We start from the raw sequence: 63,732 nt of genomic DNA, 5'->3' as shown, positions 1-63,732 counted from the left end.
CTGTTGCAATAAGCCAAGGAGAAAGGCACAATGTGCACATTCCCAGCTTGTTGTGGCTTCATTTGCATATGACCCAAATCCCACAAACCCAGGATTCAGGGGAGTGACTCTTCATGGGGCTCAACATGACTCAAAACAAGTCTAAGGTAAGTCTGTTGCAGCTACAGAGTGAATGGGGCACTGCCAGCCTTGCAAGGCTCTTCCAATGCAAACTTGCATCAGAATGCTTAAAGGAGGGTCTTCTGAGAAACACAACTTCCCTTTATTAGCCAACTGCTTCACTCTGCAAATGCTGACAGGGCGGGGAAGGAAAGATGGGACAAACTCTAGTTGCTTTTCCTGTTAGTCTTTCCTTAGTCATCAGTGGGCCAAAGGTAGAGAACAAGCATATGGAGAAATGAATAGAAACAGCAGTTAGTTTTGTGCAGTTTCCACTGTTTTGGAGAATAAAATACATGTGCTGGAATGGGCTATAAAATACAAGTTGTGAAAGTTTGGTGATTACATGTGAGTCAAATGCCCTTATATTTGTGCCTAAAACTGGCACTGCAGGAGCTGCTTGGGTGGCTCAGTTGTGAAGCATCTGACTCTTGATTTCGACTCAGGTCATGGTATCAGGGTAATGGGATCAAGCCCCGCCTCGGGCTCCAAGCTGAGCATGGAGCCCACTTGGGATTCTCTCTCTCCCTCCACCCCTCCTGCCTCTAATAAACAAAACCAAAAAAGTTCTCATTGCACAATGCAGAGATCAATGGTATCATTCATGTTAATAATTTTAAAGTTTAATTTTTCCTCATGTAGAAGAGCATTAAAGAGAAAATAAACAACATCATGACAAAGTTACCACCAAAGAGGATGAGAAAGAAAGGAAACATTTTTATGTTTCATTAACTTTTTAAAAAAAAAAAGATTTTATTTATTTATTTGACACAGAGAAAGAGAGAGAGATCACAAGTAGGCCGAGAGGCAGGCACAGAGAGAGGGAAGGGAAGCAGGCTCCCTGCTGAGCATAGAGCCCAGACTTGGGGCTCGATCCCAGGGTCCTGGGATCATGACCTGAACCAAAAGCAGAGAGGCTTTAACCCACTGAGTCACCCAGGAGCCCTCTTATTAACTTTAACAGCAATTTTTTCCCTGAAATTTGAACAACTGCTTATATTTTTATTTTGCATTAGATATACAAATTACATAGCTGGCCTTGCTACATAAGGTCATAGACTATACATGACTGTTTTAGTAATGGTATTTCAAGGTGGTTGTATTAATTTACACCACATTAGAAGGGGACAAAGTTCCCATTGTATTAGCTTGTGGGCACTTGATATTATCAGTCTTTAATTTTAGATATTCTGATGGGTGTTTTACATTTCCTAGGTGATCAGTGAGATTGAGAACCATTTCATATGTACATTGACCAATGGGTATTTTCCTTTGTGAACAGTCTATTTAAGAGAACCATTTTTCACTGATTTGTTTGTATTTTCTTATCAGTTAGTAGGCTTCTTCATATATTCTCCATGTGTACTCTTACAGCTTCTGGGTTGAAAATATCTCCTCTCACTTTTTTTATTACCTTAATAGAGTCTTTTTATGAACTTAAATTCATAATTTTAATCTGGTCCAATTCATTAATCTTTTCCTTTATGGTTTTTGCTTTTTGGGGCCTCCTTAAGATATTTTTCCCTATCCCGAAATCCTGATATTCTCCCATGATTTCTTCTAAAAGCCTTTTATTTTTCCTTTCACATATAAGTTTACAACCCACCTAGGATTGGTTTTTGTTTATAGTGTGAGGCAGAGGTAATGTTCCATTTTTTTTTAAATTTTATTTATTTATTTATTTGACAGAGAGAGAGAGATCACAAATAGGCAGAGAGGCAGGCCGAGAGAGAGAGGAGGAAGCAGGCTCCCTGTTCAGCAGGCACCCGTTCCATTTTTTTTTTTTTCCACATCACTATCTAATTAATCCTGCACCAGCCTTTCTCTCATGCCACCTTTAAAAAAAATGTTTTATTGGGGTACCTGGGTGGCTCAGTGGGTTAAGCCTCTGCCTTCAGCTCAGGTCATGATCTCAGCCTGGGATTGAGCCCCGCATTGAGCTCTCTGCTCAGCAGGGAGTCTGCTTCCTCCACCCCCTGCCTGCCTCTCTGCCTGCTTGTGATCTCTCTCTGTCCAGTATAAATAAAATCTCTCTAAAAAAAAAAAAACAAAAACAAAAACAAGGGTGCCTGGGTGGCTCAGTGGGTTAAACTGCTGCCTTCAGCTCAGGCCATGATTTCAGGGTCCTGGGATCGAGTCCTGCTTTGGGCTCCCTGCTTAACAGGGAGCCTGCTTCCCTCTCTCTCTCTCTCTGCCTGCCTCTCCGTCTACTGTGATCTCTCTCTGTCAAATAAATAAATAAAATCTTAAAAAATGTTTTATTGAAGAGTAACTGACATATAATATTGTATTAGTTTCAGGTGTACAACTTAGTTTATTGATGTTTATATACATTACAAAATGTTGGCCACAAGGAGTATAGTTACCATTTGTCACCATAGAAAGTTGTTACAATATTATTAACTCTATTCCCTATGTTGTACACAACATCCCCAAGTTTTAATTCATTTTGTAAGTGAATGTTTTGCCTTTTAATCCCCTTCAGTTATTTTGTCCAAATGGGTGGTATTACTTTTTTGAACAAAACAAGGGTCCATGTATATGTGAGTCTGCTTTCTGTGCACTCTGATTTGGTCCATTGTTCTATTTGTCTCTTCTTGTTTCAATAGCACCTTACTAAGATGTCTTAGTTATATCTGTATCTCTATATCTGATAAAGCAGGTCCTCCTGGCTCTTCTTCCAAAGTGTCTCAGCTACTCTTAGCCTTTTGTATTCTTTGTTTTTAAAGTTTATTTATTTACTTGCTTATATATAAAAAATTCTATTTATTATTTCTTTGACAGAGAGAAAGAGAGAGACAGAGCAAGCACAAGCAGGAGGAGCAGCAGACAGAGGGAGAGGGAGAAGCAGACTCCCCTTGAGCAGGGAGCCCAATGTGGGTCTCAATCCCGGGACCCTGAGATCATGACCTGAGTGGAAGGCAGACGCTTAACCAACTGAGCCACCAAGGTGACCCTATTTATTTATTTTTAGTAATCTCTACATCCAATATGAGACTCAAACTCATGATCCTGAGATCAAGAGTTGTATGCCTATCTGAGTGAAACAGCCAGGCACCCTGGCCCTTTATGTTCTGATCTAAATCTTAGAATCTGTGTGAAAATTAACATACATATACAAATCTGCTGTGATTTTTGTTGAGATTGCAATTACTACATAGAGCCCTGTGAGGCTATGATTTTTACAATTTTGAGGCTTTCAATTTCCAAATATACTATATATGATATTATTTGGTTTCTCTCTGTTTTATAATTTTCTATGTAGATATCTTGAATATCAAAAAAATTAAGCTTATTACTAGATATATGATGTTAATATCAATATAAGTAACATCTTCTTAACTTTTAGCTTTCACAGCTATATATCTGTCAAATAGTATAAATAGAAATATAATTAATTTTTGTAATATTGACTTCGTGTATGTGACCTATAATTTTTAAATTTTATGTATATTTTTATGCCATTTGCAAATAATGACAGATTCCTAATTATTTTGCTTCTTTTTCTTCATTTATTTTACTGCCTAGAATCTCCAAATATGTGGAATAGAAATGGTTATATTGGAGGATCCCCTACTGGCATTGTATTATTTCTATTCTTGAAAGATCCACTAATGGCATTGAATCATTAGGTATGGTGTTTTCTGTAGTTGTTTTATATGTACTCTTCAGAAATTAAAAGACCTTCTCCTTACAGTTTGCTATATTAGTTATGAGTGAGTATTGAAATTTCTGCATTTCTGAGATAATAATATGACTTTCTGATTTTCTTAATGTGAAAGGTTATATCAATTGATTTAAAAATTAATTGAATAAAGATTTTTTCTTTCTTTGAATAATTTCAAATTAGTTGTGAATCATTATTCCTTTTATATATCGTTGTATTCATTTTGCTCTTGTTTTGTTTGGGACATTTGCATCAATGATCATCATCAATAAGAAAGATTTACACTTTTATTTTCCTGTAGTGGATTTGGTAGAATTTTTTTTTTTTTTTTTTTGCAATCCTTTGGGCCTAGAGATTTTCTTATGGTAAGTATTTTAATTATTCAGTTCCTTTAATTGTTACAGTACCATTTAGGTTTTACTATTTCTTCTCTTGTAAGTGCTAGAAAGTTTTATTTTCTGAAGAAATGAAGTTATTTACATCTTAATTTTCAAGTTTATTTGAATACTATTACTTTTCATAATATTCTCTTACAATATTTCTAATGTCTTTCTTTTTTAAAAAAGATTTATTTATTTACTTGACAGAGAGAGAGACATGTCTTTCTGACCCATACTGATTTCATCTTGTAAATAACCAATATTATTTATTTTATACTTTCTCCCTTTTTCCTGGTCAGGCTTACCAGGGATTAATCAGTACTTTCATACATTTCAAATAATAAGTTTCAGGCATTGTTTATCTTCTTTGCTAATTGCTTATTTTTCTGTTTTGTCAGTTGCTCTTATATTTTTTCCCCTGTAATTTTTTTAATTTAATTTGCTATTCTTTTTCTGAGTTTTGTAATTGAGCTTAACTCACTGATTTTTTTTACCTTTTTCTCTTTATAACATACGAATTTTAAAAAAATTTTTATTTGTTTATTTATTTATTTGACAGAGAAAGAGAGAGGGAAAGAGGGACCTCATAAGCAGGGGGAGCAGAAGGCAAAGGGAGAAGCAGACTCCCCACTGAGCAGGGAGCCCGATGCAGGATCTGGTCCCAGGATCCTGGGATCATGGCCTGAGCTGAAGACAGATGCTCAATGGACTGAGCCCCTAGTTGTCCCAAGAATTTGCATCTTAAGGCAAAGGTGTTTGGCTTTAGTTATATCCTAAAAGTTTTCATATTGACTGTTTTTGTTATTATTCTGTTCAAAATATTTTGTAATTTTCATTTCATTTTCCTTATTGGCTTAAAGGTTATTTATAAAGTATACTTTTAAATTTCCAAATTTTCACTTTATCTTTGCAATATTGATTTCCAGCTTAATTCCACTGTGATGGGATAATATGCTCTGTATGATTGCAACTTTTTAAATTTGTGAAGTATTTTATGGCCCAGCAAGTGTTCAAAAAAAGGATATCTGTAGCTGTTTGGTGCAGGGTTTCACAATACTAATGACTTATCAGTTAAGTCATTATTATTGTGTTGTTCAAAGCTTCTCTAGACTTACTAATATTTTTGTCTGATTGTTCTAATAATGAGTGAGGCATGGTAAAATTTCCCACTACACTTACAGAATTATGTATTTCTCTTTGAAATTTGATTTTTTTTTAAAAGATTTTATTTATTTATTTGAGAGAGAGAGACAGTGAGAGAGAGCATGAGCGAGGAGAAGGTCAGAGAGCGAAGCAGACTCCCCATGGAGCTGGGAGCCCGATGTGGGACTCGATCCCGGCACTCCAGGATCACGCCCTGAGCCGAAGGCAGTCGTCCAACCAACTGAGCCACCCAGGCGTCCCTGAAATTTGATTTTTTGTTTTATATCATTTAAAGCTGTGTTATTATTAGATACATACAGATTTAGAATTATTGTAATTTCTCTACCATTAAATGGCTCTCTTTATCTGTAGAAATTTTTTTTCTCTTGAAGCCTAATTTCTGATATTAATATAGCTATACTGGCTTTATTTTAGATAGAGTTTCTATGACATATCATTTTTCCATCATTTTAATTTCAACTCTTTATTCTTATATTTTTAAATGTATCAGAAGAACAGAACATTTGAACTGCATTTATAGTCTCTCACTATTTAAATGTCATTTTGTTGTGATTTTTATTTTCTATATAATTTAAACTCAGAGATAATATTTCAAACTTTTACATTTTTAGTTGTGCTAAAACATACATAACATAAAATTTACCATCTCACATTTAAAAGATTTATTTATTTTATTATTATTATTTTTAAAAAGATGTTATTTGTTCATTTGAAAGAGAGAGGGAGAGAGAGCACAAGCAGGGGGAGAGGCTGAGGAAGAGGGAGAAGCAGGCTCTCCACTGAGCAGGCAGCCTGACATGGGGATTGATCCCAGGACCTGGAGATCATGACCAGAGCCGAAGGCAGATGCTTAAACATTTGAGTCACCCAGGTGCCCAATTTTTTTTTAAATTTTAAAGATTTTTGTATTTATTTGAGAGAGAAAGTATGGGGGGGATGATGAGGGAGAAAAAAATCTCAAGCAGATGCGGTGGGGCTTCATCTCACCACCGTGAAATCAGGACCTGAGCTGACACCAAGACACAGTTGCTCAACCAGCTAAGTCATCCAGGTGCCCCTCATCTCACTCACTTTTAAGCATACAGGTTCGTGGTATCGAGTGGGAATTTCTCATTCATTATCTCTCAGATATTACTTCTGCCTCATTCTCTCATGTTATTTTTTCCCCTGAAAATCAAGAACATGTTAAATGTCACCGTATCCTCTCTATCCCTTATATAATTTACTATATTTTTCATCTTTTGTCTCTCTGTGATTTATTCTGGCTTTTTTCTTTTCTTTTAAAATTACTTTTATTAACATATAATGTATTATTTGCCCCAGGGTTACAGGTCTGTGAATCATCAAGCTTACACATTTCACAGCACTCACCATAGCACATACCCTCCCCAATGTCCATAACCCCACCATCCTCTCCACCCCGACCAACCCTCAGTTTGTTTTGTGAGATTGAGTCTTTTTTGATTTGTCTCCCTCCTGATCCCATCTTGTTTCATTTTTTCCTTCCCAACCCCCCACACTTCCCACCCTGTCTCTCAAATTCCTCATATCAGAGAGATCATATAATTGTCTTTCTCTGATTGACATATTTCACTCAGCATAATAAATACCCTCTAGTTCCATCCATGTGATTGCAAAAGGCAAGATTTCATTTCTTTTGATGGCTTCATAGTACTCCATTGTGTGTGTGTGTGTATACTGCCTCTTCTTTATCCATTCATCTGTTGATGGACATCTAGGTTCTTTCCATAGTTTGGCTATTGTGGACATTGCTGCTATAAACATTCGGGTGCACATGCCCCTCGGATCATTACGTTTGTATCTTTATGGTAACTACCCAGTAGTGCATTTGCTGGGTTATAGGGTAGCTCTATTTTCAACTTTTTGAGGAACCTCCATGCTGTTTTCCAGATTGGCTACACCAGCTTGCATTCCCACCAACAGCGTAGGAGGCTTCCCCTTTCTCTGCATCTTCTCCAGTGTCTGTCGTTTCCTGACTTGTTAATTTTAGCCATTCTGACTGATGTGAGGTGGTATCTCATTGTGGTTTTCATTTGTATTTCCCTGATGCCAAATGATGTGGAGCATTTTTTCATGTGTCTGTTGGCCATCTGGAGGTCTTCTTTGCAGAAATGTCTGTTCATGTCCTCTGCCTATTTCTTGATTGGATTATTTGTTCTTTGGGTATTGAGTTTGATAAGTTCTTTATAGATTTTGGATACTAGCCCTTTATCTGATATGTTGTTTGCAAATATCTTCTCCCATTTTGTTAATTGTCTTTTGGTTTTGTTGACTGCTTCCTTTGCTGTGCAAAAGCTTTTGATTTTGATGATGTTCCACTAGTTCATTTTTGCCCTTGCTTCCCTTGTCTTTGGCGATGTGTCTAGGAAGAAGTGGGTGTGCCTTTGTTCTCCTCAAGGATTTTAATGGATTCCTATCTCATATTGAGTTCTTTTATCTATTTTGAGTCTATTTTTAGGTGTGGTGTAAAGAAATGGTCCAGTTTCATTCTTCTGCATGTGGCTTTCCAATTTTCCCAACACCATTTGTTGAGACATTTTTCCATTGGACATTTTTCCTTCTTTGTGGGAGATTATTTGACCATAGAGTTGAGGATCTATTTCTGGGCTTTCTGTTCTGTTCCATTGATGTATGTGTCTGTTTATGTGCCAGTACAGTACTGTCTTGATGATGACAGTTTTGTAATAGAGCTTGAAGTTGGAATTGTGATGCCACCAACTTTGGCTTTCTTTTTCATTCCTCTGGTTATTCGAGGTCTTTTCTGGTTCCTTATAAATTTTAGGATTATTTGTTGAATTTCTTTGAAAAAACTGGATGGTATTTTGATAGGGATTGCATCGAATGTGTAGGCTGCATAGACATTTTCACAATATTTTTTCTTCCAATCTATGAGCATGGAATGGTCTCTCATTTCTTTTCTTTTATTTTTTTCTTAAAGATTTTATTTATTTGACAGACAGAAATCACAAGTAGGCAGAGAGGCAAGCAGAGAGAGAGGGGGGATGCAGGCTCCCTGCCAAGCAGAGAGCCCGATGTGGAGCTCGATCCCAGGACCCTGGGATCATGACCTGAGCCGAAGGCAGAGGCACAGTTTCTCATTTCTTTGTATCTTCCTCAATTTCTTTCATTAGTACTTTATAGTTTTCTGAGCACAGATTCTTTGGTTACGTTTATTCCTAGTTATCTTATTGTTTTGAGTACAATTGTAAATGGGATCAACTCCTTAATTTTTCTTTCTTCTGTCTTGCTATTGGTGTGTAGAAATGCAGCTGATTTCTGCGCAGTGATTTTATATCCTGACACTTTACTGAATTTCTATACAAGTTCTAGCAGATTTGGAGTGGAGTCTTTGGGGTTTTCCATATATAGTATCATATCATCCGCAAAGAGTGTAATTTGACTTCTTTACTGACTTGGATGCCTTTTATTTCTTTTTGTTGTCTGATTGCCAAGGCTAGGACTTCTAGTACTATGTTGAATAGCAGTGGTGACAGTGGACATCCCTGCTGTGTTCCTGACCTTAGTGGAAAAGCTCAGTTTTTCCCCATTGAGAATGATATTGGCTATGGGTTTTTCACAAATGGCTTTGATGATATTGAGGAATGTATCCTCTATCCCTACATTTTGAAGAGTTTTAATCAGGAAAGGAAGCTGTACTTTGTCAAATGCTTTTTCAGCATCTATTGAGTATCATATGGTTCTTGTTCTTTTCCTTAATTAATGTATTGTATCACATTGATTGATTTGTGGTTGTTGAACCAACCTTGCAGCCCAGGAATAAATCCCACTTGGTCATGGTGAATAATCCTTTTAATGTACTGTTGGATCCTATTGGCTAGTATTTTGGTGAGAATTTTCACATCTGTGTTCATCAAGGATATTGGTCTGCAGTTCTCTCTTTTGATGGGATCTTTGTCTGGTTTTGGGATCAAGATCATGCTGGACTCATAAAATGAGTTTGGCAGTTTTCCTTCCATTTCTGTTTTTTGGAACAGTTTCCGGAAACTAGGTATTAATTATTCTTTAAACGTTTGGTAGAATTCCCCTGGGAAGCCGTCTGGCCCTCAGCTCTTGTTTGTTTGGAGATTTTTGATGTCTGCTTCATTCTATTTACTGGGTGTGGGTCTGTTTAGGTTTTCTATTTCTTCCTGGTTCAGTTGTGATAGTTTATCTGTCTCTAAGAATGCATCCATTTCTTCCAGATTTTCTAATTTGCTGGCAAATAGTTGCTCATAATATGTTCTTATAATTGTTTGTATTTCTTTGGTGTTAGTTGTGATCCCTCCTCTATCATTCATGATTTTATTTTTTGAATCCTTTCTCTTTTCTTTTTGATAAGTCTGGCCAGGTGCTTATCAATCTTATTAATTCTTTCAAAGAACCAGCTCCTATTTTCGTTGATTTGTTCTACTGTTCTTTGGTTTCTATTTCATTGATTTCTGCTCTGATCTTTATGATTTCTCTGCTCTTTTGGGTTTAGGCTTCTTTTGCTGTTCTTTCTCCAGCTCCTTTAAATATAGGGTTAGGGTGTGTACTTCAGACCTTTCTTGTGGTTCTTGAGAAAGGCTTGCATGGTAATATACTTTCCTCTCAGAACTACCTTTGCTGTGTCCCAAAGATTTTGAACAGTGTGTTTTCATTTTCATTTGTTTCCATGAATTTTTTCTATTCTTCTTTGATTTCCTGGTTGACCCATTCATTCTTTAGAAGGATGCTCTTTAGCCTCCATGTTTGAGTTCTTTCCAACTTTCTTCTTGTGATTGAGTTCTAGCTTCAGAGCATTGTGGTCTGAAAATATGCAGGGAATGATCCCAGTCTTTTGGTACCAGTTGAGACCTGATTTGTGACTCAGGATGTGATCTATTCTGAAGAATGTTCCATGTGCACTTGAGAAGAATGTGTATTCTGTTGCTTTGCAATGGGATGTTCTGAATATATCTGTGATGTCCATCTGTCCCAGTGTGTCATTTAAGGCCTTTATTTCCTTGTTGATCTTTTGCTTGGATGATCTGTCCATTTCAGTAAGGGTCGTGTTAAAGTCTCCCCCACTATTATTGTATTATTGTTGATGTGTTTCTTTGATTTTGTTATTAATTGACTTATATAATTGGCTGCTCCCAAGTTAGGGGTATAGATATTTAAAATTGTTAGATCTTTCTTGTTGGACAGACTCTTTGAGTATGATATAATGTCCTTCCTCATCTCTTATTATAGTCTTTGGCTTAACATATAATTTATCTGTTATAAGGATTGCCACTCCAACTTTCTTTTGATGTCCATTCACATGGTATATTTTTTCCACCCCCTCACTTAAAATCTGGAGGTGTCTTTGGGTCTAAGATGAGTTTCTTGCAGAGAGCATATTGATGGGTTTTTCCCCCCCATTCTGATATCTTGTGTCTTTTGATTGAGGCATTTAGCCTATTTACATTCAGGGTAACTATTGAAAGGTATGAAGTTAGTGCAATACAGTGTAATACAGGTAGTGCAATACAGGTAATACAGTGTATTACCTGTAAGGTGACTGTTACTGTATATTTTCTTTCTGGTTCCTTTCTGGTCTACTTCTTTTAGGCTCTCTATTTGCTTAGAAGACCCCTTTCAATATTTTCTGTAGGGCTGATTTGGTGTCTCCTTCTATTTTCAATGATAGCCTAGCTGGATATAGTATTCTTGGCTGCATGTTTTTCTCGTTCAGTGCTCTGGATATATCATGCCAGTTCTTTCTGGCCTGTCAGGTCTCTGTGGATAAGTCTGCTTCCAATCTAATATTTATACCATTGTATATTAAAGACTTCTTGTCCTGAGTTGCTTCCAGGATTTCAATCTTTGTTGCTAAGGCTTGTATGTTTTCCTATTAGATGATGGGGTGTTGACATATTTTTATTGATTTTGAGGGGTATTCTCTGTGCCTCCTGGATTTTGATGCTTGTTCCCTTTGCTGTATTAGGGAAATTGTCTGGTATAATTCATATACCTTCTGCTCCTCTCTCTCTTTCTTCTTCTTCTGGGATCCCAATTATTCTAATATTGTTTCATCTTATGGTACCACTTATCTCTTGAATTCCCCCATCATGGTTCAGTAGTTGTTTGTCTCTCTTTTGCTCAGCTTCTCTATTCTCCATCATTTGGTCTTCCATATCACTAATTCACTCTTCTGCCTCATTTATCCTAGTAGTAAGAGCCTCCATTTTTTATTGCACCTCATTAATAGCTTTTCTGATTTCAAATTGGTTAGATTTTAGTTCTTTTATTTCTTCAAAAAGGGATTTTATTTCTCCAGAAAGGGATTCTCAAATATCTTCTATGTGTTTTTCGAGCCCAGTTAGCCTTGATAATCATCATTCTGAACTCTAGTTCTGACATATTACCAATGTCTGTATTGATTAGATCCCTAGCTGTTGGTACTGCCTCTTGTTTTGTTTTTTGCCAAGCAAGGAGCCCGATGTGGGACTCGATCCCAGGACACTGGGATCATGACACGAGCTGAAAGCAGCTGCTTAACCAACTGAGCCACCCAGGCATCCCTGTGGTGAGTTTTTCCACCTTGTCATTTTCTCTAGATATGAATATAGGAATGGGAGAATAAAATACTAAAAAGTTGGCAAAGACCTCAGAAAAATATATGCTAACCAAATCAGAAGGGACCTAAAACCATTGGGAGAAGAAAGAGGGGAAAAATAAAAATAAAAATAAATAAAAAAACTGTATCTATATTAGACTGGTGAATAGAACAGAGCCACCCACTTCGTTTTGGGTGTATTCTGGTCTCTTAGAAGAAACTATCTCCCAAAATTTTGAAGAAAGAGAAAGTTACATATATACAAAAATAAGGGAAAACATGATGAAGGGATGGAATATGACTGTAAAGATGAAAATTCTAAAAAGTTTCTAAAAAAGGAATTGATAAGATAAATTGGTTGAAAAAAGAAAAAACAAACAAACAAACACAGAAGACTAAAGAATGTGACCAGACTGGAAACTAGAACAAAGCCATATGCTAGATTTAGGGTGTATTTTGATCTATTAGAAGAAATTGTATCCCAAAATTTTAAAGGAAAAAAAAACCCTACATGTGTATAAAAAATAAAGTTAAATACAAAGAAGGGATAAAATATTAGTCATATTTTAAAAAGATTTTTAAAAAAAAGGTATTGTTGGGATAAAATAGAAAAATGTTAAAAGAGGAAAGAGGAAAAGTTAAAAATAGAATAAGAAAAAATAAAATAAAAATAATTTTACTTTGTAAGACTAAAGGATCATGGGGGGAAATGCCATGAATTCTATGTGTTGCTTTCCCCTAGCTCTGGAGTTTGCAGTTCTCTTTGATCAGCGAACTTGGTCTTGGCTGGATGTTCTTGCTGATCTTCTGGGGGAGGGGCCCATTGCAGTGATTTTCAAGTGTCTTTGCCTGAGGCAGAATTGCACCACCCTTGCCAGGGGCCAGGCTAAGTCATCTGCTCAGGTTCACTCCCAGGAACTTTTGTTCCCTGAACACTCTCTGTACAGCTTTGGAGGATGCGAATAGAAATGGCAGCCTCCCAAACTCTGGCCCAGAGGATCCAAGTGCTCAGGCCCCACTCCTCAGTGCACCCTCAGAGAAAAGCAGTCAATCTCTCCCATCTCCCTGGTCTCTGGCTGTGCTCTGTGTTCACCTGGCCTGTGACCAAGCATTTCTATCTCTGGTGCATGGCACCATTTGGAGTCTCCAAACCCAGCTAATTCCTGCTGTGCAATCCCATGCTGCTCCCCCTGGAGGAGGAAGGAGGGGGGTCTCTCTGGATCTGCCACTTGTTTGGTCCCTGCTTGAAGAACAGTGGCCCAATTTTGCCTTGGATCACAGTTTAAGGTAACCCCAAGCTAAGAGCCTCTCCTCAGCTCCAGCTCCAGCTCTGTAGCCAGCTTCCATACTTTGATACCTGGGAGCTCTGCCATACTCAGACACCCCTGGTCTTTCTGTGACCCTGTGGGTCCTGAGACCACACTGTCCCTGTGAGGGTTCCACCCCCACTTAGCCTCTGGAGCAAAGTCCCTCAGTAAAGTGGGCTTCTCAAAGTTCTGATTTTGTGCTCCACTGCTCCACCACTTGCCAGGATCTGGCCCCTCCCCTCACAGTCTATCTTCCCATCATTTCGGATTCACTTCTCTGCATGTCCTACCTTCCAGAAAGTGGTCGATTTTCTGTTCCTAGAATTGCTGCTCTTCTTCTCTTCTATCTCCTGTTGAAATTATAGGTGTTTGGAATGTTTTGATAACTAGCTGAACTTCTGGGACCTAATGCTGTTTCAGTCTGCTACTCTTCTGCCATCTTGCTTCCTCCTTCCTATTCTGGCTTTTTTCTTATGATCTATTGTCATTACCACAAATATGTCTTCAGCAGTAATATAGGGCATTCTAATATTTCCCCAATTCACCCACTGAGTTCTTAATTTCAGTGATTTTATTTTTTTTAAATTCTATAATTTCCATGTGATTCTTTTTTCCTTTTATAATAGTTTTTTATTGTGGCAAAATATACACAACATACAATTTACCATTTTAATCATTATTCAGGCATACAGTTCATTGGCATGGAGTATATTCACACTGCTGTGCTATGATCACCACCATCCACTTCTAGGACTTTGACAAATTCCCAAACTGAAACTCATACCCACTAAAAAATGACTCCTTATTCTGCCTTTTGGTGGCCCCGGGTAACCACCATTCCACTTCCTGTCTCTGGCTTTGACTACTATAGTTATCTCATATAAGTGGAATCTCACAATCTTTGTCCTTTTGTGACTGGTTTATTTCATTCAGCATGATGTCTTCAGGGTTCACCCCTGTTGTATCATCTGGAAGAATTTCCTCCCTCTTTTAAGATTCATTAAAAAAAAAAAGCTTTCTAGTTTTTGGAAAACTCAATATTTTAAGAAATTTTTTTAACTATGTTAACCATAACTCATAAAAAGTATATATCTGGTCATTCATTATTTGTATTGCCTGTGGACTTATTTTTCTTGTTTGGTGTTTCTTTAACTTGCTTCATCATATGGCTTGTAAATTTTGATTGAGTATTGGACATTGAAAATTGTGTTATAAGATTATAGAGATTGTTAGATGTTTAGGATGATGTCATAGTCTTCTAGAGAGGATTAATGTTTGCAAACCCAGATATGTAATCAAAATTCATGTATTTGGAGTTGAACATCCATCCTGGAAGGGCCTGCCCCTTCCAGATAATATCTTATTTGTATGGCAGCATCTTTTGAGATTCTAGTAAAAAGCTAATGGGTTATCAGGATCTTCAATGCTTGGCAGGTCCCAAACACTAATTCCTGCTAACCATGTGAATTTGTTTACATCCTGGCCCAGTTTCTCGGCCTCTTACTTGTCACAGTTGGAGTTGGCAGGTATCCCTAGGAGAAAAGCAGCTCCAATTGCTTGGTTCAACCATCTGGGTTTCTTCTTCCAGAATTTGGCCACCTAGGTTTTCTTTACTTTTTTATGCTTTGATGCCCTGAGACACGTTTGGATATTTTTTTCTCACTTCTTTTAGCTGTTCTATGGCAAAGGGTGGATCTGATTCCTTTGTCATTGTAAGAAGTGGAAGATAAGTCTAGTGTGCTTTACTCTTTCACTCAATGTCCACAATATGCTATACTCTGCATAAAGTAACACATTTTTTAAAAGATTTTATTTATTTATTTGACAGAGACCACAAGTAGGCAGAGAGGCAGGCAGAGAGAGAAGTGGGTTCCCTGGAAGCAGAGAGCCTGATGCGAAGCTTGATCCCAGGACCCCAAGACCACAACCCGAGCTGAAGGCAGAGGTCTAGCCACTGAGCCACCCAGGTACCTCTAAAGTAACACATCTTTATAATTAAACACACAATTCCGATCTTGAATAAAAGAAGATGATGTGAACAAATTAATGAGGTTTCACGTTTTGCTCCTATGGAAAATATTTTATTTGTGTAGCTAAAGGCCTCTGGCATTCTTAGAACACTTTGTATATACATGCATTTTATTTGTACAGCTATGTTTATGTTGTTTCTGTTCTACTTGTAGTTGAAAGCTTGACACAAATGCCATTTCTACCATGAAACCTTTTTTGATATCTCAATGCAAAGTAGTGGCTTCCTCTTTAGGACTTTCATATTAATTTGTATAGCTGTAAAACTACACTGTAACACTCTATCTTTTATTGTCACTGTGCAATTTAGCTCTTAGGAAGTAGAAATAGTCTTACCCAAATATATACATCTAAGATAGTATTTTATATATAAAGGGAACTTAATATATATTTGCTGAATGGCAAATATATATTATTTGTGGACTGGCTCTGTTGGTAGAGTTTGGGACTCTTGATCTCACGGTCATGAGTTCAAGCCCTATGTTGGGCAGGAAGCCTAATTAATTAATTAATTAATTAATAAGTAAATGGAGCAATGAATGAATTAATAAGGATGTGAGAGTGCCATGAAGAGAACGTTGATTGGAATAGGAAGAGCTATGTTTATGTGCCATCTCTGACTTGGGTATGTGTTTTAAATGTCTTCTCAGGATCTATACTTGTGTAGAATGAATGTCTATCTCAGGGAGTTTTGAGGCTTAAAGACATAAATTTATCTTGATGTGCAGTGCGAAACAATATACAAATATAAAGTGGCCATTTATAGTTATAATACATGTGGGAAGGGGAAAACATATGCCTATAAAGCCATTAAATATCTTTGGAAGACATACAAGACACTCGAGGCAAGGGAACAGGGTGGTGGGGAGACAGGATAGAAATTTGACTTTGGACACTACACCTATTTGAATTTTGAATCCTATGGATATTTTAACTATTAAAAATAAAATAAATAGGATTTAGGAAAAATATAATGTACTGTAACTGTTTTGTGTCAGAGTATTTGGTCAGCAACAACACTTCTCGTGCTGATTACAGTGACTGAGAGTCTTAACGAAAACTAGTTTTATAGCTAGAAGTTTAAACAATTTGTGAATTAGTTACTTTGATTTACTCATTTATTAGTGAGTTCTTACTCTTAATATGTGTACTCTAGCTCAGAGCCTGGACCATCCGCTGATTATTTCTTAAATTCATGATATAGTTTAGGTTTGTTAGATTACTCTGTAACTAGATTTTCTGGCATGTAAACTTCCTTGTCAGTTAATATAATTTAGAAAGGTTTCCTGAATACCCTTCTACCAATGGAGACATCTCTTGGGGCATCCAGCAGGGAAGGGCAGCTAATCAGTCCTTGGTGAGGGATCCTGTCTTCTGGGCTGGACTCGCAGCATTGATAGGGATGCATGTGATGTACTGAGAGAGGACGGGGTCTTCAGTCCCCTTTATCAACCATCAAATCTGGTGATAAATGTAGTGACACAAGCGCCAGACAGAGGGTCTTTACCTCCAGAATTTCCAGAGAGCTGTTCAGAGTCCACTTTTCAGTCATTCACAGTATTTCCTAATACCCAGAAACCTTGCCTAGCCTTTGGTTTTGTCTGGGTTCTGGCCATCTCCAATGTCATGAGATGACCAGTGAAGACAGATTGGGATCTGAAATCCCATCCGAGAAAATACTGCTCTCGTTACAGAGTTCCTGTTGAGCTTCAGTGGAAGAGGGACTGAAACTAGGGCCTACTTTGAGGATGAGCTCTGGAGCTCATTCATCTATATCTTTCCTAACTTGGTGGGAATTAAAAAAAAAAATTGACTTTGTCTCCAGCTATTGAAAGATGATTTCTGACATCTTTTAAACTTCTTTTATTCCCCTTTTCAAACTCTGTAGCTTCATTAAATTTAATTTATTCTGTTTTAAACTAAATAAACTGAAAAAGTCTTTGGGAAGAATACTTTCTATTTATAATTTGTTTGGACATCCCAGTTTCTTAATGATATCTCTCAAAATACTCAGGATTTTTGTCTTAACCTTTCAAAATCTGTTATATTTCCCTTAAGAAATAAATGGGATGTTTGCCTGGGGCCCTGTTATTTCCAAATTTGAACATCAAAAATAAGTCAGTAGAGGCATTATATTAACAAAAGATTCACAATCTCCACTAAGCTGCAAGGAAGAAGAATTTGTTATTTAGCTTCAGCTTGATTAAAAAAAAGAACAAGTCATTCACATTCATAACTTTTGGTTCTGTTGCTCAATGTAAAACATAATATGAATGAATTTCCTAGGTATTTCAGTTACATATTGCTTATAATTTGGGGTGGTTTGTTACACAGCAAGAAGTAACTAAAACAACAGGAGTAACAACTATTCATTTTCTCATGATTCTGCATTTGGGGCAGGGCTCAGTGGGGATGGCTTCTCTTTGTTCATATGGGGTTGGCTGGGGTGGTTCAATTGAAAATGGGACATTTACAAGCTTTACCTGCAAGTCTGGTGCCTCACCTGGGGAGGCTGGATCAGCTGGAGATTGGCTGGGTTTCTGTTTTTTCTTCAAAATCTATTACCCAGGGTTTCTCTCTATATACATGGGTCTATGTATCTATTTATTGGTCTATCAATCATCTCTCTATTTACCTATTCATCATCCCATTCTTCCATGCACCCACCTATCCACCCAGTGCCTCTCTAATATGGTGGTTGAACATTTTATATGGCTGCTACCTTCCAAGAGAATAAACTCATGTAATTAGGCATATAGAAAATCACATTAGAGACCTTTTTCCACTTTGCGGATTGACACACATGATACAAAACTAGAATAAAGTGATTTGATCTATTTTTTCTTTCATTGTTATTTAAAAATATAAACCTAGGGTCACATGGGTGGCTCAGTCAGGTGACTGACTCAACTTTGGCTCAGGTCATGATCTCAGAGTTGTGAGATCGAAGCACCCATGCCGCCATATCCCAGCAAGAAGCCTGCTTGAGATTTTTTGCCCCTCTGCTCCTACCCCTGCACGTGTGTGCTCTCTTCGCCTCCCTCAAACAAAATATATTTATATATGTATATGTATATGTGTATATATACATATATATACACATAACAGTTAAACACCTAGCTTCTAGCCAACAAGAAATAACTTGAGACATTATAGGATGTTATTAACACTAAGCACATGAAGATTCAATCCTGATTCTCAGGATTGTTTCACTAAAGTAGGGAATTATACTCGATCTGAAAATACCATGCTGTATTTTCCCAAATGAACAGAAATATGCCCTGCATTTTAGATAGCAAAAAATAACCCCAGAGACTGTCACTCAAATTAAGAATGTATACACCATTTGTCATTATAAAGAAGTATCCAAAACAATTTCTCATTCTCAATTACTTCTTTTTGACCTACAGGTTACTTACAATACATGAATATTTTTCTAGTTACCTTTTATTTTTTTATTACTAGCTTAATTTCTTGTGGCCAAATATACAGTCTGTGATTTCAATAACTTGACATTTGTTTGAGGATTGATTTTGATGCTCTATTATTCATAAAATCATGGAAATATTATAACTTTGCCATGAAATAAACATTTATTATTGTGAAGAACCCTCTTTATATCCTTTCTTTTCTCTGGTCCACCTTCTTCTCCTTTTGTAGACTATATATCCATTGCTTACGACAAAGCAAAAGAAGGTGCCTCTTTACTTACAAAAAAATTAACACAGTTATTCTGAAAGAAAATGTAATGGTTAACAAGAACCAAGTCAATCTCATAAAAAAATCCAGATATGTCTCAATTGAGTCCATATGATGAGTACAGTCATGTTGTAGGAACTTACAGATAGGACTGTTTTGCCTTGACAACATGGCTTTTGGTGGTTGATGATGTGTCTGCTAATCACACAGTATCTTCATTTACCAAGATAATGGGAAAAACTACTTTGTGTGATCTGTCCTACAAAACAATTTTCTGTTACTTTGGTTTTGGTTTTACCATCTCATGCAGGTTCAGTGTTATACTGGACTTCATTCTTGGAGCATGGATTTTTCCTTGGCACTGAAATGCAGTGACATGAAATTGTGTTTTCAATATCAGTTAATGGACCATAACCCTAGATGCTGTTATTGATTATCTGAGCATTGACTAGGATTGTCTTTCTGGACAGCTACTGATTAATGGCTCTTCTCTTAGCAAACACATATTTAGTGAGCCTGCAGCCTGTGCTAGGCATTACAGAATGATATTTTATAGAGAGGTATTTAGTTCCTGATGTGTCATGATCGTTCTGTCTAAACTTTCAAGAAAGAAGGGCTAAACCAGATGACAGAAATGAACACTACTCAGGGGAAGTTGAAACACTCCTGTTGTTTATATATTCTTAAGAGCTTGTAAAATACTTTCTCAGACTTCTATAATCCTCAGGATGGCTTTGGGGACAGGTATTATAATTGAGATCTTACAGTAGTAGGAACTGAAGTTCAGAGATATTAAGTGACTTATCTCAAAGTCCCTTTAGTGGGGCATCATGAAAGGGGCAACATGTAAGAGAAACTCAAATCCAAGGCCTGCCATGTCTGCCATTTCCTAGCTCTGTGACATCAGACAGGTTTCTTAAAACCATCTGAGCTGGGGCATCTTGGTGGCTCAGTGCGTTAAGCCTCTGCCTTCCGCTCAGGTCATGATCTCAGGGTCCTGGGATTGAGCCCCGCATCTGGCTCTTTGCTAGCAGGGAGTTTGCTTTCTCCTCTCCTCTGCCTGCCTCTCTGCCTACTTGTGATCTCTCTCTATCAAATAAATAAATAAAATCTTTAAAAAAACCCATCTGAGCTGGTTTCCTCATCTTCCCTGGTTCTGTCACAGAATTGCAGCTATGATTGAATGAACAGATGGGTGTGGAAATGTCTATTTACATCCTGAAAAATGTGTGAGTGTTAGTTTCATTATATACCTTTGGGGAGGAGATGGGAGATAGCATGGTGTGGTGGACTACCACACTGGAGGTCAGACACAATTGGTTCTAACTAACATTGCTGCATGAATTGGAGTATGTTACTTGAACTCTCTGGGTCTCTGTTTCCTCTGTTGTGAAATGTGTATCATACCATGACGGTGTGGAGCTGTAAATATGGACCAAGGGGTCCAAGGTGAAGTGCAGAGAACAGCTCCAGGCTCTTAGGAGGAACCAGCTTAACATGCAGGCTCCTCTCTCTGGCCCCAGCCTGGCTCAGTTTTCTGAGAAAGCACTGAATATTCTAGCATGGAAGAGCTGTAACAGATTGTGTGGGTCCTTGCATGGAGAAGGAATCTGAGACCCAGAGAGGTGAACTGATTTACCCAAGTCACAGAGCTAATGGCAGAGTTGGAAGTTGAACCTAATTCTGATTTCAACTCCAACTACCTTTTTCTTTTCTTTTTACAATATTACAGTAATCTCCATAATAGTATTATTTGTACCTGTCCTCACCTTGTGGAAGTGATTTTTATTAAGAATCTACATATATGCGCAGATAGCATTGCTGGAGCACTTGAGTCCAACCTGAACTGCTCGGCTTCATGCATAACCAAGTTTGGACTTTAAGCACAGAAACATTTCTTATTGTATCTTGGGCTAGTCTCTGTAACAAAACCACGGGGAATATGTTGTCTCTGAGCCTGATGTTTAAACTTGTGCTCTCTTGGAAACAAGTCACACACTTTTAAGGTCTGTATTTAATTTGACTCCATGTTCCATGTTGCTATTCCTCCAGACACTTAGGCATGTCAACTGAAAGATGTAGTGGAAATAGCCCAGCACTGAAGCACGAGGAGATCCAGCTACTGGTTCCACATCCAGTATCAACTAGTTGCTCAACCTTGTTGGAAACATATCTACTACTTGGCTGACAGCTCTAAAGATCTTAAAGTGAGTCTGAAATATTTCTAACTGAATTAGTTGCCTTTTGCTGCTATAAAAAATCACCATGAAGTTGGTGGCTTTAAATTTATTTTACACGAATTTATTTTCTTATAATTCTGCAAGTCAGAAGTCTGAAATGGGTCCTTTGAGGCTAAAATCTGGGTGTTGGTTCCCTCTGGATGGTCACAGGAGAATCCATTTCCTTGATAGTTTCCCTTGACCCCGGGGTCATAACCTGAGGCAAAGGGAGACACTTAACTGACTGAACCACCCAGGTGTCCCACTACCATTTATTTCTGAATTTCGTTGAGCACTAGTGGAGTTGAATGTAAGTTTATATACTTGCTGGTTTTCAGGTTTCTCCTGTCTATAGATGATAATTATAAATTATATACATATACATACACATATTCATATGGACATAAATTCTTTGCTCATTTCTTTCTTTTTTATTTTTGGCTTAACTAGATTTTTGTTGTTATTTGTTAATATACTGGTGTCCCCTGAATGTTCGAAATGCCATTTCTTTGTTGGGGTTAGATATTTCAAATTCGTTGTCCAAATCTGTATCCTTTTCTTAACTTTGACTTATGTGCTAGAAATACTCAGATGTAGATAGGTTGGTTACTGATGCTATAACTACCTTTGCCCAATCACTTGTATTTTAATAAGTTCTGTGGATGACAAGAAACTCAATAATTTCCCTCCTTATGGCATATGACTTTGGGGTCTTATTAAAAATTTCCTCACCACCCCAAGATAACAAAGATGTTCTCCTATGTTTCCTTCTATTATCTTTATACATCCCTTCCTACTCTTAGTTCCTTAAAGCTTTCAAGCTCAATTTTGTGTATGATATGAGGTAGAGATCCAACTTAGTTATTTCCCATCCAATGGCTAGTTTTCTTAATACCATCTCACAAGCCACACATCCTTTCTCTACTTATTTGTGGGCATATCCATCACAAGGCAAGTTTCCATAGGCACAGGGACCTATTTCTGAACTTGATATTCAGGTCCATTAGTCTATTTGTTCCTATAGGAGTACCACGTGCTTTCTTTTAAAAAAAATTTTTTTATTATGTTAGTCAACATACAGTACATCATTAGTTTTTGATATGAGTACCATGTGTTTTAAAAATATATAGTACATCTTAATTTCTAACAGGCAGAATCCTCTCTTCTATACATAAAGAAAGAATTTTTGGCACTTGCAAACTTTTATTCTTCCATATGCTAAATTTGCTGAGGTCCCCTATACTTTGTGTTATAATTTTTATTGGAATTTAATGAAAGTGACAGGTGAAATCTTTGATTCTTGGCACTGGATAAGACATGAAGACTAATGTTTGTAGGTGCTAGAGAACTATTTCTATAGAGAACTACAAATTATTGAGGGATGAATAGTGCTTCTCTACATAGAGACTGGGAATTATCTTTGGAATATAAACAGGATTTTGCCTGGCCTACAATTACAGCAAAGGTGTATTGTTATGAGAATGTTTCTATCATCATAAAATTAAAGCATTAGAATACTTTATGAAGTCCTTTCACGTACAGACATGATTGCAAACAGGATCTCCCAATTTTGGAGACTCTGTGGCCACCGATCGTTTCTACATACTGGGAGCCCTATGGGCTATCAAGTTCTTTCTGGTATGTCCAAAGCCCTAATTCTGAAGCAAGAGATTAAATATACACTTTTTGGGTTGTGTTTCTACAGTTATCTAAGCATTTATTTTACTATAGAGGCACAGTTAAAGATGACCAAGTCTACAAGCTCTCTGTCTCACAAAGGCAGATTTCTATCTCTAGGAATAAATATTCTGAAAAACGTGCCCATGGAGAGGTATCAGCCAGGAGATACTTTGCTCTGACTCAAGTTGGCCTGGCAGAAAGTTTTGCAGCAATCACATATGCCCTGGGGACTTCTGTATAGATCTGTGTCCATTTCCTGTTCAGGTGCTCACTCTCACACCCCTCACGTTTTTGATCTCCCCTTGCCCTGGTCATTTGTGTCTCAGGCAATAATCCGAAATTCATCCAGATCAAGGTGTAAAGGATCCATAAGGTGTAATGGCTGCCTCTCTCAGCAATATTTGCGCTGAAACAGAAATCTCAGTCTCCAGCTAAAGATGGCTCTGCAAGGTGGGCAGGCAGTGATCTCTTCTGAAGGCCCTAAAATTGTAATTCACATTCTGTCTATGCAGTCTCAGTTTCAGAACTAAGGAAAGGATGCCAGCAAAAACAAACCCTCAGCTGGCTAGACTTGCCATTAATTTAAAAAGCATACTGTTACCAGGTTGCCCATAGTGACTATAAACTCAGTGCAATCGCTCTGCCTTTCTGCCAGCCCCAACAGGCAAGCTTTGCTGTGAGATATGAGTCTTTCAGTGAAAGCTGTCACTCCTCTCCCCTTCCCCCTCTTCCGGTATCTCGTGTAGGAGAGTGAGGAAGGGTCTGAGCACAGAGTTCAAGGAAGGCTGTGTGACCCACCAGACCACATACTGGCCTTCCTGGCTCAAAGACCTTTTAACACATGGGAACTCCAGGGGTTATACTCTTGGATCTGTCCTTGGTAATTACAACTATCTTTAAAAATACTTCATCTGGAAGGTATCTGGCATTCCCAAAGGAAAATTTGGTTTTAGTCAGCCTTTCTAAAAAGGAACCAATCACAGGAGAGTCTCCTTCCAGTGAAATTTGTTAATTTGGAAGAAATATCACTTTACTACTATAGCAGTTCAACTGTAAGGAATATGATGACTATTTTGGTTGAATTTCACTCAATATGATTCAACTTAAGCCTTGAGAAAAGGCTTAGGTCAACAATTAGTCAGCACCTTGGTTTCTGCCAAGTGTGGACTGAACTTTTCAAAGCCAAGCTGGGGTTGGAAAGAGCCAATGAGAGAAAGGAAGCAAGGGGTCACTCTGAGTTCAGCTCAAGATTTGGGACATGCTTTCTAAAACCCTGCCATTCTGTGCTGCCTACAGATTAAGCAGGGCAAAATGATTAACAAAAGTGTTGGTGTATGTGTGCATTGGAGACACAGTCAACCATTTCAAAAATGCCCTGACCGACAAGAATGCATTTCTCAACCATGGATCAAGAGGAAAATGACCACACTTCGTAGCAGATTTTGGACATGCCCTGCTTGCTTTTGGTGAAAGTCCCAGAAAATTAACTGTGGAGCTGAATAACTCGACTCTGTCTCTTCCTAGTTACCTACAAACCCTTAAAGATAAAGACAATGGCTTATTTGTTTGCATTCCCTAATGCAGCACAGTATGCACACAATACCCAGCATATAATAAATGCTTAATTAATAGTTGTCAAATGATGGGATTGTGTCAACAGACTAATGCAGGGGAGCCAGTTCATCTGGCTATGCTCTGAGGCTCCTCAATATAGAAGATATGCAGATGAAAGTCCACTGGAAGACAAAGTGTGAGAACTTAGAGTCAATCCCATCTGTGCTTAGAAGCCAGAATGCAAACCACACAGAGCTACATATTAGTTTATCAGACAAGATAGCTATCAACTAGCATTGTATCCAAAGGAATGCCATTATTTAGGACAGCATGGAGAGCAGAGATCAGCCAAGGGAAAGTGTCTGGGTCCTAAAGGCAGAGAAAAGAGAAGACAGCACTTCAAAGGAAGAAGGAATTAGAGTGTGTAAGAGGTCTGAAGAGATGGTTCTACTCCAGTGGATATTCAGACTTCTGGACCTGTTAGACTAATGAGAACAGGTTTCAAAGACTTACAACAGTCCAGAAAGTAGTAAGCAAATGGTTTTGTTTGTATTCAAACATTTAATACAAACCAGACAGATTTTCAGTACTTTATTGGCATTAAGCAAGAAGAATGGTATGGAAAGAAAAAAAAAAATGAAACCCACAGACAACACAGCAAATTTACTTTCAGCATCATAATACTTCACCCTTTTTCTCACTAGATGTTTGTAAGGAAGTTCTTGTCTTGAGTGTTCCTGCTCTACTTTTCTACCACCTCTGTTTCTGTGATCAGGGAAATGGATGAAATGGGTTTTAAGTGGACATCCAAGGGTCTAGGAGGCTTACACTTAAATAATAAACCTCTGGGGGGAAACAAATCAGAAATCACACATGATTGGGGAAAGATGGGATTCTCTATCCCCTTCACCCTTTGTTCTTTGTCTAAAATGGCACAGTCAGGGGTGCCTGGGTGGCTCAGTGAGTTAAGCTTCTGCCTTCAGCTCAGGTCACGATCTCAGGCTCCTGGGATCCCTGCCCAGTGGGAGCCTACTTCTCCCCCTGCCCCTCTCCCCCACTCACGCTCTTGTGCACACTCTCAAATAAATAGATAAAATCTTTAAAGAAAATAAATAAATTGGCACAGTCATTGCTTTCTAGGGTCTTGGCTCTCCCGTGGTCCCTAGGGCCCCATATTTTTTCTTGTGCTTCCTCCGCTGCTCCCAGGAAAATCCTTTTGTGGGCTGGGAAAAGCCCCTCAATCCTGCTTCATCCAAGATACTCTGCCTATAAATTCTCTTTCCTATTTTCTCTCCTCCACACGTCTAAATTTTCCCATGGGTGTCGGTTTTGTGAAATAGAACCTGGAGATTGTTGTTTTGGGCTCTGCTACAGACTTCTCTGAAAACAATGAAACAGAGCCACCTACTTGTCTGAAAGAGAGGAAAGGAAAAAATACAGGGAGAAAAAAAAAAACCTTCATAAATTAAAGACTTAAAATATATTTTTTCAAGTATGTATGTATTTGTCGGTGCTCTAATCCCAAATAACCATAAAAACACTAAGGCATTAAGGTTTAGGTACTTGAAGGGAAGGTATTTATGGATAGATAGGACTTTAGGACCCCTCAGAGGCTACTATGTGTGAAGATAAAACTAGCTCTGTGTACAATGACCCGGGATATTTGGTTTGCTGACGAATATTCCCTGCCATCTCTGAAAAACTGATCTTTCTTTATTCTTGATTTCCTTCCATCCTGTCGCCCTCGGCCCGCAAGAACGACAACCAGCCTGGCATGGTGTTAATGCTTCGTCTCTTTATTTCTACAACTTTCTTAGCTTATATGTGTCAGGGTGACCAATAAGGGGCCAAACAATGGGGAGAGCCAATGAGAGTCCTGTTATTATACTGATTAAATTTGAAACAGCCAATGACTATGTCCTCCTTCAGGTGGGCTTCACCAGAAAGTTCGGTGTTTACTTGCAGCATATTTTGCTGGCAGTGAGCCAAGCGCCATCTTGTAATGGCGGGGACTTTCCCGGCCGGAGGCGGTCCCCGACATCTCCCCCTTTTTTGTTTTATGGCGGAGATCGTGCCTGTCTTAGGTTGTCAGTAGCAGAAAACATCCTTACCCGTCATCAGACACAAGATATCGATGATCTCTGTCCTGTCTTAGGTTGGTATGTTTTTCTACTGATCTTACCCGTCTTTGACTACCGATCTAGCATGCTTAGCCACATCTGGGGAGATGTCCCAGCCTCTATTGACATAAGGGCTTGTACTATAGCTCGGCTCTGCTCTCGCTGCTGTGTTCTCCATTGGCGAACTTTTCTGAATAGAAGCAGAATGCCAATAAGAAGGAGGACAAGAAGACCAATTGTGCCAGCCCATTGTTTGGTAAACTGGAACATATTGCTGAATGTTTGAAATAGCTCTGGGAGGGAAGTTGGTTGCATACGCGTACTCGTGTGAAATTTTGAAAATCGTCAGACCAAGCACCCTGCAAATACTGGGAGAGCTGTCGGGAGACATTCTGTAAGTCACTCATATTAGTATAGGCTATGGGAGTTACACAAATTGCCGGGAAGGGTGCTATACAATATGTCCACTTGTTCTTGAACCAAATCCACTCTCTGGTTGACTATCAGGATTCCTGCTTGCAGATGTGCATTGATCTGAGTCTGTGTTCGAAGGGCAGCCGCCGTTCCTGCTGCAAGGGTGTTCACAGCTTCCGCAGTGGGTCTAGTTGCAGCAAGCGAGACTGCTGCTGCTGTGGCAGCTGCTGTAGATATAGCCAATGCTGTCACAATGGCGGCTGTGATACCAAAGTCTCTCTTCTTTCTGGATAGCACCACCGGTAACTTGTCCTCTGGAATGAAAACTGGGATAGGAGTAGGGATACGCATAATCACAGCCAGCTTGAAGGCCGTGACATTCCAGCACTGGGAAAGATAGCAATTCTTAGTGCAATTCAACATATCATTCAGCTTGCTAGCATTTGTTACGAGGAAAAGGAAAGGTGGCAAGACGCATATGGGAGTGGGCTGATAAATAATATTATTGGGACAAGACACATTAACTGTTGACTCAAAGGTACCAGAGTCATTTTGTTTATAAGAACAGTTGAGGAATTTGCCACCATTTAACATGGACACTGCTGAGATATCAGTACATGCTCCTAACAAGTTACAGACCTGCCATGCATCAAAGGGAGAGGAGGGAATATGAGAAAAGAATTAGTCACTGGTAAAGGATATAGCCATGCTTTAACCACTGCTCACAGCTCTCTGGCTTGAGTCTGCCGCAGGAGGTGTAGCATCCCCAGCGTTATCATCAGCATCTTCAGCATCATGACTGGTGTTCGGAGGCAAGGCTGCACGCACCAGCCGCTCTGGGATCCAAATTGGAGCCTCTTTTTCCTGTGGAAAAACACATACAGACCCCCTACTCCATACTAACACTGGATCTGGTCCATTCCACTTTCCTGTGAGGATGTCCTTCCAAAGTACTAAAGGCTTAGGGGGAGCAGCAGCAGCACTAGCATGTCTGTCTGCAGCTGATTTACCTGTTTTGTCCAACGTTAAAAAATTCAAAATAAAGAGAATGGTGTTGAGCTTATCTTTAGGGGACCTGAAGATGTCCCCTATTCCCCCTTTTTGTTTATAAAGCGCATTTTTTATTGTAAGATGCGCGCGCTCCACAACACTCTGTCCTTGTGGGTTATAGGGTATTCCATGTATCAAGTGAATGTCAAGTTGTTGTAGGAAGGCTTTAAAGGATTGTGAGGTGTAGGCTGGACCATTATCTGTCTTTAACTGGCGTGGCTTTTCCCATGCCGCGAAAGCCTGTAGGCAATGGGCAATAACATCTCTGGATTTTTCCCCTGTATGCACTGAGGCGAAAATTATTCCAGAGCAGGTACATGAACATATCTTAACTTTCCAAATTCTGAAACATGTGTGACATCCATTTGCCATATATGACTAGGTAACAGACCCTTAGGATTAACCCCCAAGGAAGGTGCAGGTAGTAAAGTCAAGCAGTTTCTGCAGGAGACTACTATGTCCCGTGCCTGTGCTTTTGTTATGTTAAATTTGAGGTGAAGAGTTAAAGCATTCACATGGAACAGCTTATGATAATGTCTCGCCTGTTGCACCGGGTCCTCAATGGCAAAGACAAATTCTCCTCTGGTTAAGGAGTCTGCTAACCGATTACCTTGTGTCAGGGGGCCTGGTAAGGTTGTATGAGCTCTTATGTGGCCAACATAAAATGGAACCTTCCTGTCCCAAACTAATGTTTGGATTTTTTGTAATGCCTTAGAGATAGTAGACCTGGCATTAATAGAACCCACATTTTCAATGATAGAGACAGCTTGCACCACATATCTACTATCTGATAAAAGGTTGAAGGGTTCTTGATGAAACATTTGAAATGCTTTTATCACTGTGAGCAGCTCGGTTTCTTGGGGAGAGGAGCTTTGAAATAGGAAGGTCCAGCTCTCTTCTTTGGTAACTATAGCTCCTACTCCTTGCTTAGATCCATCAGTGAATATAAGCCTTACATTACTGAGGGGTTTATGGTGAGTGATCCTAGGGTATATGATTGGATTGGATAAACTGAACTGTAGCCATGGATGTGATGGGTACTGGTTATCAAATTGAGCGCACGTTATAGTTATCAAAATGGCCCAGTCATCATCACAGGCTGCTAGGCACTTTATTTGTTCCTGCGTATATGGTGTTATTATAGTATCTGGTTGTTTACCAAACGCTGCTATACTAAGTTTAATCCCTTTAAGTATAATTTGTGCAACGGCGCTTGGGTACCAAGGCAAGACCTTCCCTGGAGAGTGGGCCAAACTAACCCATGATATGGGGCCAGATTGCCAAAAAACTGCAGTGGGAGCTCGTTTTTCGGCAAGGACACAAAATAGCAAAGGTTTGGAATAGTCAATTCTGTCTATCTGAGCAGCTTCTAGCCTTTTCTGGATCAGACTGATGGCTGCTTTTGCCCCCTCAGTCAACTGACGAGGAGAGGTGAGGTTAGGGTCTCCTTTAAGTGTCTCAAATAAGGGTGACAATTCCTGATCAGTGAGTTTTAGGTAGGGCCTGATCCAATTGATATCTCCTAACAATTTTTGAAAATCATTTAATGTGTTTAGGTGATCTGTCCGCAGGGTTATCTTTAAAGGTCTGACTTTAGTATTCTCTAACCTAGTTCCCAAATACTCTTTAATGGGCGTCATTTGGACCTTTTCTGGTGCTATGTGTAATCCGAATCTCTCAAAATGTTTGAAAAGAAAGGAAAGGGCCTTCTCAATATACTGTTCTTCTTTATGGCACAGCAAAATATCATCCATATAATGATACACAATGAGTGGGGGAAATTGTGTTCTCACCTCCTTCAGGGCTTGATCTACATATAATTGGCACATTGTAGGGCTGTTGGCCATGCCCTGAGGCAATACCACCCATTCATAGCGTTTATCCGGACTAGAATGATTAATGGTAGGTACTGTGAAAGCAAAACATTGGGTGTCCTCGGGGTGCAATGGGATGGAAAAGAAACAATCTTTAACATCGATACCTGGTTTTTTAGGCTCCTGATAAGACACCTTTATCTCTGGGCACTCACGCTTAAGGTGTCCTGGCTCCTTGCAGTAATAACAAACTCCAGGAGTATCCCTATGTTTATATTGTTGAGCTCCCTGTAATCCTTGTAAACCTTGAGTGATAGCTGCAGCCATAACCTGCCCTTGAATAACACTGTCATTGATATCCCTGCAAACTTTAATATATGTACTCAAGTCTTTGCTTTTCCAAGGTCTGATGGCTTCTTTACACCACTTATTAGCTTGCTCATAAGCCAGCTGTTTTATCAATGGCATGGCTGCCTCTACCTCCCCAAATATTCGACCAGCTGTTTGCATCAGCCTCGCTACAAAATCAGCATATGCCTCATTTGGTCCTTATATTACCTTAGACAGCTGACCCTGTAAATCCCCATTGCCTTGAATTGTTTTCCATGCTTTAGTGGCCGCCGCGGCTATTTGCAGATACACTGCAGGGTTGTATTGTATTTGGGCCTGCTTTCCCATGTACGGTCCCATTCCCATTAACATTTCTAGGTCCCACTGAGGATTTCCAGCCGCTGCATTATGGCGGGCAGTGTCCTGTGAGTATTCTTGCCAGGCTGTTTTCCATACTAGATATTGCCCTCCTGACAAGGTTGCGCAGGCTAGATTACCCCAGTCTTCAGGGACTAAGTTCATTCCCGCTATGGTCTCCAACAAAGATACTGTAAAGGCTGCCTGAGGGCCATACTGCATGACTGCTTCCTTTAATTGCTTAACTAGTTTAAAATCAAGAGGCTGATGATACCGCTGGTTGTTTTGGTCCTCTAAAACCGGAAAGGCAGAGGTCAGGTCATGATCTCTCCAGCTCGAAGCCCTGCCACTACCGCATGTGGTGCAGCAGCTACAAGCTCCTTGGCACGCCATAGGATTATACGGCGGAGGGGCACTAGGCGTTGCTGGAGTCGACAGTTTCAACTGTTCAAACTTGGAGTACATTTTACGGTCTAACTTTTCCCCTGACATTTCTTCTTCCTCTTCACTAGAACTACCCCCCTCTGAGGCACAGGAAGAACACTCTTTAGATACTTCAGATCCCATTATGAACACAAAGACAACAGACGCAGACGTTAAAGACACTAACCAACACATTGACTTTTTACACGCATATACTTCAGTCGACCTTTACTCCCCACTTTACCGCGGAAGAAAATCCCGGCTCTATGGCCGCCCGCTTCTTATTGCGGTCTTGTACAAGATTGCCACCACTTTAATTGTGGTTCCTTCCCCGCTTACCTGCGGTTTTTCTCCTTGCAAGGTTTACTTACTCGTTAACTATTCCCGGGTCTCGGCACCATTTGTCGCCCTCGGCCCGCAAGAACGACAACCAGCCTGGCATGGTGTTAATGCTTTGTCTCTTTATTTCGACAACTTTCTTAGCTTATATGTGTCAGGGTGACCAATAAGGGGCCAAACAATGGGGAGAGCCAATGAGAGTCCTGTTATTATACTGATTAAATTTGAAACAGCCAATGACTATGTCCTCCTTCAGGTGGGCTTCACCAGAAAGTTCGGTGTTTACTTGCAGCATATTTTGCTGGCAGTGAGCCAAGCACCATCTTGTAATGGCGGGGACTTTCCCAGCCGGAGGCGGTCCCCGACACCATCCCTTTTATGTTTTACTAATAGCAGGTTCTGGTCAATCAGATTTCTTTACCCCTTTCTTCTACCATCTTTGGCTTGTTTGCCCTCAATCTCTCCTTACAAACTTTTACAAACCTTACAAAGTTCGTAAATTTCTTACACACTTGCTTGTTTATAAAATTTATTTAAAAATCTCTCCCTCTCCCCTCTGCCTTCCTCTCTCAAGCTCTACAGAGGACTCCAGTTCTTAAAAGACAATGCAAGTTGGTACAGCCTCTTTGGAGAACAGTGTGGAGATTCCTCAAGAAATTAAAAATAGAGCTTCCCTATGACCCTGCAATTGCACTCCTGGGTATTTACCCCAAAGATACAGATGTTGTGAAAAGAAGGGCCATCTGTACCCCAATGTTTATAGCAGCAATGGTCACAGTCGCCAAACTATGGAAAGAACCAAGATGCCCTTCAACGGATGAATGGATAAGGAAGATGTGGTCCATATACACTATGGAGTATTATGCCTCCATCAGAAAGGATGAATACCCAACTTTTGTAGCAACATGGACGGGACTGGAAGAGATTATGCTGAGTGAAATAAGTCAAGCAGAGAAAGTCAATTATATGGTTTCACTTATTTGTGGAGCATAACAAATAGCATGGAGGACAAGGGGCGTTAGAGAGGAGTAGGGAATTTGGGTAAATTGGAAGGGGAGGTGAACCATGAGAGACTATGGACTCTGAAAAACAGTCTGAGGGGTTTGAAGTGGCGGGGGAGGAGGGGGTGGGAGGTTGGGGTACCAGGTGGTGGGTACTATAGAGGGCACGGCTTGCATGGAGCACTGGGTGTGGTGAAAAAATAATGAATACTGTTTTTCTGAAAATAAATAAATTGGAAAAAAAAAAAAACAAAAAACAAAACCCAAAACCAAAGCAAAACAAAAAACAAAACAAAAAAACCGGAACCCAAATCACCCTCTGCTGCCCTCTTGTGGACATCTGCTGATAAGCAGGCATGCTCCTCAAAATCAATGAAACTGGTTTGCAAACTGGTTGGGGAGATTGGTGGGATAATCACTTGGCTCCCACTGATGGGAGTTGCTTCCCTCTCTGGCGGCAGTCAGGACACTGATGGACAATCACAACTACACTAGTTCTTTCTTTTATTTTGATAGACTCAGCCAGTTTTCTGTGACAGGTAGCATATTAGTAGTTTCCATTTTCTTCATTAAAAATGTCTGAAGTCACTGGTGGACAGTAGCTGCCTCCTTTCCAACATGGCAGGCTGCCCCTTGGTGGACGGTCACCAGGTGGGTCAGAATGGTCATTCCCTGGTGTCAAGACTGACCTTTGTTCTGAGCACCCAGGAGCTCCTGTGGGCTACTTTTGCTGCTGCTTTTTGTCTATACCCCTAGGATGGGGCATACATCCTCCTTTGAATTATAAAATAACACGCTTATTTGTATATGCTTTAGGAAAAGCAGACAGTGAAAGAGAGACAATACAAATAACCTCTGAAGACTGTCTGTTGTTGACAGTTTGCGCTACATTATCCTATACGCATACATATCTCCCCAAAATTGTATCCTATTTCGGAAGTGGTTTTTGTATCACTCTATTCACACAGACCCCTTTCTGTGCTATGATACATAATTTCCACCATCCTTTCCCAGTTGTGGAGACTGTTGTGTTCACATTAGTGTCTTTGCACTTGGCTTTCCTTTGTGAGGACAGGAAGATGAAGCAGGTGTTTCCCGGTCAGTTCCTTGCTGTCATTCAAGCCTCAGCTCCAATAGGGCCACAGCCATGGGGCTTTCCTGAACCCCTCAATCTGGGGAGCCTCCTTTGACATCTGGCATTTCCTTCATGCCATGCGTCCTTACTGTCTGAAATGATCTTGCTCACTTGTTGGTTTGTTTCAAGGGTTCCCCTAGTAGAATGTAGGCTCACTGGGAGCTGAGACTTTCTCTTCCTACTTTATCACTCTGTCCTCGGGGCTTTGGGTAGTAGAGGATGCAAAGAATTTGTTGAGATAATATTTATTGACTGACTGAGCTCATTCTATGGCTGGACAGACTGTAGGTACCAAATGCACTTAAGCAATTTCTTATTGTAGAACATTTAGACTGTACCCAGTGTTTAAATATTTTTAACAGCATTATAAGAACAACATTGTTTACTTGGACAGTTCTTTTCTTCCTTCCGATATTAAATCAAAACACTTTAAACATATAGAAAAGCAGAAAGAATAGTGTAATGAACACCCATATACTTTCATCAAGATTACATTTTTGTTAATATTTTTCCACTTGCTCTATTTGCACTTCTTTTGGATGAACCACGTAAAACTAAGTTGCATACATCAATGTACTTTACCCCTGAATGTTTCAGCATGCATCTCCTGAGAATAAGTACATTCTCCTAAATAAACACATCACTATTAGCACACTTAGTAAAATTAAAAATAATTAGTAGTTCTCCAATACAACCTGATAACCTATGTTCAAATTTCCCCAACTGCTTTTCAAAACACATTTATAGCTCTTTTATTTATTTATATTTTTAAAGCAGGATCAAACAAACTTTATATTTATATATGTCTATGGTTTATCTAGAAGAGTCATTCTATGTTTTTATTATTCCTTTTTTAAACACCATTGACTTTTTGAGGAAACTAGGTTAAGTTTTCTTGTAGACTATCCCATAGAATCTGGCTGCTCATTCCCTCATGGTGTCATTTACCCTGTTTTTCTTTCCCCGTCATTCCTTTCACCAGAAGTTAGATCTAGATACTTGCTTAGACAATATGATTATAATCACTGATAGTCACGTTTCTTTTTGATGTTATAATTGTCCCAAATTTGTCAATAGGATGCTCGTTACATTAGCTTCTCTATCCTTTTTGATATGATCCTGTTAATCTTTAAGTGTGCTTTTGCTCTCTGGCACAGAAATATGTCCTAGCCACAACTTGTATTTTTCCCCTCACCTAGAATATGTGATTTCATCAAAGGAGTACTGTTTGCTTGTTTTGTTGTTGTTGTTTTTTTGTCTTTTTTTTTAAATGAAAAAAATTATTTGAAAACAAAAATCTGGGAGATGAATTTGCTCATTATCGTGAATGCTATTGGAACAAGGAGATCTTAGTGGGCAAAATGATATATATATATATATATATTTTTTTTTTTTTAATTTTTTTCAATTCCAGGGGCACCTGGGTGGCTCAGTCATTAAGTGTCTGACTCTTAATTTTGGCTCAGGTCATAATCTTGGGGTTGTGGGATCGAACTGCACGTTGTGCTCCTTGCTGGGGGCATGGAGCCTGCTTGGGATTCTCCCTCTGCCTCTCTCTTTAAAATAAATAATTTTTTTCATTTCCAATTTATATTACAAAATTTTTTCTTAACTGATTTTATATTTTTATTTTAAGCACTCACCAACCAAAATACACCAAGGGAAAGGTTAGATTTATCTAGGTTATTATAGCAAGGAAAAATGCACACCATAGAACATATGGGGGCATCTCCAAAGTGGGGCATTAGGAAGGGTGGGAGGCATTTGGAGGTAAACACAAGACAGACTCAGCAGGGATTACTTAGAATTCATGAAGTAAGTGAGTTGCTGATATAGTTGTAGTTTTATCTTCAAAACACACGGACTCCTGATAAGTTGTAAGATCAGAAGGATTAAGGTCTCTTCCAAAAACTATGGCCTGAAATGAGCCAGTGTGAAAAGAGTTTGAGCTTAGATAATTTGTCTTGCTTAGTTAATTTATCTATTTGATAAACCATAGTACAGTTATGTAAGTTGTCGTTTCTGTTTCAGTGATCAATTCTCCCCTCTTGACATAGCTGTCATCAGGATTATTATGATTTTTTTAAACAGCTTTATTGAGGGGCACCTGGATGGATCACTTGGTTAGGTGACCAACTCTTGATATCAGCTCAGGTCTTGATCTCAGGGTTGTGGGTTCAAGTCCCCATTGAGCTCCGTGTGCGGTCTACTTAAACAAAGTAAAAAAAATAAATAAATAAAAATAGCTTTGCTGAGGTATAATTGATATACCAAAAACCATATCTATTTAATGTATACAATTGATGAGTCTGGACATATGCATACAACCTTGAAACTATCACCACAATCAAGGTTATAAACATCCATTACCTGTGAAAGTTTCCTTGTGCTTTAAAATTCTTTTCGTTTTGAGGTTTTCTTCTCAGGAACATTTAACAAGAGATCCACTTCTTTTAACAAAATTCTAAGTGCATAATACACTATAATAATAACTCTAGGATCTATGTTGTACAGCTGTTTTCTAGAACTTACTCCTCTTTCAAAGCTTAATCTTTAAAGCCACTGAACACAACTCTTCATTTCCCCCCTTTTCCTAGCCCCTGACAACCACCATTTTATTCATTGCTGTGAATCTGACAATTTTGGATACCTCATACAAGTAGAAACATGAAGTATTTGTTCTTTTGTGATTGCCTTATTTCATTTACCTAACACCTTCCAGATTTATCCATGATGATGCAAATGGCAGGATATCCTTCTTTTTTTTTAAAAGGCTGAATGATATTCCATTGTATGAATACATCACATTTTCTTTATTTATCTGTTGATGGCCATGTAGGTTGCTTCCATAGCTTGGCTATTGGGAATAATGGTATCATTCCAATAAAGCTATTGAGATAACTCTTTGAGATCTTGATTTCAGTTCTTTTGGGTATAAGAACAAAACATGGGATTGGTAGATCATAAGGTATTTTAAATTAATTTTTATATTTATGTAAATTTATAATATAAATATATAATACATAAATATACAAATATTTATATACATTTATAATTTCACAATTAAATTATAATTATTTTAATTAATAATCTATTTTTAATTTTTTGAGAAAATCCCCCATTGCTTTTCAGAGCAGTCACTCTATTTCACATTCCCACTATCAGCAAATTCTAAAATTCTAATTTTTCCACATCCTTGCCAAGACTTATCTTTTTTTTTGGTAATAGCCATCTAGTAGGTGTGAGGTGATATCTCAGTGTGATTCTGATTTGTGTTTCTCTGATTAGTGATGTTAAACATCTTTTCCATAGACTTGTTGCCATTTGTGTGTCTTCATTGGAGAAATGTTCATTTGAGTCTTAAGCCCATTTTAAAAAACTGGTTTATTAGTATTTTTACTATTAAGTTGTAGGATTTCCTTATATATTTTGGAGATTAACTCCTTATCAGATACGTGGTTTGCAAATATTTTCTCCCATTCTGTAGGTTGCCTTTTCATCCTGTGGGTTTTTTTCTGTGTAGATTTTTAGTTTGATGTAGTTTTGTGTTTATTTTTGCTTTTGTTGCTTGTGCTTTTGGTGTCCTATTGGAGAAATGAAATCATTGCTAAAACCAATGTCAAGAAGATAATCCCCTGTGTTTCCTTCAAGGAGTTTTACTTGGTTTTACATTTAAATCTTTATTCCATTTTGAATTGATTTTTTAGTAAGGTGTCAGACAGAGATCCAGTTTCATTCTTTTGCATGTGAATATCCAGTTTTCCCAACACCATTTGTTGAAGAGATCATCTTTTCCATTATGTATTCTTCTTGTTGAAGATCATTAGACAGTGTATGTGTAGTTTGATTTCTGAACTGTCTATTCTGTTTCATTGGTTTATATGTCTGTCTTTATGCCAGTACCATACTGTTTTAATTACTGTGGTTTTATAATATATTTTGAAATTAGGAAGTGTGCTATGGCCAGCTTTGTTCTGTCTTCTCAAGATTGCTTTGGCTATTCTGGGTTTTTTGTAGTTGTATGTGAATTTTAGGATAATTTTTTCTGTTTCTGTAAATAATGCATTGGGGATTTTGATGAGAATAGCATTTAATCTGTAGATTGATTTGGGTAGTATGGACATGTTACAAATAGTATGTCTTTCACTCCATGGACACAGAATGTCTTTCCATTTATTTGTGTCTTTTAAAATTCTTTCATCAATATTTTGTATGTTTCATTATATAGTCTTTCACCTCCTTGGTAAAGTATAATTCTAAGTATGTCACTCTTTTTTATGTTATTGAAAATAGGGTTATTTTCTTAATTTCCTTTCTGTATAGCTCATTGTTAGTGTATAGAAATGCGACTGATTTTTGTATGTTGATTTTCGTATGTTGTATACAACTTTAGTGAATTTTTGAATTTGTTCTAATAATTTTGGTGGAGTATTTAGTTCTTTTTTTTACAATAATATAAGTTTTCTACAAATTGAGATAATTTCACATGTTCCTTTTTTATTTGGAAGTCTTTTATTTCTTTTTCTGCCCTAATTGCTCTGGGTAGGACTTCCAGTACTATGTTAAATAGAAGCGGTGAGAGTGGGCATCCTTGTTTCATTTCTGATTTTAGGGGTGTCATACATTGTGGTTGAAGAAGATACTTGATATGATATCAGTCTTCCTCAGTTTGTTAAGAGTTGTTTTATGGCCTAATATGGATTTAAATTTCACTCTAAATTCTACCTTTGCTGAATCCATCCATTTTGGTATTTGGTATGTCATGTGTTTTTGCTTTAATTCATCTCAGAGTATGTTTTATTTTCTCTTATGACTTCTTCCTTGACATTCATTATTTAGGAGCGTGTTGTTTAATTTCTACATATTTGTAGATCCCTAAATTTCTTTCTATTGTTGATTTTGAATTTAATTCCACCGTGGTTGGGGAATATAAATCACATGGTCTAAGTCCTTTTTACTGAGGACTGTTTTATGGCCCAGCATACAGTCTACCTTGGAGAATGTTACATGTGCATTTCAGAAGAGAGTATATTCACTCCATTGCTGTTGGGAAGAGTGATCTCCAGATGTCTGTTAGGTCTAGTGGGTTGATAGTGATGTCAAGTCCTCTGTATCCTTTGATTTATGTTAATTGTTCTATCTTACCAACTAATGTTGAGCTTTCCCTTTGTCTTTGTGGTTCTGCCACTGCACTGTGGTGTATCTATGTGGGGATTTTTGGAAAATATTCTGTTTGATTAATTGGTCTTGAAGCTTTCAACGTTTCTGGAAAATATCAGCCAATATTTATTTCAGATTGTATTAGCCTCTCTTTTGTTCTGGAAACCTCCTTCAACATAGTTCATGCCTTCTTGCCTTATCTTCCCTGACTCCTCACTTCTCTTCCTTCTTCCTTCTTTCTCTTTCTCTTCTTCCTTCTCCCCCTCGCATCCCCTTCCCCCGACCACTCTGCCTTCTTCTCCTGCTGTTGCAGGATATTTTATTCTAAACTATCTTCCAGTATATCAATTTTTTCCTCAGATGTCTCTAATCAGCTTATAATAATATATGTTGGTTATTCCACTTTCATTTAAAGAAATTTTCATTCCTTTTGGAATGCTATGTCACTTTATATAGTTTGCTATTACAAATATTTTAAAGTTTGGTTTTTTTTTTGTTTGTTTAAGCAGGGAAAGCCCATGGTAACTATTGTAATCTGTATTATAATTTACCATATTTCAACTTTGTTAGTCTCGTGTGTGTGTGTGTGTGCTCATTGGTTCCTTTAAGCTTGGTTACTTTTCTCTTTATTTCTATTTAATTTCTTAAAAAATTTTCCTATCTCCCATTGTGGAGAATTTGCATTTAATTTTTCCAGCTGCTTGGATATTAGTCCAGAAAAACCTTAAACCAAGATCTTGGCTTGAGTTGCTGGACCATCCAAGAGATATACTCCTCTAAGAACTACCTTCCCTAACTTATGTGCTTAGTGCTTTGGCATCGTGGAGCTTTTCTGACACTGGAGAGACTGACCATCCCAGGGCTAGCCAATTCTTAGAGATAGGAAGGAACTGCCCTGTAAGTGTGTCTTTCAAATACAAACCAACCAACCTATAGTCCATACCCAACCATCCCCTCTATCAGCTCTTACACTCTGGGCCACTATCTCCATGCCCTAATCACCTGAGGGTCAGATATCAAACAATTACAGACATTTCATATATACCAGAGCCCACTGAAATTATTCAAGTTAGCCCATCCTAAGACTGCTTACCATGCCTCACCTGTTCCTTCTTGCAAAAACTCACAATAAAGCCTCTCCCCCATGTTTTACCTTGTTTCTTTTGCCTCCTGATTGGCCCTCTTGCTTCTCTGTGTGGCTTTGCATGTGTGGCATGGCCTGTCTACTTGGGAACTGTGAAAAACAACTATCTTTTCAATGGCAATCATCTTGCTTCATCATATTTGAATAATAATAAAAAAATAATAATAAACCTGTATTTAAAACAAACCCTAAGCTGCAAATATATGTGATAGCTAGTTTGTCATTATAGTTCCCCAGGGACCTTTGTTTTCCCTTTTATTGTTCTCTTTTTCATATGGCACCAAATCAAATTTGTACGTAATCCATTAGGAATGTGGGATAGCAGATCTACTTCTAGTTCACACTTCCTTCAAAATTCTACTCCAGTTGCTTTCATTCTTGACTGCAATTAGAATCATATGGGGAGGCATCTTTTTTTTTTCCAATTTATTTATTTTCAGAAAAACATTATTCATTATTTTTTCACCACACCCAGTGCTCCATGCAAGCCGTGCCCTCTATAATACCCACCACCAGGTACCCCAACCTCCCACCCCCCCCGCCACTTCAAACCCCTCAGACTGTTTTTCAGAGTCCATAGTCTCCCATGGTTCACCTCCCCTTCCAATTTACCCAAATTCCCTACTCCTCTCTAACGCCCCTTGTCCTCCATGCTATTTGTTATGCTCCACAAATAAGTGAAACCATATGATAATTGACTCTCCCTGCTTGACTTATTTCACTCAGCATAATCTCTTCCAGTCCCGTCCATGTTGCTACAAAAGATGGGTATTCATCCTTTCTGATGGAGGCATAATACTCCATCGTGTATATGGACCACATCTTCCTTATCCATTCATCCGTTGAAGGGCATCTTGGTTCTTTCCATAGTTTGGCGACTGTGGCCATTGCTGCTGTAAACATTGGGGTACAGATGGCCCTTCTTTTCACGACATCTGTGTCTTTGGGGTAAATACCCAGGAGTGCAATGGCAGGGTCATAGGGAAGCTCTATTTTTAATTTCTTGAGGAATCTCCACACTGTTCTCCAAAGAGGCTGCACCAACTCGCATTCCCACCAACAGTGGAAGAGGGTTCCCCTTTCTCCACATCCTCTCCAACACATGTTGTTTCCTGTTTTGTTAATTTTGTCCATTCTAACTGGTGTAAGGTGATATCTCAATGTGGTTTTAATTTGAATCTCCCTGAGGGCTAATGATGATGAGCATTTTTTCATGTGTCTGATAGCCATTTGTATTTCTTGATTGGAGAAATGTCTGTTCATATCTTCTGCCCATTTTTTGATGTGTTTGTCTGTTTCGTGTGGGTTGAGTTTGAGGAGTTCATTATAGATCCTGGATATCAACCTTTTGTCTGTACTGTCATTTGCAAATATCTTCTCCCATTCCGTGGGTTGCCTCTTTGTTTTTTTGACTGTTTCCTTTGCTGTGCAGAAGCTTTTGATTTTGATGAAGTCCCAGAAGTTTATTTTCACTTTTGTTTCCTTTGCCTTTGGAGACGTATCTTGAAAGAAGTTGCTGTGGCTGATATCAAAGAGATTACTGCCTATGTTCTCCTCTAAGATTCTGATGGATTCCTGTCTCACATTGAGGTCTTTTAACCATTTTGAGTTTATCTTTGTGTACGGTGTAAGAGAATGGTCAAGTTTCATTCTTCTACATATAGCTGTCCAGTTTTCCCAGCACCATTTATTGAAGACACTGTCTTTTTTCCACTGTATATTTTTTCCTGTTTTGTCAAAAATTAATTGACCATAGAGTTGAGGGTCCATATCTGGGCTCTCTACTCTGTTCCACTGGTCTATGTGTCTGTTTTTATGCCAGTACCATGCTGTCTTGGTGATCACAGCTTTGTAATAAAGCTTGAAATCAGGTAAGGTGATGCCGCCAGCTTTATTTTTGTTTTTCAACATTTCCTTAGCAATTCGGGGTCTCTTCTGATTCCATACAAATTTTAGGATTATTTGCTCCAGCTTTTTTTTTTTTTTAAAGATTTTATTTATTTATCAGAGAGAGAGAGGGGGAGAGAGCAAGCACAGGCAGACAGAATGGCAGGCAGAGGCAGAGGGAGAAGCACGCTCCCTGCTGAGCAAGGAGCCCGATTTGGGACTCGATCCCAGGATGCTGGGATCATGAACTGAGGCGAAGGCAGCTGCTTAACCAACTGAGCCACCCAGGCTCCAGCTCTTTGAAGAATGCCGGTGGAATTTTGATCGGAATGGCATTAAAAGTATAGATTGCTCTAGGCAGTATAGACATTTTAACAATGTTTATTCTTCCGATCCAAGAGCATGGAATGGTCTTCCATCTATTTGTGTCTTCTTCAATTTCTTTCATGAGTGTTCTGTAGTTCCTCAAGTACAGATCCTTTACCTCTTTGGTTAGGTTTATTCCCAGGTATCTTATGGTTCTTGGTGCTATAGTAAATGGAATCGATTCTCTAATTTCCCTTTCTGTATTTTCATTGTTAGTGTATAAGAAAGCCACTGATTTCTGCACATTGACTTTGTATCCTGCCACGTTGCTGAATTGCTGTATGAGTTCTAGTAGTTTGGGGGTGGAGTCCTTTGGGTTTTCTATATAAAGAATCATGTCATCTGCAAAGAGAGAGAGTTTGACTTCTTCATTACCAATTTGGATACCTTTTATTTCTCTCTGTTGTCTGATTGCTGTTGCTAGGACTTCTAATACTATGTTGAACAAGAGTGGTGAAAGTGGGCATCCTTGTCTTGTTCCTGATCTCAACGGGAAGGCTGCAAGCTTATTCCCATTGAGGATGATATTTGCTGTGGGTCTTTCATAGATAGATTTGATGAGGTTCAGGAATGTTCCCTCTATCCCTATACTTTGAAGTGTTTTAATCAGGAACTGATGCTGGATTTTGTCAAATGCTTTTTCTGCATCAATTGAGAGGACCATGTGGTTCTTCTCTTTCTCATATTAATTTGTTGTATCACATTGATTGATTTGCGAATGTTGAACCATCCTTGTAGCCCAGGGATGAATCCCACCTGATCATGGTGGATAATCTTTTTAATGTGCTGTTGGATCCTGTTGGCTAGGATCTTGTTGAGAATCTTAGCATCCATATTCATCAGTGATATTGGTCTGAAATTCTCCTTTTTGGTAGGGTCCTTGCCTGGTTTGGGGATCAGGGTAATGCTGGCTTCATAGAAAGAGTCTGGAAGTTTTCCTTCTGCTTCAATTTTTTGAAACAGCTTCAGGAGAATAGGTGTTATTTCTTCTTTGAAGGTTTGGTAGAATTCCCCAGGGAATCCGTCAGGTCCTGGGCTCTTGTTTTTTGGGAGGTTTTTGATCACTGCTTCAATCTCGTTATTAGATATCGGTCTATTCAGGTTGTCGATTTCTTCCTGGTTCAATTTTGGTAGTTTATATTTTTCCAGGAATGCATCCATTTCATCTAGGTTGCTAAGCTTATTGGCATATAACTGTTCATAATAACTTCTGATGATTGTTTCTACTTCCTTGGTGTTCATTGTGATCTCTCCCTTTTCATTCATAATTTTATGAATTTGGGCTTTCTCTCTTTTCTTTTGGATTAGTGTAGCCAGTGGCTTATCGATCTTATTGATTCTTTCAAAAAACCAGCTTCTAGTTTCATTGATACGTTCTACTGTATCTCTGGTTTCTCCCTCATTGATCTCAGCTCTAATCTTGATGATTTCCCTTCTTATGTGTGGAGTTGGTTTGATTTGTTGTTGATTCTCCAGTTCTTTAAGGTGTAGAGACAGCTGGTGTGTTCTGGATTTTTCAATTTTTTTTGAGCAAGGCTTGGATGGCTATATATTTTCCCCTTAGGACCGCCTTTGCTGTATCCCATAGGTTTTGGACCGAAGTGTCTTCATTCTCATCGGTTTCCATGAATTGTTTCAGTTCTTCTTTGATCTCCTGGTTGATCCAAGCATTCTTAAGCAAGGTGGTCTTTAGCTTCCAGGTGTTTGAGTTCCTTCGGAACTTTTCCTTGTGATTGAGCTCCAGTTTCAAAGCATTGTGATCTGAGAATATGCAGGGAATAATCTCAGTCTTTTGGTATCGGTTGAGTCCTGATTTGTGACCCAGTATGTGGTCTATTCTGGAGAAGGTTTCATGTGCAATTGAGAAGAATGAGTATTCTATTGTTTTAGGGTGGAATGTTCTGTATATATCTATGAGGTCCATCTGGTCCAATGTGTCATTCAATGCTCTTGTTTCTTTATTGATTTTCTGCTTCGTAGATCTGTCTAATTCTGAAAGAGGCATGTTAAGATCTCCTACAATTAGTGTATTCAAATCAATATGACTCTTTATCTTGATTAACAGTTTTCTTAAGTAATTGGCTGCTCCCATATTGGGAGCATAGATATTTACAATTGTTAGATTATCTTGGTGGATAGTCCCTTTAAGGATTATGTAGTGTCCTTCTGTATCTCTGACTACAGTCTTTAGTTTGAAGTCTAATTTATCTGATAAGAGAATCGCTACCCCAGCCTTCTTTTGAGTTCCATTGGCATGAAAGATGCTTCTCCACCCCTTCACTTTCAGTCTGCGTGTATCTTTAGGTTCAAAATGGGTCTCTTGTAGACAGCATACAGATGGGTCCTGTCGTTTTATCCAATCTGCAACCCTGTGCTGTTTTATGGGTGCATTTAGGCCATTCACATTGAGAGTGATTATTGATAGATATATTTTTATTGACATTGAGTTACCTTTGAAGTCTTTCTTTCTGTAGACTATCTCTATATTTCTGTTCAATGCTATTCTTGGGATTTTTCCTCTTTTATAGAACCCCCCTTAATATTTCCTGCAGTGTCGGCTTGGTGGTTGCATAGTCTTTTAAGCCTTGCCGGTCTTGGAAACTCTTTATCTCTCCATCCATTTTGAATGTCAGTCTTGCTGGATAAAGTATTCTTGGCTGCATGTTCTTCTCATTTAGTGCCCTGAATATATCTTGCCAGCCTCTTCTGGCTTGCCAGGTCTCTGTGGACAGGTCTGACGTTATTCTGATGGACTTCCCTCTGTAAGTAAGGAGCCTCTTTGCCCTGGCGGCTTTCAAGAGATTATACCTACAATTATAATTCCTCAATTTGACTATCAGGTGTCGTGATGTTTTTTTGGAATGTATAATCTTGGGTGGAGACCGTTCAGTCTCTAGTACATGAACGCTGGTTTCATTCGCGAGATTCGGAAAATTTTCATGAAGGACTTGTTCCACGATATCTTCTAGACTTCTTTCTTTCTCCTCCCCTTCAAGAATTCCAATAATTCTGACGTTGGAACACTTCATGGCATCATTTATTTCCCTGATTCTGCTTTCGTGGGATCTAAGCTGTTTGTTCCAGGCTTCCTCCTGATCCTTTCTCTCTATCTGTTTGTCTTCCAGATCACTAATTCTATCTTCTGTCTCAGTTACCCTAGCTTTGAGAGAGTTTAGATTAGATTGGAACTCATTGAGAGCATTGTGGACCTCCTCCCTGGTAGCTTTAAGCTCCGCCCTAACATTGTGAACATCCTGTCTGGTCGCTTTCAGTTCAGCCCTAATCAATTCTGTTTGGTCATCCATGGCTTTCTCCAACCTAGCTATTGCCTGGATAATTGTTAGCCTGAATTCTCTTTCTGACATATTGTCTATGTTGATAGCCGTTAGCTCTGTTGCGGAAGGTCCATCCTCTGTATTTTTCTTCTGTTGGGCATTCCTCCTCCTAGTCATTTTGGTGGGAGAAGACTGAACAGATGTAGCTGGATGTATCAACTCTGGTGTAGTCAAGGTGCACCCTGGAACACTTCTGAGCCATCAGGATTCCCCACCCAAACGAGAGACAAAAGAAAAGAAAAAGAAAAAGAAAAAAAGGAAAAGAAGAAAAAGAAAAAGAAAAACAAAAAAGAAAAAAAAGAGAGAGGGAGAGAGACAGGAAAGAAAGGGAAGATGAAAGAGAAGATTCAGCCCAGCTGGGCCCCAAGGTAAGATTTATGAAGTAGACAAACAAAAAGAGATAAAAAGACTGATACAATTTTTTGGCAAGAGAAAGAAAAATATATATATATATGCAAATAAAGAAAGAACCTCGTCAAAAAGAACCACAAGTGTAAAATTTATATGCTATCAGGACAAACACAAAAAAAACACAGAAACACTGGTGGAAGAAGATGGGAGAGTTCTTATAAATTCTCAGTGTGTGCGAGGAAGGTTGTTTTGATTCTTCCTGGATGTATCTTGATATCTTTGTTAAAGGACTCAACTTTCCTAAGATAAAGGGGATTAAAAATTGGTTTACCTATAGGGGTAGTATTGATTGGGGAAAGGGGATTACTTTGAAGTTAACTCTATATGAATATTAGAGGATAAAAATAAAAAGGACTATATTACACTAAACTAAACTAAAATTAAAAAAAAAGGAATTCAAAAAATAAAAATGCAAAAGAAAAACATAGGTGTATGTATCAAAAAGTTCAGGTTAGAAAGGTATTATGGAATTTGATGTACTGTACAGCTCACTGTGATGGTAAATAGGTTAAAAAAATTACCTATGTGTAAAAAAAAAATGTGAAACGGAATAGTGGAAACGAGTGAACAATACAAGTTTTCCTATGAAGTAGTGGTGGTTCTCTTGTAGCCCTTTTTTTTTCTTTCTTGGTTTGTTTTCTGGGGGAGGGGCCTGCCACGTGGGTTGTCAGTCAATGATGTTTCCTGAGTTGAGTCCCCCCGCCCCCCTCAAGGGGGTGGGCTCTGGGGAAACTGGTTTTTTTCAGGCTTTTGTTCTCTGGCGGTATTTTTGCTTGTTCACTATTTTCCCTCTCACCTTGACCGCCTTTGATGGTTTTTGTAGTATTAGAAGAAATCAAACCGCACCCTGATCTCCGTCTCAGAGAGAAGCCTCAGTCTGGGTGCAGAAGCTGAATAAATTCCCCCTTGGCCGCTGGCAGCGCAGGTTCCAAGTTGCAGACCTTGGGGGCGCAGGATCTTTTGCTTGTACCCAAAGCCAAGGCAGTGGCGGCTGTCTGGGAGCTCCCGACCGCCAGATAGGTTCCAAGCAGCGATCGCACACTGAGATTTTGCTGCCGGCCTGGGCTGGGAGTGCCCGGGTTGCGCGCACCTCTTTTCAGAGGCGGCTGTGGGTCGGGCGCGCGTCTGGGGCACTGAGAACGGGGTGTTGGTCCGTAAGCCTCAGGCTGGGCTTTTGTGCGCCTCTGTCCGGGGAAGAGTTTCGCGCACGCGGCTTAGGCTTTGAAACAATGGTGCAGGTCAAGGAGCGCCGGCCGGGCCTCAGTAACTCAGGGAAGCTTGAGGGATGTGCGCGTGTATCTCGAGCTTTGTGGTAGGGCTAGCGCGCGTTCTGCAGACCGGCTCGGCTCCCATCCCCTCACAGGAGCCAGAACCCACGCGCTCTGGGGCGCGCTGGCGACTTAGGGACCAGGAGCTGGTTTCTCCGCCGCACTCTCTCTGCCTCAGCGCCGGGGAGGCCGTCTGGGACCGGGGACTTAAGCCCCTGTCCCTAGCCACACCGATTCCCACAATTTCCCCCCGCAATCCTTTGCTCTTTTGGAGTGCTTTCAACCAGTCTCCAAGTTAATGCTGGTCCCCAGACGCAGGGCACTCTCGCTCGTATTGGGGTATTACTTTCCCACCAGTCGCCACTGGTGGCTCCCTCCCCCTTTTGTTTATCTTCTGATATCAGTCCGCTGTTCCCACTCCGCTTTACCTGCCCACTGGCGTCTTCTGCCCCTGTAGAGATCCAGACGTGTATAATTCTGATCTCAGGCTGATTTCATGGGTGATCGGAGTTCTTTGGTAGGTAATCAGCTCACTTTGGGGTACCAGCTGAAAAGGCGCCTCTTCCTACTACCCCGCCATCTTGTCCCCCGCCTCTACTTTTTGATTAATAAATAGAATGCAGTTCTAAATGGTTTGGGATATATCTCTAACACATAGATCAGTTTATCAACTTTACCTTTCTTTATTTTTATGCTTATTTTTGAATGTCCTGTTGATTAAATCTTGGCCTATCACCAGACCATAAGATATTCACCTATATTAACTTCTGAAATTTAATTATCTTGCATTTTACCTATTGATTTCTATTTTGATTGAATTTTGTGTGTGCTGTAAGGTGAACACCAAGCTTTATTTTCTTCCACAAGGTTGTGCAATTGATCTAGCACAATTTACTGAAAAGGACAATTCTTTCCCAATGTTTTGTAATACCATTTTTTTTTCCTTTAAATCATTTCCTAGGCTTCATCTAAACTCTCTTTTGAGTTCCACTAGTTTGTTTCTCTTTTTTAGGACCCCAAATCCTACTTTATCAAAAGTTAGGATATGTAGTAAAGCATATCTTCCTTATCTTCTATTTGCCCCATGTCTATCCTTGGCCTTCAAAGTTTCATATAAAGTTAAAATCACTTGTCAAGTTCTACAATAAGACTATAATACAGTTTGGAATGCTATGATTACATTGGATATATGGAGTAACTTGGGGAGTATTTACATCTTTCTAGTATTGAATTGTATTTAGTTTTGAGGTTTGTGTTGACCTTAAAAGTTTGTATTAAAGTTTTATTCTCTGTAATAGTCTATCAAACATTGGTATTACCTACTCATTTGTTGCCTTAATCCAGAGTTTCCTTTGAGGGAGAATTTGAAATTATGGATGTTTCTTACATAGTTACAGGAATATTAGGTTTCAAATTTTCTTCATGTAGTTTTGATAAGCTGTATTTTCCTAGAAGTTGTTGGTACATGGCCTATTTTTTTTTTTTTTACTTATCAGCAGGAAGTTATTCATAATATTTTCTCATTTTTAAAGTATGTGTAATAGGTAGTAACATATCTTTTAAATATTTTGATTTTAGTTTTGTTTCTCAATTGTCATTTTGAAAAATCAATTTTAATTGACTCATCCATTCTTTGTTTTCAATATTGTTAACTGCCATCTTAATCTTTAATTTTCTTTAATTTTCCAGTTTGCTTTCTTTCTCTATAAAATAGATATCTAACTTAGTTCAGTATTTTTTCTAACATATGAAATTAAAGCTACAAATTTTCTTCCAAGTCTGGATTATTTCAGTTTTTAAATTAATTATTTAGTGCAAAATTAAAAAAAACAGAAAAATATTAATAAACTAGGAAAAAGCAATCAACCATAGTACCTATTTAAAGGAAGGAAAACAGGGGAGGAGTCAAAATGGCAAAGAAGTAACAGGCTGAGTCTACATCAGGTAGGAGGAGATCGGCTAGATAGCTTATTGAACCATTGCAGACACCTACAAATCCAACAGGAGATCAAAGAGAAAAAGAGCAACAATTCTAGAAATAGGAAATTGACCACATTCTGAAAGGTAGGACTGGCAGAGAAGTGAATCCAAAGCGACAAAGATAGACTGCAGGGGGAGGGGCCAGCTCCCGGCAAGCGGCAGAACAACGGAGCACAAAATCAGGAGTTTTAAAAGTCTGCTCCCCTGAGGGACATCACTCCAGAGGCTAAACCGGGGTGAAGCCCATGTGGGGTCAGTGTGGCTCCAGGTCCTGCGAGGTCACAGAAGGACTGGGGATGTCTGAGTGTCACAGATTTTGCAGGTATTAGAGCAGGGAAGCTGGCTACAGAGACAGAGCCGAGGAGTGAGCTTTCAACTTGGGGTTACCTTGAACCGGTCACAGGCTGGGAGAGCTCGGGGCATGACCAGAGGCCAGGGAGACAGGAATGATTGAGCTTTTTTTTGTGAGGGCACACTGAGGAGTGGGGCCCCAAACTCTCAGCTCCTCCCAACTGGAGATTGGGAGGCCGCCATTTTCATTCTCATCCTCCAGAACTCAATGGAAAGCATTCAGGGAACAAAAGCTCCCGAAAGCAAATTACTAAGCAGATTACTTAGCCTGGCCCCTGGTAAGGGTGGTGCAATTCTGCCTCGGGCAAAGACACTGAGAATCACTACAATAGGCCCCTCCCCTAGAAGATCAGCAAGAAATCCAGCCAAGACCAAGTTCACTTACCAAGGAGAATAGCAGAATTCCAGAGGAGGAGAAAGCAAAGCATGGAATTCATGGCTTTCTCCCCATGATTCTTTAGTCTTGCAGTTAATTAATTTTTTTAAATTTTATTTTTTTCTTCTGCTAATTTTTTTAACTTTTACCCTTTCCTCTTTTAATGTTTTTTTAACAGTTTATCTTAACAGTAACTTTCATTAAAAAAATAATCTTTTTTGAACCTTCATTATTATTATTTATCCTTCATTGTATCTAATTTTATTTTTTTTATACACATAGGCTTTTTTCTTCTAAAAAATTTGGGGTAAAACTTCTTCTAATAGATCAAAACATGTCCTAAAGCTAACTCGGGCTTGTTCTAGTCTCCAACCAGAGAAAATTCTCTCCACTTTCTTTTTCTTTATTCTCCCAACCAACTTGCTCTATCAACTCCTTTTTTAGAAATTTAAAAAAATGTTTTTTTTTCATCTTTATAGGCCTATTCCATCCCTTCATTGTGTTTACCCTTATATATGTTTTTCATTCTTTAAATTTTGGGAGATAGTTTCTTCTAAGAGACTAAAATACTCCCAAAATTAAGTGGGTGACCCTGTTCTAGTCACTAGTCTAATATATATATATATTTTCTATTTCATATTTTTTCTTTATTTGTTTTCCTTTTTAAAATTTTTTTTCTGAACTTCTTTTTATCCCCTTTCTCCCCTCCCCACAATTTGGGGTCTCTTCTGATTTGGTTAAAGCACATTTTCCTGGAGTCTTTGCCATTCTTTTAGTATTTTATTTGCTCCTCCATATATTCTTATCTGGACAAAATGACAAGGCAGAAAAACTCACCACAAAACAAACAAACAAACAAAAAACAAGAGGCAGTATCAAAGGTCCACTCAATATGGACATTGGTAATATGTCAGATATAGAGTTCAGAATGACGATTCTTAAGGTTCTAGCTGGGCTCAAAAAAGGCATGAAAGATATTAGAGAAACCCTCACTGGAGAGATAAAAGCCCTTTCTGGAGAAATAAAAGAACTAAAATATAACCAAGTTGAAATTAAAAAAGCTATTAATGAGGTGCAATAAAAAATAAAGGCTCTAACGTCTAGGATAAATGAGGCAGAAGAAAGAATTAGTGATATAGAAGACCAAATGACAGAAAATAAAGAAGCTGAGCCAAAGAGAGACAAGCAACTACTGGACCATGAGGGGAGAATTCGAGAGATAAGTGATAACATAAGATGAAACAACATGAGAATAATTGGGATTTCAGAAGAAGAAGAAAGAGAGAGGGGAGCAGAAGGTATATTGGAGAGAATTATTGGAGAGAATTTCCCTATTATGGCAAAGGGAACAAGCATCAAAATCCAGGAGATGCAGAGAACCCCCCTCAAAATCAATAAGAATAGGTCCACACCCCATCATCTATTAGTAAAATTTACAAGTCTTAGCGACAAAGAGAAAATCCTGAAAGCAGCCTGGGAAAGGAAGTCTGTAACATACAATGGTAAAAATATTAGATTGGCAGCAGATTTATCCACAGAGACCTGGCAGGCCAGAAAGAACTGGCATGATATATTCAGAGCACTAAATGAGAAAAACATGCAGCCAAGAATACTATATCCAGCTAGGTTATCATTGAAAATAGAAGGAGAGATAAAAAGCTTCCAGGACAAACAAAAACTAAAAGAATTTGCAAACACCAAACCAGCTCTACTGGAAATATCAAAAGGGGTCCTCTAAGCAAAGACAGAGCCTAAAAGTAGTAGATCAGAAAGAAACAGAGATAATATACAGTAACAGTCACCTTACAAGCAATACGATAGCAGTAAATTCATATCTATCAATAGTTACCCTAAATGTAAATGGGCTAAATGCCCAATCAAAAGACACAGGGTATCAGAATGGATAAAAAAACAAAACCATCATTATGCTGTCCACAAGAAACTCATTTTAGACCCAAAGACACGTCCAGATTTAAAGTGAGAGGATGGAAAACCATTTTAATGGACATCAGAAGAAAGCTGGGGTGGCAATCCTTATATCAGAACAATTACATTTTAAGCCAAAGACTATAATAAGAGATGAAGAAGGACACTACATCATACTCAAAGGGTCTGTCCAACAAGAAGATCTAACAATTTTAAGTATCTATGCCCCTAACATGGGAGCAGCCAAATATATAAACCAATTTAATAACAAAATCAAAGAAACACATCAACAATAATACAATAATAGTAGGGGCCTTCAACACTCCCCTCACTGAAATGGACAGATCATCCAAGCAAAAGATCAACAAGGAAATAAGGGCCTTAAATGACACACTGGACCAGACGGACATCACAGATATATTCAGAACATTTCATCCCAAAGCAACAGAATACAATCTTCTCTAGGGCACATGGAATATTCTTCAGAATACATCACATCCTTGGTCATAAATCAGGTCTCAACCAATATCAAAAGATTGGGATCATTCCCTGCATATTTTCAGACCACAATGCTCTGAAGCGAGAACTCAATCACAAGAGGAATTTTGGAAAGAACCCAAATACATGGAGACTAAACAGCATCCTTCTAAAGAATGAATGGGCCAACCAGGAAATTAAAGAAGAATTGAAAAAAATCATGGAAACAAATAATAATGAAAACACAATGGTTCAAAATATGTGCGACACAGCAAAGGCAGTCCTGAGAGGAAAACATATAGAAATACAAGCCTTTCTTAAGAAACAAGAAAGGTCTCAGATACACAACCTAAACCTACACATAAATGAGCTGGAGAAAGAACAAGAAAGAAAGCCTAAACCCAGCAGGAGAAGAGAAATCATAAAGATCAGTGCAGAAATCAATGAAATAGAAACAAACAAACAAACAAACAAAAAAACCAATAGAACAAATCAACAAAACTAGGAGCTGGTTCTTTGAAAGAATTAATTTTTTTCAAGTTTGTCATGAATTTTCTGACTGTGCTTTGGTGATTTTTGTGAGGTTGAAATATTCTTATGCAATAAATTTTATTTTCTTCTGAAAAAAAAAAAAGAAAGAATTAATAAGACTGATAAACCCCTGGCCAGACTTATTAAAAAGAAAAGAGAAAGACCCAAATAAATAAAATCATGAATGAAAGAGGAGAGATCACAACCAACACCAAAGAAATACAAACAATTATAAGAACATACTATGAGCAACTCTATGCAAACAAATTTGACAACCTGGAAGAAATGGATGCATTTCTAGAGACATATAAAGTACCACAATTGAACCAGGAAGAAATAGAGAACCTGAACAGACCCATAACCAGTAAGGAGATTGAAGCAGTCATCAAAAATCTCCTAACAAACAAGAACTGAGGGCCAGACAGCTTCCCAGGGGGAATTCTACCAAATATTTAAAGAAGAATTAATTCCTATTCTCCTGAAACTATTCCAAAAAACAGAAATGGAAGGAAAACTTCCAAACTCATTTTATGAGGCCAGCATCACCTTGACCCCCAAAAAACAACAAGGATCCCATTAAAAAAGAGAATTACAGAACGATATCCTTGATAAACACAGATGCGAAAATTCTCATCAAAATACTAGCCAATAGGATCCAACAGTACATTAAAAGGGTTATTCATCACGATCAAGTGGGATTTATTCCAGGGCTGCAAGGTTGGTTCAACCTCCACAAATCAATCAATGTGATACAATACATTAATAAAAGAAAGAACAAGAGCCATAGGATACTCTCAATAGATGCTGAAAAAGCATTTGACAAAGTATAGCATCCCTTCCTGATCAAAACTCTTCAAAGTGTAGGGATTGAGGGCACATACCTCAATATCATCAAAGCCATCTATGAAAAACCCACCGCAAATATCATTCTCAATGGAGAAAAACTGAAAGCTTTTCCGCTAAGGTCAGGAACACGGCATGGATGTCCATTATCCCCACTGCTATTCAACATAGTACTAGAAGTTCTAGCTTCAGCAATCAGACAACAAAAAGAAATTAAAGGCATCCAAATCAGCAAAGAAAAAGTCAAACTATCACTCTTCGCAGATGATATGATACTATATGTGGAAAACCCAAAAGACTCCACTCCAAAACTGCTAGAACTTGTACAGAAATTCAGTAAAGTGTCAGGATATAAAATCAATGCACAGAAATAAGTTGCATTTCCTTACACCAACAACAAGACAGAAGAAAGAGAAATTAAGGAGTCAATCCCATTTGCAATTGCACCCAAAACCATAAGATACCTACTAACCTAACCAAAGAGGCAAAGAATCTATACTCAGAAAACTATAAAGTACTCATGAAAGAAATTGAGGAAGACACAAAGAAATGGAAAAATGTTCCACGCTCCTGGATTGGCAGAACAAATATTGTGAAAATGTCTATACTACCTAAAGCAATCTATACACTTAATTTAATCCCTATCAAAATCCCATCCATTTTTTTTTCAAAGAAATGGAACAAATAATCCTAAAATTTATATGGAACCAGAAAAGACCTCGAATAGCCAAAGGGATATTGAAAAAGAAAGCCAAAGTTGCTGGCATCATAATTCTGGACTTCAAGCTCTATTACAAAGCTGTCATCAACAAGGCAGTATTGTACTGGCACAAAAACAGACACATAGATCAATAGAACAGACCAGAGAGCCCAGAAATAGCCCCTCAACTCTATGGTCAACCAATATTTGACAAAGCAGGAAAGAATGTCCCATGGAAAAAAGACAGCCTCTTTAACAAATGGTGTTGGGAAAACTGGACAGCCAGATGCAGAAAAATAAAATTGGACCATTTCCTTACACAACACACGAAAATAGACTCAAAATGGATGAAGGACTCAAAGTGAGAAAGGAATCCATCAAAATCCTTGAGGAGAACACAGGCAGCAACCTCTTCGACCTCAGCCACAGCAACTTCTTCCTGGGAACATCGCCAAAGGCAAGGGAAGCAAGGGCAAAAATGAACTATTGGGATTTCATCAAGATCAAAAGCTTTTGCACATCAAAGGAAACAGTTAACAAAACCAAAAGACAACTGACAGAATGGGGGAAGATATTTGCAAATGACATATCAGATAAAGGGCTAGTATCCAAAATCTATAAAGAGCTTAGCAAACTCAACACCCAAAGAACAAATAATCCAATCAAGAAATGGGCAGAGGACATGAACAGACATTTCTGCAAAGAAGACCTCCAGATGGCCAACAGACATATGAAAAAGTGCCCCACATCACTCAGCATCAGGAAAATACAAATCAAAACCACAATGAGATACCATCTCACAACAGTCAGAATGGCTAAAATTAACAAGTCAGGAAATGACAGATGCTGGCAAAAATGGGGAGAAAGGGGAACCCTCCTACACTGTTGGTGGGAATGCAAGGTGATGCAGCCACTCTGGAAAACAGCATGGAGGTTCCTCAAAAGGTTGAAATAGAGCTACCTTATGACCCAGCAATCACACTACTTGGTATTAACCCTAAAGATATTAATGTGTGATCCGAAGGGGCACATGCACTCAAATGTTTACAGTAGCAATGTCCACAATAGCCAAACTATGGAAAGAACCTTGATGTCCATCAACAGATGAATGGATAAAGAAGAAGTGGTATATATACACAATGGAATACTATGCAGCCATCAAAAGAAATGAAATCTTGCCATTTGTGACGATGTGGATGGAACTAGAGGGTATTATGCTGAGCGAAATAAGTCAATCAGAGAAAGACAATTATCATATGATCTCCCTGATATGAGGAAGTGGAGAGGCAAGGTGGGGGGCTCAGGGGATAGGAAAGTAATAAATGAAACAAGATGAGATCAGGAAGGAGACAAACCATAAGAGACTCTTAATCTCACAAAACAAACTGAGGGTTGCTGGGGGGAGGGAGTCCAGAGAGGGTGGTGGGGTTATGGATATTGGGGAGGGTATGTGCTATGGTGAGTGCTGTAAAGTGTGTAAACTTGGCGATTCACAGACCTGTACCCCTGGGGATAAAAATACATTATATGTTTATAAAGAAACAAAAAATTTAAAAAATAAAATAAAGAAAGGAAAACAGTTAACTCTTGGCAAAGTGCTGATAAAAATAGGAAACCCAAATGAACAACATTGAGAAGTTTTTTTAACAAATAATATTATAAATTGAGAAGTTTTTTTAATGAAGTTTTTTTTATCTTTATTTTTTTATAAACATATAATGTATTTTTATCCCCAGAGGTACAGGTCTGTGAATCGCCAGGTTTACACACTTCACAGAACTCACCATAGAACATATCTCCCCAATGTCCATAACCCCACCACCCTCTCCTGACCACCACCCCCCGCAGCAAGCCTCAGTTTGTTTTGTGAGATTAAAAGTCACTTATGGTTTGTCTCCCTCCCAATCCCATCTTGTTTCATTTACTCCTCTCCTACCCCACTAACCCCCCACATTGCATCTCCACTTCCTCATATCAGGGAGATCATATGATAGCTGTCGTTCTCCAAGTGACTTATTTCACTAAGCATGATACCCTCTAGTTCCATCCACGTCATTGCAAATGGCAAGATTTCATCTCTTTTAATGGCTGCATAGTATTCCATTATATATATATATACCTCCTCCTCTTTATCCATTCACCTGTTGATGGACATCAAGGTTCTTTCCATAGTTTGGCTATTGTAGACATTGCTGCTAGAAACATTCAGGTGCATGTGCCCCTTTGGATCACTATGTTTGTATCTTAAGGGTAAATACCCAGTAGTGTGATTGCTGGGTCATAGGATAGCTCTATTTTCAACTTTTTGAGGAACCTCCATGCTGTTTTCCAGAGTAGCTGCATCATCTTGCATTCCCACCAACAGTGTAGGAGGGTTCCCCTTTCTCCTCATCCTCACTAGCATCTGTCATTTCCTGACTTGTTAATTTTACCCATTCTGGCTGGTGTGAGGTGGTATCTCATTGTGGTTTTGATTTGTATTTTCCTGATGCTGAGTGATGTGGAACACTTTTCATGTGTCTGTTGGCCATCTGGATGTCTTCCTTTTTTTTTTTTTAAGATTTTATTTATTTATTTGACAGACAAATCACAAGTAGGCAAAGAAGCAGGCAGAGAGAGAGAAGGAAGCAGGCTCCCTGCTGAGCAGAGAGTCTGATGTGGGGCTGGATCCCTGAGATCATGACCTGAGCTGAAGGCAGAGGCCTTAACTCACTGACCCACCCAGATACCCCTGCATGTCTTCTTTGCAGAAATGTCTGTTCATGTCCTCTGCCCATTTCTTGCAATCAAGAAATTATTTGTTCTTTGGGTGTTGAGTTTGCTAAGCTCTTTATAGATTTTCGATACTAGCCCTTTATCTGATATGTCATTTGCAAATATCTTCCCCCATTCTGTCAGTTGTCTTTTGGTTTTGTTAACTGTTTCCTTTGCTCTGCAAAAGCTTTTGATCTTGATGAAATCCCAATAGTTCATTTTTGCCCTTGCTTCCCTTGCCTTTGGCGATGTTCCTAGAAAGATGTTGCTGTGGCTGAGGTCGAAGAGGTTGCTGCCTGTGTTCTCCTCAAGGATTTTGATGGATTCCTTTCTCACATTGAGGTCCTTAATGAAGTTTATTTTTATACATAAATTTTAAACTAGTAAATTTGAAATACAGATGTAAAAGACAATTTAGGTAGATATAAATGCTAAAACTGACTGAAGAGTTGCAAAGTTGATAACTTCAATACAATATAAGGTGGAAATATAGACAATAAAAGGAAATAAAAAATTAAAATAAATTCACTACAACCATTTGAAGAGCAATCTTAGAGATATGCAGAGTAAATTGTCAGGAGACTTGATGAGACAAAAGCAAAATGCTATTTACTTTTTAGAGAATCCATTCTCTAAGAAGAATTCCTGTGAGTATGTAGCTTTTTAAAAATATCCACAATAAATTTGTAGTAACATTTTGCATTTATAGTACAGTCCAGACCAGCAAGTTCACATGTTTGAAATTGGAACTAGCTCAGTTACGAAGCAGAATTTGACAGTTTTTATTTTTATTTTTTTAAAGATTTTATTTATTTATTTGACAGAGAGAGATCACAAGCAGGCAGAGGCAGGCAGAGAGAGAGAGAGAGAAGGAAGCAGGCTCCCAGCTGAGCAGAGAGCCCGATGCGGGGCTCCATCCCAGGACCCTGGGATCATGACCTGAGCCAGAGGCAGCGGCTTAACCCACTGAGCCATCCAGGCACCCCTATTTGACAGTTTTTAGAAGTCTTCCTGGGAGCCTACATGCACAGAGAAGCATATTGATTTCCTAGACTTAGTAGGCAGTAGAAGAAGTGACAGGAATTTATTTATGTAACTCCTGGAGGGAGGCAGCCTAGCCCTAGACAGGACTCAGTGCTGTCAATCAAAGTAGACAGATTATCACTCCATGTTTAGCAAATGATCATGCAGACTAAAGGTAAACATGCCCTGAAGGTGAGGGACAGTGGAGTGAGCCTGACCAGGAAGAATTTACTATAGAATAGGAATACTTTGCTTCTGTTTCTGCGGACATCAAAAACATGGACGCTATTTAAATAATTATTAAAAGTTCCTTTCTCCTTAAGAGTAATAACCAACTTGAAATTAAGATTAGCTTTAAACTATAATAATGATTAGTTGGGGGAGGGGGGAGAAAAAGGAAAGTCTGTTCTTTTTTTAATGCTTCTTTTTTTTCTCTACAAGAAAAATAATACCCCAAGGAAAAAACAGCATTTTTTTTTATTCTGAGAAATAGTAACTCTCCTGGATCTTGTAATCAAGTTACTCTCTGTCCTGCAGCTTTAATGATTGAGTCACTTGAAAGAGGTCTTTGGTATACCTTGTTGAGTTGAAATAATTGGGTATTCTGGGAATACAATCATAGAAGGAAGAACCAATTTTTCTGGAAAGTCATAATGCAAATTTCCACCAATTATGCACATCCTCCCAATTATACAACTCAAAAGTCACATTCTTAGATTGTTGCAAGTTTCCAGTACTCATGGACACTGCATTCTGTCCCACCAAATATAACAGAAAGAAAATGTGTCTTCTATGAACATGTATTGTAGAAATTATCAGCAAATGTCCCTTAAGTGAATTGAAAGACATGTTTCCCCAGGTGATCTGAATATTTTTAAGTGTTTTTACACAGTCCATCAAACATTTGTTCTCTAGAATATAGAGCTACTGCATCACCGTGAACGAATGTATTTTTTCCAGGTATTAATGAGATAGGTTTTGGATTTAAAAACTTAGTCTTGTGGTTAACAAGAAACAAAGGTAGAAATAATCTGTTCCCAGTACTGTCTCCTCACCTCAGGGATATTTAAAAGAGAAGAGGCAAGAACTCAGGTATGGACAGCTCCAAATCATCAATAAATTAGACCAGTGACACCTTCAAATGTTTTTTGTTGCTGCTGCTGCTATTGTCTTTTCTTGAGCTGGAAAGCTCTTAATTCAAAGAAATCTTTAATGGGGATTCACCACACAACAAAGAAAGCAGAGCTGTTCTGGATAAAGCAGCTCTGAGTCGCCAGGCCTGCGTTAGGCAGCTAAGGTCACATACTATTCTCACATGATGAACTCCTTTTTTTTTTTTTTTTTCCAATTTATTTATTTTCAGAAAAACAGTATTCGTTATTTTTTCACCACACCCAGTGCTCCATGCAAGCTGTGCCCTCTCTAATACCCACCACCTGGTACCCCAACCTCCCACCCCCCCGCCACTTCAAACCCCTCAGATTGTTTTTCAGAGTCCATAGTCTCTCATGGTTCATCTTGAACTCCTTTTCTAAATTACATGGAGTCCCATAGATACGTCACAAAAGGCTCTTTCTGAACCATCTATCTAACCATCATATCTATCTTTCTGAAAAGATAACAACTTTTCCATTAACCTTTATTGCTAGTACAAATAATGACAGTTCCTTTGGTTATGACTATACACTAATGTCCTGGGGCGCCTGGGTGGCTCAGTGGGTTAGGCCGCTGCCTTTGGCTTGGGTCGTGATCTCGGGGTCCTGGGATCGAGTCCCGCATCAGGCTCTCTGCTCAGCAGGGAGCCTGCTTCCCTTCCTCTCTCTCTGCCTGCCTCTCTGCTTACTTGTAATCTCTCTCTGTCAAATGAATAAATAAAATCTTAAAAAAAAACCACTAATGTCCTTGCAGGGGTAATTAATTCAATCCATTATCAATTATTAACACACTAAAATAAATTACTTTTCACAACTCTTCCTTAAGGCAAGAAAATAGATAAAACATTCTACCCTGAAATATTATAGAAGCTTCGACTATTTAAATCAAACTTTGCTTCATCCAATTTCTGTAAGATGCAAGTTAATTGTATTTTAATATAATTTTAATTAAATTTTATTATAAAATAACAGGTACAGAATCCTGGATTTGGAAGCTTTGTAAAATCAGGGAAGTGGTCAGAGATTAAGACACAATGGTGAAGAGAAAAGTAGTCAGCATGACAAATCTGAAGGGTAGCATGCAAGTCTTGGCACTTGGAATGTTGCCTATCAGTTAAGAAGCTGGTGGGGAAATAATTCTCCACAGATCCTTTGTGATTCTACACATCTTGTGAAGAGTTCTTGATAGCTTTTGTTCTCAGCTATCATTTCCAAGTTACATATAGAAAACAGCCTTAGAAGAAAGAGACAGTGTCTCTTTCCAGGGTAGAGGCAGATACATTTCTCTGCTAGGTTATTCAAGATAATGTCTCCTTTTGGGGAAAGGTAAAGCAGGTTTTCCAGCTCTCCCATACTAACCACGTGTGTTTCCTGCTAGGCTGGGAGTAATACATTTCTTTGTCTCTGGCCCAGAAGTCTTGTATGTTCTGCCACCATCTGTAAAATCATGGCAGACTAAATTGTTAGCATCTAGTGTAAAATCTCACCCCCTTCTACAATCTTTACAGCAGTGTGTTATACAGAAAAGGTCTGGAGCTGAAAATATTGCTCCCAGTAAGTAGTGCAGTGGGACCTGTACTGGCCAAGAATAGACATGAAAATTCTATTAAAGCAGGGTTGAAAAAAGAAAAAAAAAAAAAGAGCTCTCACAAGTTACTGGAAAATATATGAGTATAAAAAGACAAGCAACTGTTCACAAAAAGGGCTTCCTTGTATCTTGGACATGATTATTAGCCTTGAGACCACCAGGCCTAATTTTATTGTTCTTAGTCCTGTTTCTGTAAGTTATCACAAAGAAACCCAAATCCGTAACATTCTTCACTACCCATCCACTTCTCCTGTCTCCCCTATCCCTCCCCATACAAAGTCTTTATCCTCCTTCCAGATTTTTATTTTCCCCAGCATTCATGACCATATGACTATATTGTGCATGTTTTGTAGGACTTTTTTGTTTGACTTCTTCCACTAGAATATAAGCTCCAAAATGGTAGAGACTCTTGTCTGTTCTGTTCACTTTATTAATCTTTACTTCTGGAATAGAGTCTAGCATTGCATAAGTAATGAGCATTAATCAGGATGAATTAATTAGTAGGTGAATAGAGGAACAAGAATGGGCGATTGTGGTTAAACATTTCAGTTTTTGTCAAGACTTTCATTTCCTTTGAACCTTCCCTCCCAAACCTACTTCTTAAAGGATGGCTTTAATCTGGACCCTTAATGGCCAATATGACAGGTATTCAAATTTATCTAAATAGAAAAATATACCCAGCTTTGGAGTATATTAATTTGAAGCTGGTGATCAGACCACCCTGACTGGGTGACAGTGCATAGAAAGAAAAAAACGACTCAGTCATCAGAAAGGATGTGTACCCAACTTTTGCATCAACATGGAAGGGACTAGAGGAGATTATGCTGAGTGAAATAAGTCAAGCAGAGAAGGTCAATTATCATTTGGTTTCACTTACTTGTGAAGCCATAAGGAATAACGTGGAGGACATTAGGAGAAAGAAAGGAAAAGTGAATTGGGGGAAATCAGAGGGGTAGACAAATCATGAGAGACTGTGGACTCTGAGAAACAAACTGAGGGTTTTAGAGGGGAGGGGGTGGGAGGAGGGGAAGTCCGGTGGTAGGTATTAAGGAGGGCACATATTGCATTGAGCACTGGGTGTTATACATAAACGAATCTTGGAACACTGTATCAAAAACTAATGATGTATTTTATGGTGAATAACATAACATAATTTTAAAAAGAGAGGAAATAAATGTGTTTCACACCTGTCTGAAATGGGGAAAATTTACGAGGGACTAATATTAGTCAATTGTGATTTTCCTCCTATAAATAAAAGTACATCATTATTAGCAGGTAATGGTTTAGTCTTTGTCCACACAGTCCAGTTGCATTTAGTAATTGATAAATACATACACACACATATACATAAACATATATACACATGTATAAATACGTTTTTTTTGTTGTTGTTGTTAAAGATTTTATTTATTTATTTGACAGACAGAGATCACAAGTAGGCAGAGAGGCAGGCAGAGAGAGGACAGGAAGCAGGCTCCCCGCTGAACAGAGAGCCCAATGTGGGGCTCGATCCCAGGACCCTGGGATCATGACCTGAGCTGAAGGCAGAGGTTTTAACCCACTGACCCACCCAGGGGCCCCTAAATATGTACTTTTTAAAGATTTACTTGTTTTAGGAAGAGGGAGAGGAAGTCCAAGGGGGAGGGACAAAGGGAGAAGGACAGAGAATCTGAAGCCGACTCCTTGCTGAGCAAGGAGCCCAGTGCTGAATTCAATCTCATGGCCCTGAGATCACAACCTGAGCCAAAACTGAGAGTCAGAAGGTTAACCAATTGTGCCACACATTGCAACTATAAATATGTATTTTTAAAATGTCTATACTGTTTTTTTAAATGATTTTAAGAACAAAACAAAAAATATAAACAACTTGGCTGTAATTACTCTAGAAAGACCACTGTGTGAAATTAGAGGAACAAGAATTTTAGAATTTTTTTTTAATGTGTAGGAAGAAATATTACATGGCTTATTATGTATAAATGTTATACTTTTGGTTGTTATAAAACTTTAAGATATGTTCCTGAAATTTACTGTTCTAAGAATAAATTTCATTTTTTCAAAAAGTTAATATTCACCTTATGACATGTAACTTACTTTTTTTTTTAAAAGATTTTATTTATTTATTTGAGAGAGATTTATTGAGAGATCACAAGCAGGCAGAGAGGCAGGCAGAGAGAGAGGAGGAAGCAGGCTCCCTGCTGAGCAGAGAGCCCGATGCGGGGCTTGATCCAAGGACTCCGAGTTCATGACCTGAGCCGAAGGCAGCGGCCCAACCCACTGAGCCACCCAGGCGCCCCTGTAACTTACTTTTGACTGTCAGACTATTCAAGTTGGATTTTTAAACCTTATCAATGCCTATAGAAAACTTCTACAACTCAACACCCAAAACCAAATAATCCAGTTAAGAAATCAGCAGAAGATATGAACATTTTTCCCAAAGAAGACATCTAGATGGCCAACAGACACAAGGAAATATGCTCAGCCTCACTCATGACCAGGAAAATGTATATCAAAACCACAGTGAGATGCCACATCACCCCTGTTAAAGGACTAAAAACAAAAATTAAGGAACATGTGTTGCTGACAATACAGGGGAAAAGGACACTTGGTACACTGTTGGTAGAAATGCAGCCACTGTGGAAAACAGTATGAAATTTCCTTAGAAAGTTAAAGACAGAACTACCTTATGATCCAGTAATCACACTATTGGGTATTTGCCCCCTAAATAAAAAACACTAATTCAAAAGGATACATGTACTCCTATGTTTGTTGTAGCATTACTTACTATAGCCAAGTTATGGAAGCAGCCAGTGTCCATAGATAGATGAATGGATAAAGGAGGTGTGTATGTGTATATGTATATGTATGTGTGTGTGTGTGTGTGTGTATTACAGTGGATTATTATTCAACCATAAAATGAATGAAATCTTGCCATGTGCACAGCATGGATGGATCTAGAGAATATAAGGCTAAGTGAAAGAAGCTGGAGAAAGATAAATACCATATAACTACCATTGGGTAGACTTTATTGTTTTTAT

At 38.6% G+C, this 63,732-nt stretch overlaps 1 long non-coding RNA gene across 2 annotated transcripts; it reads left to right on the top strand.

Moving 5' to 3' along the window:
* The first annotated feature begins 3,691 nt into the window (after positions 1-3,691).
* LOC122898758 lies at positions 3,692-31,962 on the top strand. 2 transcript variants are annotated; one of them, XR_006383048.1, is made up of 3 exons: positions 3,692-3,791; positions 21,040-21,194; positions 31,862-31,962. It is a non-coding gene; the product is annotated as an uncharacterized LOC122898758 (long non-coding RNA). The 2 variants fall into 2 exon arrangements; XR_006383049.1 differs by lacking the exon at positions 3,692-3,791 and adding an exon at positions 15,188-15,227.
* Positions 31,963-63,732: the final 31,770 nt, after the last annotated feature.

This window comes from Neovison vison, chromosome 2 (assembly GCF_020171115.1).
Source record: "Neovison vison isolate M4711 chromosome 2, ASM_NN_V1, whole genome shotgun sequence".
Classification (NCBI taxonomy): domain Eukaryota; kingdom Metazoa; phylum Chordata; class Mammalia; order Carnivora; family Mustelidae; genus Neogale; species Neogale vison.
Note: the sequence above shows the minus strand (reverse complement) of the source record. Positions and strands in the feature narration are given on the sequence as shown.